The sequence below is a fragment of the Silurus meridionalis genome, chromosome 28 (assembly GCF_014805685.1).
Source record: "Silurus meridionalis isolate SWU-2019-XX chromosome 28, ASM1480568v1, whole genome shotgun sequence".
NCBI classification, from domain to species: Eukaryota; Metazoa; Chordata; class Actinopteri; order Siluriformes; family Siluridae; genus Silurus; species Silurus meridionalis.
Window position 1 is genome coordinate 7,963,712 of NC_060911.1, and position 55,000 is coordinate 8,018,711.

Genomic DNA, 55,000 nt, shown 5'->3' on the forward strand with positions numbered 1-55,000 from the left:
TTGTTTCTTTTTTTAAATCACCAAACAGAACTTTAGCCCCTACTGTGTTCTGGAAATTACTTCAGACTGTAAAACAAGACGCAGGCAATTTATAGTACATTTCTGTTTGGAGTCGATTGTGAGATTAATCAGATTTTTTTATGGCAGACTTTACTGTCTGATGTTTAGGCAGTAATAATGCAGTATTTCTCAGTCCAGTCATAGTGTCCACGGAAACCATGAGGTAGAGGCTGCCGACACTTATTTCATATTCAGAGTTTGATTGACGAGTGGTGATACCACCTCGAAACCAGTTCTCGCCTCGTTTTTCTCGGCTCCGTCAGTCATGTTGGATTTGATTATGCATCCAGAGCAAAGAGCATTTTTAGAACATCGATTTTAAGAATCGACAATCAATCTGGTGATGAAATTGATATTAAAGCTTAGCAAGAAGTGTCAGTATTAACACAAGGATTTACAATGTCCATGAAGGACTCGTTCACTAAACCTTAAAAAGGTAATGGAAACCAAGCACTGCTAATAGCCTGTAAAATGTAGGCTACTGCAGCAGCCAAAAAAAATTATTAAAAAGAAAGAAAATGCTCAGGCTGTAAAGTCAAGGAGGTGGCGACACCTAGTGGTAGCAGAAATTTTTCATAGGAAAAAATAGTGGTGAAAGGAAGGAAATCTTTTGCTGGATGAAATGATTTCCACTACATAAGTGTGTGAAGTGGGTGTACGCTTTCTCTCCTGTTCTTTGTCTCACATAAGCTCCTCTGGACGAAAGTCTGTAGACAGAAAAGTCCACATTTTTGACATTCAAACTTTCCTGTCCAGTTCTTGCATATAAACAAAAGGAACATGCATGTGACTCAAAATCCAAGACTAGAAAAAAAAAGACTAGTTGTTTCAAAGCTTTTGACAAGCACTGTATTCACCTCAAAATATTTTTCCATCTATTTGCCACTGTTACTGTCTATGCTGGAGCAGAAACGAGTCCTGCTGCAGATTCAACATTCTGCATTCAACTTGTTTTTTGTTTTTATTTTGTAAAATATTTGACAAAAAGTACAATGACTTTAAAATACATTCAAAGATTTTGCAGATCAATCTGCACCGATAGTTGATTGCTGAAACTATTGGCAAAAATCCATACCAATAGTTTTTCCGGCTTGCGTCAGTTGATTGAGCGACTATAAAAAGATACTTAGTCTTCATGAGAGCGGCCTCTAGAGGCGAATCACTGACACCATGTGCTTTTTGTTTTTACATGAGAGATTGCAAGCTGCACTAAGAGCACGTTATATATTTTTTTAATTTAGTAATTAATTATACATTTTCTTCATTCAGTACTTATTTTAATTTTAGTACTATTTTACATGGAGTGGTGTTAGTTTTGGATTAAAATCACTCGAAATCAAGTTTCCTACTGTGGATGTGGTCTCTTACTGAAGTTGCTTAGGTAAAGTTGTTGTCCTGCCTTGGAAAATGCTTCCATGTCAGCATGCTTTTTTTTGTGCTTTAGTTCTGTGCCAAACCAATTTTGCAGACAACTGGCTTTTTGAGGAAACATCTGGCCCAGGTCTAGACAAGACTGCTCCTACAAAATCATGAGGCAGATTTTAAGTTTCAAGTCACAGGCTCTTTCACCAAATCTTTCATCTAAATTAACTGAACTGGTTGTATGGTAGAAAAAAGAAATCAATGATTTGCTCTAGTAATCTCAGGGTTATTGAAAATCCGGATATTTGATTTAAAGGGGACAATCCATAAGAGCAAAACATGTAATGTGAAGGAACTTAACGACTCTTTCTGCATTATATAACAAGGTTTAACACGTGGAACTGTTAATCATTGTGAGCAATTCACTAATTAAAAAAAATCAGTAATTAATACTTCATGAAAAGGGTCTTATTAGGCCACATACACACAAGCAGTCAAGCCAATATATATAAAACCCTCAATTTATAAGGGAAATAAGGGAGTGTTGGGTTGAGGAAATCCTGACGAAGCCCAAACGTTCCACAGCTAACATAATACCCACGCAAAACTATTACAATCCCATTGAAGCATACGAGCTACTCGACCATTAATTAGTACTCCATAAAAAAAAAAACACACACATTTAGATTAATTACATGCCTCAGTTCATTCTGTACAGCAAAGCATTTTTAAAGTTGTGTTAAATTTTATTTGGTCTCTTTTACGTTCTTCCAAACATTTTTTTTTCTCCACAGGTTAAAACATTACAAGAGGCAAAACACATTTGAGCACATTTGTAGATAAAAACATAGACTCTCTGAAACACAAAGTCATAGAATGATTAGGCCCAGCCCAGTATGTCATTTTGCATGTCTCACACTCGCGCACACTCACGCCTCACACACACACAAAAGCAAATTCACAAAGCCCAGTGAAAATTTAACAAATATGTAATAGGTAGGAAAGAGAACCTTTAAAAAAAAAATGTAAAAAAAAAAAATTATCAGGCACCACAAAATGGAATATCGTAACAAAGTAAAAATGGAACGAATTAAACAAAAGCAAACAATTTTGTCAAAAAAGAAGAGCAAACATCCCAAGTGTACTTGTGTCCATTTGAAGTGTGGATTTATTTTTATTCTTCTTCTTTTGCTTCTTCCGATTCATTTACCAACAATGGACTGAAGGTCTTCATCCAATGGATTAACGATGTTTGTTAAATATGAGTTTGTTGAATGATTTGTCCCTATGCAGCACCCATACACTTTCTCCAGTGATGTAAGGCAAAATACACAAAGCATCCTGATGAGGACTATGTCTCTGGCCCATTAAAATATCTTTAATCCAGTGTCTAAAAGGCCTTAATAAATATAATTTTCTCTCTTTAAAAAAAAATAAGTCTTTCTCACAGGGGAGTTATGCACAGTACTAGTTACTCTGTCGAAACTGATTGTGCTTAGCACAAAATACTTTTGCCTATTTACCGAGGAAGCAGATGGAACGGCATAAGCACAAAGCGTAAGCACAGACAAACAAACACAATTAGTCTAATGATGTTATTCCCATTGCTAATTGTGGCGTTTATAACGATACCCCAAGACCAATCCTAAAAACCTAAATGGCTTAGAAGCAGTTTACAAAGTTTCTTTGGCACAAGAAAGGATGCTTGTACAGTGAAACCTGTGTCTACATATCATAGAGATTAAATCCACCACTGTCAAACTGAGAGGGGAAAAAAATTCGATAAAGAGGGACAAGGTGGCGCTGACAAATGAGAACTCTCTAATGATGGCCCGTATGACGGTTATGATAAATGGCCGCTGGGCTTTCGGGTGCCTGCGCAGCTGTTCGGTGTGACCTAGACGTCCTGACTAGCATTCAGGAGCAGCCATTTAAAAACGGAGTCCCAGGCCTGGATGATCAACTTGTGAAATTAAACATTATTACTAAAATGAGCGCAGCAGATGTTGACTTTGGAAAAACATGTGCAAAACGATTCATACTAACGTTTTAGAGCGCACTGATATCAAGGCTAAAGGATCTGGTGACTGGAGATAACGCTGGTGTCTGAGTAGTTCTTTATTTTTTATTACATTCATTCTAATCAATGAATGTGATGTAATTTCAGCTCTGTATATTATATTGTTTGGTGACCTGAGAAAACTATATACAGGCTCTTTTTTTAGCATGTATCCAAGTATCAACCATTTTAAAATATGGTTACATCCCAAAAGTGAAGAGGGAAATTGAGAAAAGTCATGTTTTTTTTTTTTTTTTTTACAGTCAGTAGGTAATCATAACCTGCATCGATCTGCTCCATTGCTATCAAACAACTTGAACAAAGCCGGACCGTCACTGTGTGAGGAAAACAATCAGCTAGCTAAGTTTTAAACGCCATCAGGCAGATTTATCATGGCTACTTTCACAACCTATTTGCTGAGGAAAGAATAAAAAGTAAATCATTTCACATTGGTTTGGTTTCTTATGGAAATAAAGGAACCCGGCCACAGCAGAACCTCACGGCTTTTACCGGACTGACACGCATATAGCCTATAGCAAATATTTCAAAAGGATCCGACAAAATAGATTCATTCAAGAATTTCTAATGCTAACTTTTGATTATCTCATCAGTAATCAAAGTTAACAAACTTTGTCTCTATTTCAGTATTTGAACTTTAACATCAGCAGCTACACTTTGATAAAACAGGAGCTTCCAAGGCAGTGATTAGCGCTGACCGCCTGAGCTAGCATGATAGCTAATCACCTCAAAAAAGCCTTGTTGATCTGATTGTCATTGAGAGTATGTGCTAAAACTCGATATTTCAGAGGTGTAATATAAAAAAGTGTGATTCTAAGAGTAAAATTACTACAAAAGAAAAAGATCTGAAGGATCTTTAGATTTTAAAGGCTCTGTAGAAAGATTTTTAAGTGTTCAAAAAAATCTCAACTTTCTCAAACTGTAAACTTTTTTTGGGACATTTTCAGGGTGAAGTTTAGCTTTTTGGAAATTTCGATACTGGACCATTAACGTTTGTTTGGTGTCCAAGGTTTGCTTACTTTGTTGACTCTAGAATCATTTAGTTCAGTGTTAGACTTGGTTTTGAGAGATAATACCCTTTTTACAATATTTTATACACAACAGGCTCTTATTTTAATATAGCTGTCATTTTGTTCATTTTTTTCCTAGGCTTTGCTGCCCCCCCCCTAAATTCCTTCTTTAAAAAACTAACTATAAGTACTGTCCCACGTATTGTTATACAAGCATATGTATTCATGGAAAGATTTTGGGTGAGGCAGCAATCCATGAAAATTTTGTTACATCAGGATCACAGCTCCATTGCAAAACTAAAGACGCATTCAAACTTGGGTTCATGCAAATGTAAAAATACTCTATAAAAGAAAAAAAATAAAATAAAATAAAAAGACTATGTAGCCTTTGAAAGCAAGCAGCTGTGACTGTAAGTTAACACTGACTGTGACTTCTGTACGGATACGATTTTTGTTCAATGTGGTGTTTTTTGTTTTTTTTTTACAGCAGTAAAAGCCTTCAGGGATTCATTGGTGTTTTTTTCCAAACTCAGTTAAAGGTGTTGCAACTCCTTTTCTTGAATTGATGCATATGCACATAGCAAATTAATGAATCTGAGGTGTATAGAAGATGTTTGTAATAGTCATTAGAAACACTGATATGTGGTAAAGGTCACTGTATGTGTCATAGGTTGAAGAGCTGGTTCAAGTTAAACCCTGTCATGCTGGGCTTGCATAGACATTCTGAAGAAAAGATTATAACCGGTTTTTATTTTAACTACAGTAAATGCACATTATACACTAGGGTGGCAGATGTCTGCCTAATTCATTGCTACACACTATCAGTAGTTTTAAAAAATAATAAAAAATTTGGGGCAACATCTTTTGTGGTTCGAATCAAGAAGTTCATTGCAGATCAGGCCAATATACAGTGAGCTTTGTTTTTTGTAATATTTTTCATTGATCTCGTGTCGCTTTAATTAAACAAAAACCATCTAGCGGTTCAGTTGTAATGAAAAACCATGCTGTGGTGGCATGTGCCGAAGTCGAGCCACTCTATTAGCCACGGATTTTTTTCTTCAATTAGTGAACCATGTCTTTTCTGTGAATATTTTGTCTAAAGTGCGGATGAGCCATAACAATCCCTCAAGCACTACTAATGTATGAAAATTGGGCAATCAAGATTGTACACAGTTCAAGGTCTGTTAACTTTTCTTTAGAAAATTGTTTGCTAAAGGGTGACTGGTCAATTTCGATGGAATTAACTTGTCACTAACTGCTAGCAAAATCACAGGTGTGGGCCTGAGCTTGTTTTTCTCTCAATTCTTTGGTATTTATATGAAATTCTGTCTGGTTCTCATCTTCCTGCTGCAGCTATCAGACTAGACTAGTTTGAGACTAAACTAGAACATGGAAAAGAGAATTTTAGATACTGTCCAGTTTGAGTCTTATAGAGGGAAGCAGAATTGGATCATCCGAAAGTGCTTACATGGTTGATGACAAAACCAAAGTCATTATGCTGTTGTTTTAGCCATGGTGTAACTAAAAGACACGGAACTAACCAACAGTAAAAGGCACTTAAAGTAATTCAATGCATAGGTCACAATTTTAGATGGAAAAATGCACCAAGTCTGAAAGAATCTGGAATGTTGTTTGATGATGTTTTGAAGATAATAAGCCGCATCATAAAATTTTAAATAGCGTGTGCTTCCTTTGTTTGCAAAGGCAAAACTTACAATCCAACACATGAAGCTTTTTAGAGGGAATAAATCCAAAGCACCAAATATTGGGAGCAAATATTTGTGAATCCAAACTGGTAAAGTTGTAGAAGCTCTATAATTATTTTATAGTATTAGAAGCTCAAAATATGTCGTCTCTCTGTTTAGCTTGCGACTTAAAGGGACTAAGACCCAGAGTCTTTCTGGGGAAAACTTTCTCTTTGGCAACACCTACAGGCTTGTTGACCCAACCCAGGTCTATGAAGGGGGAGTCAGCAGGGTTCAGTGGGGCAACCCTGAGAGAGAGGTTGGGGCTCCCGTTGGTGGAACATGGTGCAGAGCGGGAAATAGGAAAAGGAGCAGAGAAGGGATCAAATGGTGAGGGACGATCAGAGTTTAACGATGGGTCAGCCTTGAGACTGAAGGGATCACAGTCAGGAGGAGGGAAAGGGTCACAATTCGTGAAGGGGTTGGTAGGCGATGGTCTGTACCCCAATCGTGGACTTGTGGGGCTGCTAGTTGAAATGGCATGCCGAGAGCTGCATTTTTCTATCACGCCAGCTGAAATGAAGCTCCAGGGATCTATCCGGGGTCGGTTCGGAGACGGCCGAGGTCGCGAAATGATGTTTACCTTGAAGGGATCCGTTTTAGGGCTCCAAAGACAAGGATCGGCGTAAAGAGCAAACGGGACAGGGGATTTCTCATCTGCTTCCATAGTATCTTGACACAACGGTAGATCCAACACTAAGGAAAAGGGGAATTAAACGTGATTTGATATAATAGGTCAAGTCAGCTTAAGATGAAAACATCTTAAAAATAGAAGCTTACCAAGTTGTGAGGCACGACTACATCTTTTTCTCTCTTCGGTCTGGTCCATACTCTCGTTCTCGGTCTCTCCATTAGCGATCCACTCTGCAGCGCCATGCTGGACAGTCTTTCGGCTGGACCTGTCTCTCTCTCTGGGGTTTGGAGGAGGTGGGGTCAGTGGTAACGGCTTATTCTCCGGGGGCTTCAGTGGCGTGTCGAGAAGCTCTTGTGGGAGAGAGTCCGTGCTAAAGGTAATGAGGTCCCCAACCAAAGTGGGATCTGTGGGTAAGTCCACCACAATCAGAGCAGGAACATTAGTTCTATAGGTAGTTCGTGGAGGGGGTGTGGGTGGGTGCTGAGGTTCCAGATAGCGTCCCAGAGCCACAGAAGCGAGAAGAGCAGCGCCACTAAGCAAGGCACGGTGAGTGACTTTAGTATGAGGGGGAACACTGGAGCGACAGTCTAGGTTTGGTGAACTACAAGGGGACAAGCATCCCTCTTCACTTCCGAAATCCTCTTCGGGAAGAGCTGTCCAGGAAGGTTCCTTAACAGAGATAGAGCCTAGAACAAGATGCAGATAAACTGAGCAAACAGCAAAAGCAGGTGATTCATTCTACAATTTGTACAGTGTTTTGCTTTGAGACAATGTCCACTGTAAAAAAAGATATATACAAATACAATGTAATTGAATTGTACCATTTTGAGTTGGTTCAGGCGTTGTGGGTCTGTATTCCTCAAAGTCATCTTTGGAGTCTCCGTTCTCATTGCTGGCCAATAGCCGAGCTCTCATTGACAGCCTAAAAAGACAGACAAACACTCCATCAAAGGTCACAGATAAAAAGGTAGGACAGATGGTTATAAAATAACTGCATTTTGATATAAAACAGTGGACCGTCAGTATTTAAATATAGATATGTTTTTGTTAGTGTTAAATTTAAGAATTAATGTCCTGTACTGAAATGTATTGAACATCCAGAATATCAGCCTACACCCTACAACCACAGTGTCATTTATCTTTACTTTAACAAGCGTCAAAGACGACAACCCCCTTGATGTACTCTAGTTTGTATAATCGGCTGTGTTTCACATCTAATGACCTGAAACAAATACTGTTTCCTTTAAGTCTAAATTAAGGGATTAAACTGTTTAAAACACAGTAGCAGTTCAAAGTTAATGGGATGTAGAAAACAGTCTGCAAAAGGACCTATACAGAATAGGTTTTTAGATACAGTAAAATCCTATTGTACGAGCAACTCGTAGTATGAGCAATCGAATATACGTGCGAAATTTTACCATATTTTGCAAGCAAATTTCGAAGGCACGAGCAAACCTACGCTGCCAGTTCCCCGCTTTCGGCCGAGGGTAGCATCAGTCGCTTAGTTGATCTCGTGTCGCTCGGTCGTCCTCGTTGTTCAGTGCAGCAAAAACGTAACTTTTTAGTGTTATATTTTTATTTCACTAGAAATCTTAAAAAATGTCTCCAAAGCAAATCAGTGATGGTGCTGAGAAAACGAAAGTAATTAGAATTACCATGGAAACCAAGAAGGAAATAGTACGAGCGTTGTGCGGGTACTCATGACCTATGTCAGCAGTATGGGGTGTCTAGCTCTACCATAAGCACCTACCATTTACCGTACGGTACTGTATTTTTATTAATTTATCTTTATACCGTTGTCTCTCTTTCCCTGTGTGTGTGTCTGTGTGCGTGTGTGTGTGTAAATGAAAGTACCCGCTCTCCTGTGGACTCAGGCGCTGCACTTTGGGGCTCTTTGGGCTTTTGGGGCTTTGGGGACTCCAGTGTGGGGCAAGTCTTCTCTCACCGTTAGCCTTCAGCGGAAGAGTTTCCAGCGGCCATCCCGAGCTCCACTTACTTTCACTGGGGCTCACTGCAGGAACAACAAGCAGACAACAGTTAAATATTTGCTCGCTTTATATAAAGTCTCTCTTAGACACTTTTAACCATCTCTAAATAAATGGTTTATGCTGGATTCTATGTGTTCACACTGTTTTTGTTTTACAGGACTTGTGAATTGTAGCAGGGTGTGTTTAAGATAGAAAGCATGCACTCACGTTGGATGGCCCGGAAACGTGGCCCAATGGAAGGAGAACCCAAATCTGGAGAATTACGTCTCTTCTCCAACCCAGGAGAAGCCTGCACTGTGATTTTATGGATGAAATCTAAGGGAGAAAGCACATTTTATTATCACTAGTTATACCAGAAGAGAGAGAGAGAGAGAGAGAGAGAGAGAGAGAGAGAGAGAGATAGTGTGAGGAGATGGAGAGATGATAGATAGAGTGATGAGATGGAGAGATGATAGATAGAGTGATAGAGTGAGGAGATGGAGAGATAGAGATTATAGATAGATAGAGTGATAGAGTGAGGAGATGGAGAGATGGAGAGATAGAGAGATAGAGAGATAGATAGAGTGAGGAGATGAAGAGATAGATAGATAGATAGATAGATAGATAGATAGATAGATAGATAGATAGATAGATAGATAGATAGAGAGACAGACAGAGAGACAGACAGACAGACAGACAGACAGACAGACAGACAGACAGATGTGCTATAGAAAAGGAAAAAAAAAATCCCATTCCAGCATGCTAACAAAGCACATTCTAAATTATTCATGCTCATTCACAGTGAATTGATCAGTGGAGCTTTAAATACTATTGTTTGCCACATTAGTAAAACCATTAATAAAAAAAAAAAGCTGCAAATTACAATTCCAGTCTAATGTCTGAACCCATATTAACTGGAAATATAGCAGTGCAACAAAGCTTTATCGCTCAGAAAACTTATTTTCTCAACGATTTAGTAAAATCACATACCACTTCCTGTTCAACTTAATGAAAACAATACTTAGGAAAAATAAATATATATTATTCATACTGTGCGTGTTTTTCCTTTCCTACCTTGTGGCATACTGATCTTCTCCCCGTTCTTAGATTTGAGCTTGTGCTTCTTGAAGGTTCCTTTGCGCTTCTTGACGTTGGGTTTCTCCTGGTTTTGGTTTAGGTGGAGAATGAGAAGCGAGAGTTCCCTCTCAAACACATCCTGCTCCCACTGGGCCAACTGCTCCTCTCGTAGACGCAGAAACTCCTCGTGAGACTTCTGCTCCAGGGCAGCACGCTTCAGCTCTTCTTCACGACAACGCAGCTCCTGCACGCACACACACATGCATGTTACATATCTTTTAATCTTTTTTTTTTTTTTTTTTTTAAAGGTGTTCAATAAAGACTGGCAAAATCTTTAGAATACTGTAAAACTGTTTTTGGCACAATATAAGGTTTCTCCAAATCTACACACACCTTTTCCTTAGCACGTAGCTCGTCGAACATGCCCTGGATCTCTAGTCTCCAGTCGTCCTGCAGAGAGTGGAAGGAGTCCTGGGGCATCTCTTCCATTACCTGCTGCTCTAAAGCACACAGCTGAGCCAAGATGGAGGCAAAACTCGGCCTGTGATGGGGGTCCTGATCCCAACACCCTGATATACAAACGCACACAAAATGCAGATTTTTACAAAAAGGTCATTGATGAATAGAATGAATTGATGTAGGACATCGGTTTATAACTGCATAAATATGAAGATGGATCAATAAGATAAATGGCTGGATGAATGGTTATGCATATAATATAAATGGACATTCGGTGCAACCCAGATGAGGACGGGTTTCCTTTTGAGTCTGGTTCCTCTCATGGTTTCTTCCTAATGCCATCTCAAGGAGTTTTTCCTTGCCCAGGCTCATCAGGGACAAACTTACACTTATAAACAACATCGTATTCATTTTTATCACCACATTATCTGTGTAAAGCTGCTTTGAGACAATGCTCATTGTTAAAAGTGCTATACAAATAAAAATAAATTAAACTGAATATAAAAGATTGGATAGTTGTGTGTGGTAGGGGTGTAACGCTACACAAAATTCATGGTTCGGTACAATTTCGGTACAGTTGGGATGAAATGCACAACATAAAATTGCTTTTTTTTTTTTTTACGCAATTTATTGTTATTAACATTTGTGAACAGTTTATATTGTATTTATATATTATATTAATTAAAAAAATTTAAATGCTTGGTTCAATAATATTCTAAAACATTTACTGTAAAATTTTTATAAAAAAAATTTAATATATAAAAATAAAAGAATAAAAATAAATTATGCAATACACTTTTTATCATATTGACTGAATTGAGAAATCGATTTAATTGGCACAAATTAAATGGAAAAAAAAAGGAACATCGTACAAATCTTATTTTCCGGTACGGAGCAAGTAGCCACAGTGGCCATGCGCAAAATTTTGTTTCTCTTTTTTATACCCCTGGCATTGTTGTGTATATTTTCCAAGTAAAAAAAAAACAAAACAAAAAAATGACACCGACACTGCGCTCACAGTGTGAGGTGGAAACTAAACAAACTTGCGCTCCGCCACTTTGGTGAGGGACTCTGATTGTAACTCTGTTCCGCAGGTAAAAAGGATTGCATTTATTACACATGTGCAACGAAACGTTTCGGTACTAATACGTGTACCGTTACACCCCTAATGTGAAGAGGAACACTTGGGAAAAGTCCAATGTAAATGATTGCTTGGAAGATAAATAGGTAAAAGAAGTTACCTGACATGAGTTGGGCGAAAGGTTCGGGGCAGGTGGAGGGAATGGGTAGAGTCAGTTTATTTACTGCCACTCCATAGGCTACAGCCAGACCATCAATCCCTCTGTAAGGAGCCTCGCCTGTGAGTAACTCCCACAATAAAACTCCGTAACTAGAGAGAAAGATAGAGAGAGACTTTCAAATCGTTCCAACCCAAACTCCAACATCCAAACATGCTATGAAGTAAAGTTAACAAGATGGCAGATACACAAACACACACACGTAGACACTTGACACAGCAGTTCAAAAAAAGAACAGCAACATCCTCCATGTCTTGGCTCCTAAGCACCGACAATTACACACAAGAAAACCCCGCAAGAGCATTTTCTCTTTTAAATGCTCTCACTCAGAGAACGAGACTTGCCCACGGTGGCTTTATATAGCCAGCTAATTACAGCATACGCACACACGAAGCACAACATAGCTTTCTCTGGCCCGCAGCTCCTAAACACTATAATCTAAGAAGTATATTAAGACGCCTTTAAGGTCTGAGAAGAAAAGAAAACTTTGTGTTGTGATTCTATTGGCGGTTCGGTCTGGAAATCGTTCAAGCGTTCGCAGAAGTCTTTTACTGTGGAAGGTGTAATCTAATAAAGTAAATGCAGCTAATATCTAGACTTGTACCAAATTACATTGAATTTTCTAGAAAGCAGTCAAAAATGTTTTTAAAAAAATCACAAGCTGAGCCATTCGGAGTGAAATTCCAATTTTTTGAAACCATTATTTATTCTAGCCATCTGTATGTATACTAGCATATTTGCACAAACACCAATTGTAAAAAGTATAAAAGAATGATTGAGAAACATTTTCCTTTTGAGCTACTCCACCGCTGGACTCTAGCGTAATTATATATTATTACACTTGGTTTTCAAAACTAGTGCACTCGTACGTACTCATTGCACACTCGTTTAACCCTAAAAGCATTACGGTATGATACAATTACTCTTCAAACTCCTTGAATACTGGCATTCTTTCATATTTGTACCTCGGCGTATCCACTCTAAAATCATTATCTTTGTGTTTTTCTTTCTTACTTTGTTTATTCCTCTTGCATGCCTGTACATAATATTGAAGCATGTATCAGACGTATATCAACACCTGAGCATCATGTGCTTTTGCGAACATCTGCTTTCCTAAGGTTTGGTCCTTTCAACAATCAAGGTATGGGCATTTGTCCATTTTTGATTTTAATAAACACAGATTTTGTTAAAACATTGTTTTTCTCCCTCCTTTATGCATATCTATATATACTGCACATGTACAAATAGTAGTAAAATCGAGTACTGAAACAATCCACAAGCATGAAATACTATGCTAGCAGGTCATTATTCATTTAGAACTTTTCTGAAATAGTTTCATCATCTCCCCTTTCTCCTTTTTGGCATATTAGCATACAATTATACACCAGTCTGGATATTAGTGTATTCCTATATCTGATATAACATCGGGTACCTGAGGAACTCGGGCTGCATTGAATTAAATGCACAGTAAAAATCCCAGAGCTTTCCATTGTTCAGACCCCATGTATACATGAGCAGTGCATCTAATGCTAATAATAAAAATACAGCACATATGATTTTCCCTCGATTGCGTCGGCATTAAAGTAAACGATGTGATGCATCAAATTTTAAAAAGTGTGCACCAGATAGAAGTTGGCATTTGTATCGTGATGCATCCTTTTTTAACATATTTGCAACGGTGAAAAATTATATTTGTATATTTTTTAGTGTTCTGAAAGTCACATAGAATATAGATTAACATGGCAGAGGTAGAGCTGCATCTTCTTAGAGACAGAACGTCTGGTTACATTTAATTATATTGTGAAGGGGGCAATGCGTTAAAAGTCAGAAGGCACTCAAGTAAATTTATGATTTGCTGTCTGTCTGAAACAAAGAAATATAAGCGAACCATATTAAATTGCATAGCATCATATTCTTTGCATGTGTTCAATCAAATCAAATCGAATCTTACTGCATCTTAATAAGGGTGCTTAATAGTATTTTATATATATATATATATATATATATATTTATTTATTTTTTGTAGTATCCTCTGACAAAAAAGGGCGGAGTTGAAGACATACGTCACCAGATTTAGCCAATAAACAAAGAATGCAGTGTATCTTTACCTCAGCCCTTTTTTTTGAAATCATAGGACACTTCAATCAATAAACAAGCAGAGAAACTATGCATAGGCTACGCTGCAGTACTGTACTACAGTACTCACTATAAATGTGATATTTCTACAAATTTACACAAAATTCACCTCGCTATATTCGTGCTAAAGTTTTCTGTGTGTTTAAAAAGTGCGGGAGGATGATTTATGGCTTAAACAATAAAAAAAAATAAAAACATTTTGGTCAGTTTTTTGCAGAAATTCGTTTTCCGCTGGTGCTTTTGGCGCGTAACCACGGCGCTTAGCGAAGGACGACAGTGTGATAATCTTAAATTTCCCTTCATTATATGCCTTAAAATGAATATGAATTGAAAAAAATTCTAATTATTTTTAATTTGTAAACTAACTTGTAAAGCTTTTTACACTAAATCTCCAAATTGCGCTGTCCACAGTGGCTCCTTGTGTAACATTACTGTGTTGATCTACCGGTCTTGTTGTCATGGTGAAGTTTTGCTCGGTGTACAGATTACAGTATGGAACACTGCGTCTCGCATCCAGAAAAGGACTTGACCTGTCTCGGCAGACATTCAACACCTCTCTTCGCTGAGAAAGAATGAGTGCATGTGTGTCTGTAAAAGCCTGACAGTCATCCCTGCCTGAGTGACTGGCGGTGTAATTGGCCATAAGGATGCGCCCTTGAGAACAGAGGCGTCTATTGTTCTTCATGTGTGTGCGGTTGCTGTGTTGAGGTTACATCCCTTTACATGCTATTGTGACTCTGTCTATGTGTGTGGCTCCCTCTCGTCTCCCAGTCTCTAAACCTGGATAAGAGCGCCATTGTTTCACTTACCTGCTGTGAATAAAAGCGGCAGTGTTTGTGTGTGTGTGCACGATTGTGTCTGTGTGTGTGTGTGAGCATGGGGGCAAACAGCAGGAGTCGTCTTTGAGTTTGGATCAGACTTCTGATTAGCCCCGGTCTTTTGCTTCGCTCTGCTTACTCACCCTTTCCTCGTCATTGTGTGCTTTATTTCTTACACCCTCTCCATTTCCTTTAGTCCCCACGCACTTTTCCCCAAAAAATTTTTTTTGGTTACTTTTTTATATAAATGGCTGCACCCTAACTCAATCCTGCCCCTTTAAATATTACAGGAATAAAAATATTAAAATGAATAATTATTTCGGGTTTCCAAGTCTCAAACATACTTAGCGGAAATTCTTTCCAGCTCTGTAGAGTCGTGTTATGGCTTTAAATTTTTTTTTTTTTTCATTTTTTTTTGAGGGGAAAAAAAACAGCAGAAAAGTCTTCTGAATCAAACGTTATGACTCCGAGACTAAACGTATTTTGGCAGATTACCTCATTGTTCCTTATCTAACTAGGGATGCAGCGGTTCCCGTGCGCATGAATACTATTAACATCAGCACTTTCCCTCATTCGTTTCAACTCATTTTCCTGGGAGGCGCCTTAAAAGGTGTAGAGCTGCAACTAAACTCTAAACTTAGTATGTGTTTCAATGAAAGGAACAGACAAAACTGAGTAAGAAATCACACGTGTGTTTCCATGTGTTGTTCAGTTCCAGGACGTTAATATTATTTCTCTCGCACGCTTATCATTCGCTATGATGGGACTTGCTGTTTGAGGAAAACAGTGAATGACTGACTCACCTCCATACGTCGCTACCCTTGGAGAAGGTGGAGGATTTGATGACCTCGGGTGCCATCCAGGCGTAGGTCCCCGCCGTGCTCATCTTGGTGGTCTTTTGCCACTCTCGTGCCAAGCCGAAATCCGTGATCTTCAGAGTGTTTCCTTCCATCTTCTGCTCTATCGGCTGGGCCAGGAGGACTGAGAGAGAGAAAGAGAGAGAGAGAGAGAGAGAGTGTGAGTTATATTTCGATTAAACTGAAGACTCCATCATCAGACAACAATCTTCTTTCATAACTATGTTGTCAATATTTGAGCTGAATTTCGGATCTTAATTAGTGAAATTTCGCCCTGCGGGGTTCTGACGCATTACGCATACACTGATTATGGATTAAACATCTGGTGAGTGCATCTGGAAAACTGACTGAGTTGACACAAGGCTATCGTGCAATTTCTTTGTCGTGATTGTTTGGATGCTCGCTTATGTGAACGAAAAATGAATAATAAAGAAAAAAAGAATTGAAATGGAAGGACAGTAGGTTTTCCACCACAGGCAGTTTGAGCTTTCCAATTTCTCTATAGCAGAGAAGCCCAGACTAGGGCCTGCGGGCCAACGATTGCCTGTGATGATCTTTGATTTGGCGCCAATACCAAAAATATTAGAGGAAGAAATAAATGGAACAATGACATTTAGAAAAACTTTGGAAAAATGATGACCTGCTGTATTAGACATTGAGCTCTACTGTAGAGAAAACTAGATTGTTTCTCATTGTACTACACCGATCAGCCATAACTATTATGACCATCTGCCTAATATTGTGTTGGTCCCCCCTTTTGCTGCCAAAACAATCCCGATCCATCGAGCATCAACAGCGTTAACTTGTATCAATGAGTCTTGTTTATAATGTTATAATGTCATAATGTTATGCCTGGTTGATTTCACTGGACTAGAACTTTTATGCTTTAATATTATGGAATAAATTGGAAGAACCCTCCTTTTATTTTATAATGTTTGGTATATTTCAACATTCAATTTTTGTCCCACGACCCTTGGTTAATTCTGTCCCTTCATAGAAAAAATTTTGGGTGCCTCTGCTCTAAAGTAGAGCAGGAGAGAAAGACGGCGCTTTTCATAAGTGAGGATATACAGTGGGGCAAAAAAGTATTCAGTCAGCCAACAATTTTTTTTTCTCATTTTGTCTCTCATAGTTGAAGTGTACCAATAATGAAAATTACAGGCCTCTCTTATCTTTTTATGTGGGAGAACTTGCACAATTGGTGGCGGACTAAATACTTTTTTGCCCCACTGTAACAGGAACTCCCATGTGAGATGAATGTAAAACACACCTCCAATACTAATTATTATAAGTAGAATACGTATAAGAGCAATAAAAGGCATCTGGAATGCTTGTACAGAAAAATAATAAAAGTGGAATCAATAGGAATAGGAATAGGAAATGAGCACCAAGTATGTGATTCATGACCTTGTGTGAAACGGATTCATTTCACCGTAGCAACGATGGAACTAATTTTCCTTGTAATGCATGAATGAACAATAAGCTAAGAATATAAGCAGTTGATCTCAGCACATCTTTTACACACAAACAAAATAATAGGATTTTTTAATGATCTCAGCAAAATGGGTGTGGCACCAGCTTCATCTTGGACTTCAACCTGCTGGTTTGGTAGACAGACTTTATCGCAGGAGTAAAAGCACTGGCTACAGAGCCGGTCCTGAAGCGTCCGACAATTTCCCTCGTGATAAATACTTGAGTAATTCTTGTAAATTATTGACACATTTTGCTAGCAGAAATCAGAAATGACGTGAGCAGCCTGACTTCGAAAAAATTTCATAACTGTGTGGTCTTCTTGTGAAAAGACACAGAGTGTGTGTGTGTGTTGGATCATTCTAAAAGAACACACAGCCTGTTCTCTCTCTTTGTCTATCTGTCTGTCTCTCTGTCTTTCCCCATCTGTCTGTCTGTCTTCATCTCCTTCTTGCTCTCTCACTTCCTCTTCGTTGGCAGAAAAGCAGAAGCGTGTGCGTGTGTGAGACGTCACGACCGTATGTGTCGCGAGACTTTAGAGGGTGGGGAGTGACAGGGTTGCATCTTTGCCAGCACTCTTCCTGCTCCACACACACACACACTGTTGGCATGTGTGCACCATGCACTGCAGTGGCAAGAGACAAAAGAGACCTGTGCAGCCCCACACACACACACACACACACACACACACACACACACACGTCTTTCAGTATCTCTTGATAGCAATCACTAGCCAAGTGGAATTTGCACTCCGCGCACACACACACAGTGTGCAATGTGGTGTGTTAAGCAGTAGTGAAGTAGGTCCTGTCTTTCCTGCCTTTTTCAGTTTCCAATAAAGAACACACACGACGTTTGCTGCTCCGTCGCACCGTTTTCTTTATTTTATTTTTTTTTTGAAAATCTTGCCCAACCTAAACCCTCTAAGCCTGCTGCCAACGACCACAAGTAAAGCCTAAAACGATGGCAGAGAATTGTACCACACACACACACACACACACACACACACACACACACACACACACACACACACACACACACACACACACACACACACACACACAAAAAAGTGGCGTTTTCCTCCAACTCATTCTTATGACCTCCCCCACAGGACGTGACGCAAATCTGCCCGCTTAAAAGTTCCTCAAAAGAGGACTGACATTTTTCTTTCGCACGGCTCCACTCACAAATACACACCAGAAACAAATCATCATGTTCTTTTTTTTTTTTTGGTACCTGATCAAAAGGTACAGATGAAGTTCAACCATAACTTGTATATGGGCAGTAATAACTGAAATGCAGTAGCATAAAATAACATATGAAAGGTGTCTCCAGCATCGACGCTTTGGACCTGATTGCAGGAACACAACAAGGTTTTTTTTTTTTTTTTAAAGGAAATCATTTACATCATGGATGTTCTACGTTCGGTGGAACTATAAACGGATAAAAAGTCAAACCAGTCATTCTTTAGTAAATCAAAAAACAATGACAGAACAATGAAATAAATAGTAATAAGGGGAATTACACACTTTATTTGGCGACAATTGCTGAAAATAATTCATTTTAGTTTTTAACCAAATTTAATAAATCAACCCAAAAAAAAAAAATAATATTGGGACAACCGACTTTTCCAATCATATATATTCCTGTTACCTCAAAGTTGCTGGGACACAATTGTATAAGGTTCCCAATTCCCTTGTGCACAAAGCAAACTCCATGGGTAACATGGATTCGAAAAGCTTACATTTGGCAGAAGTCCTGATCCAGAACCACGCTCGTTTTCTCTCATTTATACAACTGAGCTGCTGAGGGTTAAGTTCCTTGCTCAAGGGCCCAGAAGTAGCAGCTTGGTGGTGCTGAGATTTAAACTCATGACCTTCTAATTAGACATCTAACATCTTAACCACTTAGCTAGTCCCCCTCCCTCTAGCTTTGACCTCAACCCTACTGAACACTAATGGGTTGAACTAGAATGCTAATTGCACCCTACACCAACACTCCATAATCTAGTAGAACGTCCAAAAACCTGTTCATAGAGTGCATAAAAATGTATACAGCAAAGTTCTAATAACTTAAACAATGAAAAACTCACACAATTCACATCAGATAAAACAAAACAAAAATGTTTATTGCTCTGAGAAACAATTACTCTACACCTACAATGCACCAGTCATTTTGCCCATGTTAGTAATCTTTTCATATTTCATATCTGCATTCATTTCTCTAACAGAGCCATCACTCAGTTCCACTGAAACTAACACCCGGCTTATACGTCTCATCAGCTTTCCGTCTGACACACTGGAGTCTTTGTGAACCTAGAATCTCACATTTTCTCAAGTTTTTTTGTTGATACTATGTTTCTGAGTTGTGACACACCCCAGCAGAGACCTTCCTTTCCCAAAAACAAAGTGCAGACTATTTTACTTTATTTTTAGGTCTTGAAGAGTTATTATCCCCAATTGCTTCCTCTTCACCTTTAATCTCATGAGCTGACAAGAGCCTTGCTGAGCATCTATAAAACTGTACTTTCTTGGCCATTTTTCTTCAGTAGACCGAGCCATGACACCAGTTTACTGGATAAATTTTATGACTGGTGTTGGTTAGAATTTAAATAAATACTTTAGAACGCCAGTTCCCTTGAAGGGGGAAAAAAAACTATTAAAGTTATCAAGTTTTTGGTACATTCATTTGTCATCAATAAGGTCCCTGGTATTTATTTTCAGATACGTGTCAATTAGGGCTGAAACCAAAAAGGGCTGAAGCAAATTATTTGCATTGATGCTTCGTGTAGTTAAAAGGACTAAACAAAGCATCAATGCAAATCATTGTCTTCAGCCCTTTTTTTGTTTAAGCCCTAATTGACACAGATGACAAATGAATTGACAAATGAATTATGGTCTGTGTGTTTCCGCACAGACCATAATTACTGACGCACCACCTGCTAAACTCTAGACAGGAAAAGACACATAAATGGAGGAATGGGGAGAATTCAGGCCAAAGAAAACGGCAGAAAGTTTCCAATGTTTGGGATCATTTCAAACTAAAACGCCATACAGTGCATTACCCTTTTTAAAGTAATTTGAAATAGAAATGTTTATTATTTTAACAATTGTACATGCATTTTGATGTAATATGGCAATTTCATGCATTAAATCCTCGAGTAACTCGAATACAAAAATGCACAACCCGCAAAAAAAAAAATTGCCTAATTCCGACTTTTTTTCCTCGCAATTCCTACTTTTTCTCTGAAACTGCAAGAAAAAACCGGAGGAATTGCAAGAAAAAAATGGAGGAATTGGCAAAACAAAATTACATTTTTATTGTGCCAGAAACAGGATTCCATACAAAGAGAAGGTGCTGCAAAAGAGAAAAAAAACGGAGGAATGGGGAGAAAACAGCGAGGGAAGAGAGAACATTTCCAAAGTTTGGAATCATTTCAAACAAAAAAAAAAAAAAAAAATGGAACAACGTACAGCGTGTTTACCCTTTTTAAACTCACTTGGAATTGATTTTCATTTATGCTATTTTTCATTTATATATTTGTATTTGCAGTTTGAAATAATATGGCAATTAAATGAACTAAATGGTTTGAGTTGTCGCAGATATTCTAACAGGCAATTTCTGCAATAAAAATAAATATTTTTCAAAAAAGGAAACAAAAAGACGGTCATTTTAAGAGACCCGTCATTTTTTTTTTTTTTAAAACGATAAAAAATTTTAAAAATTAAAACGTATCTTATTACTTGATTATTTGACGGATTAATCGTTAAAATACACGATTACTTAAATAACCGATAGCTGCAGCCCTGCTGTCAAGGTGATTAATAAAACAATGTTCAAAAATGAAAGGTTCGAGTCATGCCTGTCCTTATTTCTTCAAATCCGATAAGCCAAAATAAAAATAGCTTATTCCTTTTCATAAATACAAACCGCAAGATGCTAAATTTATCCTGTATTTTATGTTGAATTATACATGCTGACTTTGTGCACAGGGACATTGTCATGGTTTAAAGTCTCCTAGTTCAACATTTCATGCTACAACATGCAAAGACTTCCAACCTTTTGCTAAAAGTTTGAGGAAGAATCACCTATGGCTGGAAAAGTCCGGTATCTCAGTACTTTTGTCCATAGTGAATATTTTGTGTACGCTAAAAACAATATGGGTTACTGCTTAAAAAAATTATTACACATTTACACTGATTTAAAACCCTGAAGTAAAGGGTTATGGTGTAGTGTGTAGCACAGCATGCTTCCTAACCAACAGCTTTTTTATATATATATATATATATATATATATATATATATATATATATATATATATATATATATAAAAAAAGCACACACACACACACACACACACACACACACACACACACACACACACACACACACACACACACACTGCAGAGTCAGCATGTGTCTGTTCTTGCTGTGGTGTTAAGCAAGGCCACTGAGGGTTCACACACTTCCACCAGCTTTAAATCTTCACTGAAAGCAGAACAACAACATGGTAAAAGATTAACAGTGATTCACAGCAAGGTAAAAGAGCATAAATATCAGTTTCGGCTAAAAAAATAATAAAACGTAACCACTAGAGCCAAAAGAGTACCACAGGACAGGTCATTAGACCAACTGCACTGAGCCATAAAACCAATTTTGTCCACATTCCCCCAGTGATTTCAGAGCAGTGTTCTCTTAAACGTTATCTGTTAGGCCCTAAGCCAGGAAGCGGCGAGTGTGTATTTTTTATGTTGTGATGCAGGAAAAACGAAACAAAGCAGAGAAATGAGGGTGCACTACACACCATGCTAAACGAACACTGGCGCGATGACAGTATCCATAACAACGGGCTGTGTTTGTTGTTTGTTTGACTGTTTGGAAGGCTGAGATGTTGGTTAGCTGAACGGCGCAGGCTTGAACTCGGTCACACCATACACCCACGGGGACACAATGACAGATTGGTAAAGATATTAGTGAAACGCATGCTTTCAGGAAACTTTTAATTGGGTTATTTGTGTTGCAGCTTACGTTTCAATTTTCATGACAGGCCTCGGAGGACGTGAAATTAGGAGAGGTGGCCTCTGAGCCAGTCAATGCCTGTGAAGAAGATGTAAGGCGTGAGGCCTGTGGGCCTGTCAGGCTCTTTAAGGAAATGAGGAAACATGGCCTTTGTGCCCGTCAGTCCCAGTAAAGAAGGCATGGCCTTTGTGCCCGTCAGTCCCAGTGAAGAAAACATGGCCTTTGTGCCCGTCAGTCCCAGTGAAGAAAACATGGCTTAGGTATGTTTTACTAAAGAAGATGAAGCAAGTATGGCTTATGCCTAGTAAAGATGTGCTCAGAAACAAGGGGTGTGGCCTCTGAGATACCTACCAGTGAGTCTCAGTACAAAATAAACAAACAAACAAACAAATAAACTAAACACGTTTTTTCAGTTACAGTCATCTGTGTTGTATTACTGACAGCTCTGCTCCAACACTATTGTGTCTTCCATTCCTTGTCTGGCATTCTCTCTTCCTCCCTCTCTCCTTCTTTCTCTTTCTCCATAACCTTTCTACAGTCTCTCCATGTGTGATTACCCTCTCTTTGTGTAAGTAGATATGTGTGTATGAGTGTGAGGTTGCCAGACAAGAGTGTGTGTCAGTAAGCTGCTCCCCAGAGAGACAAAGCCCTCCTTCTTCCAGGGGAAAACCCCCACCCTGTCGGAATTCTGCTCCCACCCACGGTCCAGGGAGAAATAGCACGAGTGAGAGAGAGAGCGAGAGAGAGAGAAGAAAAGTAGACATCAGCACAGGTCATAATACCCATAATGCTCAGAATAGTTCAACTCTAAGGTTCAGTGAAATGATTCAAAGTAAGGTGCTGCAGAATCTTATCTAAATATCTCTAATTCTTATCTAGAAACCACCTTTTCTACAGGAACAGCTCATTTTCTGTGACGTATTTGATGGAGGCTGTACGTAATTTTGGTCGAATAAAAAAAAATAAGGCAAAACCATTTATTAGTATTAAACAGTTAAAGTGCTATAAGAATTACAGAAGTAAGCCACCACCCTTTTGCTGAGTATTACATAAAAGTGCTTTAAAGACGTCTAAGAAAACCCCTTGCATTGTAAACGATTAAAACACTGCGTGGTCACATATTAACCCGAACCATGATCCATTAACCTCAGATGTTCTGCAGACATGTCATTTATGAGCTGATGGTTAACTAGAAATAATGTCGGCTACCATTTTAGATAAAAGTTGTTTTTTCCGTCACATTTTCAGTTTAGCATAGCCGATACTACTGGATGAGTAATAGTTTGTTTGTTTGTTTGTTTATCCCAAAGTTTTAACTATGAAGTTATTTGGAGTCCTTTAGTTAAATGTTCTGTAAGTATTCTAGTATTTCTTTTGGTGATACATTTCAGAAGATTCATATGTACGTTGAGTAGAAAAGCTGTATTTTTATTTTTAAGTGTACTGCAGTCCATTAACGTGTTTCATGGTTGTTTTACAGTAATGACATTGTGGGTTCTTCAGCGTTTAGCAAGAAAGTGTGTCTTTGGTTTATTGTTGGGTTAATTTGATGTAGTAGAGTTTGGTGGTCCCCACTTTTTTTCAGATGCACGAGTTTAGAGTTGGTTTGAGGTCTGATGGTGGGATTTTGCGGTTTGTGACACTCGTTTTGAAAGCTTTCTTAGCAGCAATGTCCGTTCACTGCACAGGGTTCCTACACATTTTCCAATTTTCCTGACTCAAATATGCAGACTTCTCTAAAGATTTTAAAGACCATATTATAACTAGAGGCCGACCGATATTGGGCGATGCGGATATCTGATGCTGTTTTTTAAGGACGATATGTTTGGCCGATTTTTTTCCCCTCTTCATCTAATAAAATCTAATAGTTGATATATGAGACATGATACAAATATTTTATAATTTAATTTAATTAAAAAATTTAAACAACACTCCTCTCCAATCAGTGCACTTGTTCGCAGGTTTTGGTCCCCGAAACCCATCCTAAACTACAGCTAGGCTAAAGACTCACTGACAAAACAGTTCCAAAAACTTCTCATTTTAATTTCATTGAATAAAATATACAAGGCTGGATTAAAAACTAATAAGAACTTAAAGCCCGGGACACGCCAAACGAGTGTTAATCATCAAAACAGTTCATCATCGTTATTCATTTATAAATATAATTTTTAAACTGTAAACCTTTAAATCCTACAGCAACAAAAAGGATTGTGAAATTGCAATGTGCAATTCACCAATAAACTCAAAAACTCAACCAATGTCAATTAACAAAACACAACTTTTGGACACGTCCACACTAATAAGTTTTCATTTGAAAACGGCATAACTTTTTTCTCAGTTTTTTACTTCCGTCAACACAGAGACAGCGTTTTTCAAAGTTTTCAACGTTTTTGTTGACAAAAACAAAGCTTTTTGAAAAAACGATACATTTGAAAATGTCGATTTGACTTTACAGTGTGGACTGTGAAAATGGAGGCTTTTCGAAAACGATGACGTTTTTTAGTCATTACCGCGACGTGTCAAAGAGCCGGGAAGTAAATAAACGCCATGCGGAAATTACTCGGGTCAAAGCTTCTTACATTTTGCTCATGTGCAGTACAGGGAGGTAAGTGTTTCAGATATTTGAGTGTGAATAAGCAACTTTTGCGAAACTATTAAAAAACGAAAATGCGAACGCGAAGGGTTTTTAGAAGAAAACGCCGTTTTTAACATTTATCCGGATTAGTGTGGTGTAGTGCCTTTGTTTAATAAAAAAAATATATATATATATATATACACATATTGTACAAAATCTTAATTTTATGTTTAAAAAAAAAAAAGAATAGTGCAAAAGTATGGAAACATATTTTTCAATACTTTGTTCTATTTTTCCATACTAATGACCTGGAAATCACAAATCAAATTCCATTGTTTTTCATACATTTCCAAAAATCTGTAAGAACCCTGATTGGCATACTGATGAGTAACAGTATGTGCACCCCTTGCTGATTCAGACGGTCATTGATGGTGCATTATTGTGTTGCAGGATGTAATATTTGCTCAGGGGAATAGGGGCGGAAAGGTACAGCTCGACGGCTGGCTAATAGCAGGTCTATTTAACAAAAAAAACAAATAAAAACCACCACTTATACACACCCTGCCAACTCGGTAGTAGTTCAGAGAGCGGACCTGCGTTGTTGCGCAACTGCACATTCAACCATGTACAACTTTTTGTGACTCAACCATTCACATGCATATTCTGTATATTAGCAATTGCTGCTATAAAAGCTAATTACAACTTAAGAAACCAATGATTGTGTCCCCAGTATTCTCTCAAATCAAAAGTACTGCGGAAAATTTTGTTATCAAACTGGAGGTACTGTTGGGGGACTTGTATAAAATAATATCAAACAACAGTGCGTACCACGTAAAATAACAAAAAGAGTACACACAGTATTAGTTATGAGGTGTTGGTTGGTTGGTTGGTTGGTTGGATGGATGGATGGATGGATGGATGGATGATTATCTAAAAAATCTAATTATTGCAATTCACATTAAAGTGTGTAATCAATTAAATTGGCACAAAGTGTATTGATTGAATAAAATTTAAATAAACAAAAATTGAATAGTTTACATTTGTTTGACCTTATTTGGGTAATACAGATGTGTTTGTGTGTGTGTTTTACATTTAATATTTAATTTTCTAAAAATATATGATCCACTTAAACTGTTCTACTCATTTCAGCACACTTTAACAAATGCCTTCATTCCTTCACTCCCTGAAATGATTAAAAGCTGGATATAAAACGCTATGCTTTGTACTGGAGGCTTGGAAAATTCATTAAATTTAGGGTTTTGTTGACTTCCTGTCACACTTGACCCTTCAGTGTCTTCGTTTTCCTACTGCACTCATCCGGTTTTGACTCATGTACAATATGCTACCAAAAAAAAAACGTGTACATTTGCAAGTATTGGTGTGGTTCGATAGTAATGATGCGAATGCAAGCAGGATTTTTCGACCACGGATCATCTTTCCTTTCTTCCAGACACATTTGTTCGATTTTTTTTTCTTTTTCAATTGTAATGATTAGGATATTCTGAAAGCAACCGGCTCACATTTTAGCCTTTGTTCACATCATTAAAAAAAAGAAAATGTTGGTAGTGTTCTGTTCAAAGAAAAACAATCCACAACAATCCATGATTCAGCCAACGTAAAGTGCAGTTACTGTTACTGCCCTGATGGTTGTCCTTTTCCAAAAGTTACTATTTCTTTTTCCTTTCATTGTCCTGAACTGAAAATGTCATACAACTATTTTTACCCGCCTCCCTGTGTTACTATTAAAACGATTGAGGAGCCAATCGGAAGCCGGAATTCGACAGCGCTATGACATCATGAAGGGCTTCACAAACCCAACATGGTGTATTTCCAATGCAAGCACAAATCTCATCAAATCTTATTTCGGCTCTCGTATATGGCAAATAGCTTGACCGCTGTGAGTCAACGATACTGTTTGTTATTTCTAAACACCGTGCAGATTGTACTTTTTTTTTTAATCTGCAGCACCATCTGAGGAACTGCAGCTTCCAGGATGTACAGCTGTCTAAACAGGCTGCAAACATTTACAACCAAAACAAAAAAAAATTATGTTTTGTTGGCATCGGTTGAGTCGACTTGACAGTTAAACATAAAAGTTGCCAAAACACATTCGCAAAGACTCACCAAGTAGTGCGAGCAGCCGGCTTCTCTTTGAATTAAGAGGCCATGGGTTTTGAGAAGCCACAAACGCCGTGCTACAGGCTGTACATTTAAACTAAAAAACCCCGAAAATCATCTAATCAATTAGTCCAACATTTTAAACAGAGAATGTTTGCATTACTATGGTTACAATGGACCCATGGAGTTTTTTAACACGTTACACTCAAATCCAAAAAAGTTACATTTTTTATTTTTTTTGTCAGTATTAGTTTTTTTGCTGATTCCGATTGGTTATGAAGTGTTGAACTTTTTCATAATCCATCAACCAGATCAATGTGTTTGCATTTAAATACTTTCTATAGTTGCAACGTACACAGGTACCTGTATGATGAGCACTCTAAAAACTTTCAAAATGAAATATTTTTTCCAGAAATTTCGCAATTTTAGTATGAATGACATTGCAATACGTCTCTCACGTTAATATTCATGAGGGATTCTCCAGTAATCAGTGATTGTAGCAAAAGAAGTAATAGGATAGTTTTCCCCCTCTTTCAGAAGTGCTTTTTTTGGTTTCTTACTTTGCTGTCACATGGAATATTGATTATTTTCCTATATCTGTGTGCTCTGCCATGTTTCCTAATTCCCTTGTGATTATCTTTCATTCAAAAAATATAATACGAGAAAATTTGAGCGTATGTAAGATACTCAGAACTAAACTCTTGCTTCTTCGAACTAACACTCTTTTGACTCTCTTCAAGTCCTGTATGTCAGACAAGCACCTGCTCACCTCCTGCCCACATTTCCCTCTGCCATCTCCGGATACAGCCAGCTCTCTTTTCCAAAATAAAAAGACAATACCGCTGTGCTGCTTTTTCTTATCAGCCTCGGCCAAAGAAAACAGGGAGAGGAAAAAAAGCTGACTAGTGCCCTCTGTTTCCTGCCCTTTTTTTCAAAAACTGTTCCCTTAAAACACGCCTTTCCAACTTCAGAATGGTACAGATTTTATCAGGCTTTATTTCCATGGATAGAGAAAAAACACACATGCACCACTCAACTGTTGCAGAAAAGAAGAAAATTCTCTTTCTCTCATTCATTTATATATATATATTTTTGTGTGTGTGTGTGTGTGATAGATGGATGGATAAAAATAGACTATTTAAAAAAATATATAATAAAATAAATCGAATTAAATCAGAAAAATCTGATTGAAGTGGATAATCAATTAAATTTACACAAATTGAAATGAAAAAAAAAATTAAAAATATAAAAATTTAATTAGTTTACATTTGTTTGACCTCATTTGGGTAATACAGATGTGTTTGTGTGTTTAACATTTAATATTACATTTTTAACAAATGTCATAGCACTGGCGTTAGCTGCCAGCCACTTACCGGTTAGCGGCTAACACTAGTGCAATGGATTTGTTTAGCATTTTCATGCATGCGCAAAACAATGTGTATGTGTATACATACATACATACACTATATTCACAAAAGTACTGGGAAACCTGATGTTTCCAGCAAAATGTGTGGTTCTTCCCCAAACTGTTACCACCAACGTTTCAGGCACACAGTTGTAAAAGAAATATTCGGATGAGGTAGAATTTTATGTTCCCTTCACTTGAACCAGGAGCTCCAAACATGTTCCAGAATGACAATACCCCTGTGCACAAATCCAGCTCCATGAACATATGCGTTACATGGGTTGGAGTGGAAGATCTTAAGTGGCCTGCTGTAGAGCTCTGACCTCAGCCCTATTGAACATCTTTGGGATGAACTGGAAAACTAACTGCACCCCAGGCCTCCTCACCTCACCTACATCAGCACCCGACTTTACTATGGCTCTCGTTAGCTGAATGGGCACAAATCTCCACGAGAACACCCAAAAATCTGGTGGAACACCTTCCCAGAAGAGTGGAGGTTTTTATAAGAGTAAATGGGGATACATTTAAAAATGAGTCACTTTTTTAAAAAAAGGCAATTTTTCCTTTTTGTTGTTTATTTTAAAACATTTTAAACAATTACATTTTGGTAATTTGATTTAGCTCCTGACAGTATCCACATATCTTTAGATTCATTAAGTACACAAGTCAGGAACTGCTTGGTGGCAGTGGCGATTCTAAAAGCTCTGCTGGATGGTGGTTTTTAGGCGATTACGCAGGATATAATTAACAATCTTACAGTCTATTCACATCACATTGAATCACATCCAGTGTTTTTGAATGCATCGAGTTCTTTTTTTTAATCAAACAATTTGAGTCATCCTTACTAAATATAGTGAACAAACAATAAATGTGTGTTCCAGCGCTGGTTTGGGAACGGAGGCGAGTGGTAGGACTCGAGCACCTGTGTGTAGCTGAGTGTTCGATGTCTGAATGAGCAGCAGAGAAGATAAAAAAGAAAGCTGAAAATAGCAAGGAGAAAGTGAAGAGCAAGCAAAAGCAATCGGTGAAATTTTGCGGTACAGGAAATCATTTTTTAATCATTATTATTGATAATCTGCCTTCCTTTCCTTCCTCTTTCAGCCCCGCTCTCCACTGTATAAACTTGTTTAACTGCTGTGCTTTTTTATTATTATTTATTCACATTTATGGCATTTGGCAGGCGCTCTTATATGGAGCCACTTACAATTATCTCTTTTATACACCTGAGCAGTTGAGGGTTAAGGACCTTGATCACGAGCCTGGAAAAAGGTGGTGCTGGGATTTGAAGTCAAAACCTTCTGATCCGAAGTCCAACATCTTATTTACTGAGCTGCCCCTTTCTTCATAAATGAAACCACCTCCCCAGTCTACATTTACCTCAACAGAAAGCAAAAGTGCATAAGATTAGTGGAGGCTTGCAGAGGTGACGCCCTGGTTAATATAGAGCTCATCTCCTGAGATTTACACGTGGTTATGCTGTGTAGCTTTACATAAAATGAACAAATATTCTCTTATTATGTCCTATATAAGTGATTAACGCACACAATATAATACCCTGGACAATGGACAGGATTAAAAAGATAATCAATTAGGAATGTAGCATGAGAAGTGAAAGAGATATTGGGGGCGGGGAAAAGAATAAAAAAAAATCAACATGGTGGACTATCTGAGAAATCTCTTTCACTCTTAGTTTCTATAATAATGGCGTCTGATTAGACCCCACATTCCTCCAGAATGTCACGCAGCCCTAAATTACCCTCATGGAACTCATGGGCAGGTGAGGGTGCAAAGAGAGAAGCACATGAAGAGAAATGCTTCAATGGACTTATATAAAATTATAAAAAGTTCCCGTAGGCTTTCAAATTAGAAATATGCACTACATGCTATCGTAATCAATGGAAAAACACGGCACGCTGGTTATATCTGATTCTTGTCCTCTCTGGAGAAAAGAAGGGACAAAAGAAGGAAAGTGGAAAGAGACAGAGTAAGAGAGTGAGAGAGAGAGAGAGAGAGAGAGAGAGAGAGAGAGAGAGAGAGAGAGAGAAGGAAAAAAAAAAAAGTGTTGATGTTGAGAAAGGCCAGGACCGAGTGCTTAGCTTTGGCGCTTTCCCACGATTTCCCAGCTATCCTAGGGTGTGTGTGTGTGTGGGTTGAGAGAATATTTGTTGCCTGGGTGAGGCAAGTGCACTGGGTGTATGTGTCTATTATTGTATTAACAGTTAATTCTCTTTCGAAGTGCAGATGGGTAATAGATAACGTGCATCTGTGCATGCATGAACTGTGTGTGTGTGTGTGTGTGTGTGTGTGTGTGTGTGTGTGTGTCTCTACGCACATGTACCTAAAAGAACTTCCTTATAGTATTTACTTGCAGCGGAATTCCAGATATGGGCCCTGGCTTGAGGCCAAAGGTTTTCCCATCAGCAGCACTGATACAAGGCTGTAGTCTGAGCATCTCTTATTAATTCACACACACACACACACACACACACACACACACACACACTCTCTGGACCTAGCCACTTTAACTCAGGACTGGACTAGCACAGCGTCACTTTATACCATTTCACTTTTACATTTTTATACCAGCACATGGGCACTTTAATGACAATCGCGATCATAATGCGTTACTTTAATCTGTACTTCTGTCTAGATCAGTCAAATATCTATCAATCCTTTCTGTTTAATTCATGTATGTGTATATACACGTATTTATACGGTAATCCCCTGCTTTACCGCGGATCGAATCTCGTGCGCTCGGTTTATCGCGGAATTGCGATTGCCACAGAACTAATTAGTTTGGCTGATTTTCCCGGTCTCTCGCGGAACGATAGACCAAAACACTTATAGGGAATTGTTTTTATAGAGATTTATGATAAAAGTAATGACATTTATTAATAAAAATATAATTATAATCATAAAATAAACTCAAATGTTTATACAGTACTGTGCACTTAAAGCATTGTTTTGGTGGCGTCCGTTTAAGGTGTAATATAACGATAGATAGATAGATAGATAGATAGATAGATAGATAGATAGATAGATAGATAGATAGATAGATAGATAGATATTTTTCATACACTTTTATCCTTTATTTTAATGTTACATTACTTTTTTTATTTGTATCTTTAAATTCTATTTCTTTTTCATGTTTACAAGTCGAACAGTCAAAAAAAAAACATCTCACTATGTGTCATATTCTGTATAATGTGTATGTGACATAAACCTTTAATTTGAACACACACAATTTTTATTCACTTGTTGCCTCATTGTCGAATTTCATTTATATATTACAAAATAAATAAATAAATAACCACTTGGTCATAATTATTTAAAAAAAAAAATAATTTATCAAAAACATTTTTAATCAGAACGCATCTCCATCGTTATTCTGGGACTACCTGTGTACCAAATATTTCAGATATTTAAAATATTAAATAAAAAACCAAATCCGCATCAATTCTGAAGCCATGTTCAGTACATGAAAGTCATTCACGTCAATTTACTGAATCCCGTAGTGATTATTTTTGTGAGCCCTACAAAGTGAACTCTTGTTACCTGAACAGTCCCATTCATATAAAACTCAAGTCTTTCCCTAGATTTCACATCTGTGGAAGATTTTCCTATCAGACTCGCTGCTTACACACACTTTAATAACCTGAAGCAACAGCTTAACACTTTTGTATAGTTATTCCCCTTATATGGCTGTCAACAAATATTCCCACTATGTGTAGAATTTGCTTAATACAGAATGACCATAAGAGAAAATAGTGGGCTTCTGGATGCTGTGCAAACACGGTCAGTCCCCTGGAAAAACTGGTCGACGAGTTAAAAGTGATAGAGAGGGAGAGAAAAAAAAACGGAAAGAAAAACACAGGATGCCACATTCTGGCACGACAGGGCTCGGGAGACAAGTAAGGACAAGTCCCGGACAAAGGGTTTCGGAAAGAACTGAAAAACAAGCGACTATAAGAGAGGGGGAAGAGACAGAGAGAGGGAGGGAGAAAGAGAGGGATAAGATAACAAGAGTGGGCTGCATGTATAAAAATAAAGACTATTATTTAAAAAAAAAAAAAAAAGAAAAAAAACGCTTCATGAGACAGAGGTGTTTTCCAGCATTGAGAAACCGGCTTATTACAGGTTTAAGAAGAACGACAGATGAAAGGATGGAGAGAGAGAAGAATAACAACTAGTCATTCTGAAGAATGAGGAAAAGAAAAGGGTGGATTGTCTTGCCTGACTGAAAGTCGAGCGTCACTAAAACAAAGAGTTAAGACTGGGAGAGAGGATATTGGGATAAATTAAAGGCACGGTGTGCCACATTTACAAAACCAATAACCGCAGGATTGTAAAAATAGTGGGGTTTTATTTTCTAATAAAGAAAAGAAAAAAAAAGAAAACGGACACATTGACTACACTGTTAAACATCCGTTTTCCATATGTGCTTCTCCCCCAAACTGTTACCACAAAATTAGACACATCTGTATAGAAATTCTTTGGATGCGACAACATTAAATTTTCACTTCACTTAAACTAAGAAACCCAAACGTGTTCCAGCATGACAATACCCCTGTGCACAAAACCGGCTCCAGGACAATATGATATACATGGGTTGGAGTGGAAGATCTCCTCCTATTGAGCTTTGACTTACACATATCTCCAGAATCCCACTCCAAAATCTAGTGGAACATCTTCCCAGAAGAGTGGAGGATTTTATAACAGTAACTGGGACTACATTTGGAATGGGATGTTCAAAAAGGCAATGGGAATGTTAGTAAGGATTTATACATTTACATAGGATATATATCTTTATATAGTCCCCATTGGCTAATTAATCTATCTATCGTAATATCCAGACTTTTAAATGCACTCAAATATAAGCCACACCCACTGAATTTGACAGAGATTTTTATTTTGAACATAAATACGCCGCACCTGTCTATAAGCCGCACCTGTCTATAAGCCTACTTTGAAACTAATGAACTTTACACAGGCTTTAACGAAAGACAGTGTCTGTTACACGGCTTGTATCTAAACAGTAGCCCACCAAGAAAGTCATTGTTCACTGTCTTCCTCCTTTCTTTCACAACTATTTCTCTCAGGAGTTTATCTTTTGGCATCGTTGTGCGTTTAAAAATCACCATCGGTGAAGCTTTTCTCCCGATGCTGTGCAGCTCAGAACACAGGTGAAGTGTTTTTTCATGCCCGGTTGTTTTCAGCGTGACGAATGATTCACATTTCCTGTAGACAGTCCGAGTGAGAGACAGGTCAAACGTCAGAGGAACATCATCCATATTTATGATGTGGTGCGGCCCGATTCAGTGGGAGCGCATCTGATTTAATATAAAGAGTTTTATTGGTTCACCTGAACCCGTTCAGCAATTTCATTAGTCTAATGTTATAGGGCTCCGTTTTTTTGGTTTGAATTTTTCCTCCGACACCCGACTTAGTCATTTCGTTGGCATCATCGCACCAATCTGCTACTCGGAATCTGTACCGCAGATTAAAAAAAATATACCATAAAATAATCGAAAAAAAGGTCACTGCAGATTTACTATCTTGTTTGGACCATTTTGCATGCAAGCCTACACGAAGGCATCGTGAAATGACGTGGAAAAATCAATTTATAGTTACGCAGATATTGAGATGGGACACGTGGACATTCTGACTGCTGAAGCTATTTTTTCCCCCAAATAAAATGGTGAAAAAGTGAAGCATCGGGTGGGGAATTCTTAAGAATCTGAGAATCCTGCATGAAAATACTGCCTTCAACTGCAATAGGTGTTTAGAACAATGAACAAATATCACTCATTATAGACTGCAGTGAGAAATGCAAGTGAGAGAGAGAGAGAGAGAGAGAGAGAGAGAGAGAGAGAGAGAGAGAGAGAGAGAGAAAGCGCAAACACACTCTCTCACTCTTGCTGAGCACACTTGCTTGTTCCTCCTGCACCACACAGGAAAGTGTGACGTTAATGGAGAAAACCGAAATTCTAATATTAAATCCAGTGATGGACAGCAGGGACGTATTTGTATTGACTGCTACTGCACAGAAACACCAGGTATCTGTACTTCAAAGTATTTAGATTCTGGGAAACTTTTACATTTCGGAAAAACTTTTCAATAAAAAATGAATTCTCATACATCAGCACTTTTACCTCCGATAAATCATTTACCTTCGATACTAAAAATACATCAAACTTAATAATACAGCATGTAAATAGAATAAAGAAAGAAAGAAAGAAAGAAAGAAAGAAAGAAAGAAAGAAAGAAAGAAAGAAAGAAAGAAAGAAAATATAATAAATAATAAACAAAACTAGCATATATATATCATTTAGGGTTTTTTGGGGGTTTTTTTTATTAGATATTTTCCATTAATTATTTATCAGTCAATTAATTAAACCCCCTTTAATTAACCTTAATAGCAGATCCTCTATAGTGTGTAAGTAAATTCCATTTGCAGCAGCTTTTGGGGACCTAAACACAATTAGATACTGAGATGTGAATATCACGAACATATCAGGAACATCTCAGGAACACTGCCACTCTAATGAGGCCATGTTCGTGATTTTCACGTAGACTTATTATTAGTGCAATATTTAAAAAACAATTACTCATCAGATCGTTTAACGATACGGCCTTTACATTTCTGCCTCTCTCAGTCCAGCAGCTGTCTATATTATATATATTCAATATTTATTATTCTGATCTTTGCTTAACATATCAAATACTCTGATAGCGTGCGTTCGATTCACCTATGCAAAGTCTCTTAAGATGTAATAATATATCAACAAGCATTGCGCTAAAAGGTTAGGACACCACAACAGCTCAAAAGGAAGAGCGAGAGAGAGAGAGAGAGAGACAGACAGAGAGAGAGCGAGAGCGAGAGAGAGAGAGCGAGAGCGAGAGCGAGAGCGAGAGAGAGAGGATGGTGAAGCAGCAGTATCTGTGTGAATGAAAGTCTGTCTGGAACATGAATCATCAACAGTATGTTGATATCGCTCGTGTTTGTGTTGGAAACGGACATATAGTAGTCACAGGGACTTTTGCAGTAAGGAAACGCGATTTATACAAGAACTGCAGTTTCGTTGAAAGGACGACTTGTTCGAAAGCTAAAACGTGTGCAAACCTTTCATATATACTCCATCAGCCGAGAGTTATATCTTGTTAGACGGCAGAGTTGTTGGTTTCGGTAAACGATGCATTTTTGAACTGCGCAATTGCAATCTTTTGCTACGTATTTTACATTTTTTGCTACGTTCTTATCCATTTTTAGCAACGCGTAAATGTTTTTATTTCTTAGCTACGTTCTTTTCATTTTTAGCTACATTAATCTTTTTTTTTTTTTTTTTTTTTTTTACAATTGTACATTATTTAATACTAAATAATTTAATTTGCATTACTTGCAAAATTGTTTCATTTCGTTCAAATTCAGCAAATGAGTGCCTATATATATATTTTTTTTTTAAGTCCTATTATACAAATAATATTGCAAAATAAACAAAAACAATTTTGTATAATATACATAAATATACACACATATATACATACACACACACACACACACACACACACACACACACACACACACACACACACACACACACACAAATATATATATTAAATGATCCTGCTTTCTGACATCTAACAGTTGGAAGGAAAATTATTTCTCGATTCTGATTGGCCAGAAAGTGTTCTGATGGTAGAGCTTTACAGTAATGTACTTGTTCTAACATGTTAGCATGTCTATATGAACAACTGCTTGGTAGGGATTCGTATTTGTTTAGGCTGCACCTAAACATGATCTTTTTGGGGGTTATAATTTAACATTTTTAAAAGCAGTTGATTGTGTCGGTGCGTTAAAACGGTCACGAAGCTCTAACTCTTCCAAAACAGTTGCAGTTTGTCTTTAACCTCCAAGACGAATTATGTTTGTCACATGAAACACTCGAGAGGGAAAATAGAGAAGTGGATGAGAGAATGACTGCATGTAGCTGCAATAGTTTGAGAGATAATCTAACCTCATATCTATAACTATAACAAGTATAAATATGTAACTAGAAATTACAAAAAAAAAAAAATCGGTAGGCAAACTGCTGTGGTACAAGAGGAATAAAACGTCAGCACGATACCTTTGTATTAATAGAGCAGAATATCCTACAGTGTTTTACTACACTAATGTACATGGATTTACTGCTACACTACACACACTTACAATTGTGAATATACACGGGATGACCAATCACAATCATGTTCTCATCTCTGCTCTCTCACATGTTCATACTCGCTGTGAGAAAATGTGACTTTAGTCGCTATTCGAATCCAATATGGCTGAGGTACGAGTTTCGTTGAAAGAACGACTCGTTCGAAAGCTAAAACTTTTCTACAAACATTTCATATATACTCCATCAGCCGAGAGTTATATCTCGTTCCACGTCCGAGTTGTTGGTTTCGGTAAATGGCGCTTTTTTTTTAAACTACGCAATTGTAATCTTTTGCTACGTATTTTCAATTTTTAGCTACGTTCGTATCCATTTTTAGCTACATTATTCTTTTTTTAGATGTCTACATTATTTAAAACAATCATTTAATTTGCATGAATTAATTTGCATAAATTATTTAATTAAATGAGGTAAATTGCATGAGATTTCTATGTGAGGAGTGTCAGTCTGATGAAAATATTGAGAGAACATATTATTTATGGAATTAAGACGGTAGCTGAAGTGATGAAACTAGCCCTTGCATGAGTTCTGGTAACTCCCTGTGTGTGGAAACAAAAGAAAAAGTAATGCATTCTGCACAGAAGATGGGGACACTTACTATTATTCGACTTGAGGTCTCTGTGAATGACCGTGACTATCGCCTCGCTGTGAAGGTACTGCATCCCTCTGGCGATCTGCACGGCCCAGTTGACCAGGATGTGCGGTGCGATGCGCCTCCCGGCCAGCGCGCGGCTCAGAGGTCCACCGGACGCGTACTCCATGATCAAGCACAGGTTTGGCTCCTTCAGGCACACCCCTTTGAGCGCGATGATGTTGAGGTGCGTGAGCATGGCGAACAGGCGTGCCTCGTTGCGTACGTTCTGCGCCGTCACACTGATGTCCTCGTCCGGGTCCTGGCGCGCCGCCTTCACCGCCACCAGTTCCCCTCTCCATATCCCGCGGTAGACCTTCCCAAACCCGCCGACCCCGATCACCTCTTGCAAGCTGAGCTCCCGAAAATCCAGGACCTCGGGCTCGAACTGCAGCTCCACGGCAGGCCCGAGCTCACCCTCTACACCCGGCCCCGGGATCTTCCCGTATCCGCTGGGTTTGAGCGAAACGTAATTGGAGGGAAAGATTCCCACCTTGTTGTTGACCTTCCCAGCCCACCAGCCTTCGTCCCCGGAAATTTCCGAATCCAAAGACAGAACTTCCACCACGTCCCCCTTGCGCAGGGTGAGCTCGTCCTTGCCGGACGCTTCATAATCGAACAGGGCTGTCCACACCGGGTTGGTGAAGTTCCCTTTCTGGGATTGCTCCAAGCTTTTCCAATGGGACAGCGTGCCACGCGTGAACATGTTCTTCAGAGGCTCCATGGCGCTTCTTCTTCCTTCTCTTCCTTGTATTCCTTTTGACGCCCGGATCCAAACGACTGAAAAACGATCCAAATGTACACGCTCTCCGGCTCCTCTCTCCCGTTCCTAAGCTGTACGTGAGGATCATGGAGAGGCACTGATGCACTCTTTCTTGCTCTTCTCTCCAAAGCGCACTAACCATCCAAAGGTGCACAGCACCAGCACTCATGGAGCGCTCGGGTCTCCATGAAGATGCAGAGGGTGGAGGATGAGAGCGCACACCCTGAGCTCTCCATTAAAACCTGAAGATCTTCTCAAACAGCAGGAACAATCCAATCATCTGATGAACCGGAAATGGACTGAACTTACTGGATTAATTGAAGTCTATTTTTTTTTTTTTCAAACCTGTGCAACTTGTTGGATCTGATCTTTAAGACTCAAAAGACAAACTCCGCCCACTAGATCATCATATATGTCTGAACAATCATTGAAATTTTGAGTCTCTGAGAAATAAAGCCCATGTCTCCGAGCATGCTGGGTATTTTTAGTCTCCTGGTGCTCGCGGTCAGTCCGAGCAGGAAGCGCAGAGAAGAATGGCAGGAAAACGCACCAAAAAAGCCAAACTCACATGCACATTCTCACACACACACACACACACACACACACACACACACACACACACAAAACCCCCAAGGAAAAGCGTTTCACCTTCTCCAGATTCAGTCTCCAAAAATCCAAACATGCAGCAGGACCTTCATTAAAGTCCTACACAACATCTGCGCTTCTCCGGTTTGTCTTTTTCTTCTTCTCCTTCTTGACTTTGGAGTTTTGAAACCGGAAGTGCCCTGCCAACTCTCCAACACGACCCTAAATTACCGTAACACCAAACAAAAAGCTCTGGTACGAGATGCAATCCAGATATTCAACACATTTCTCCTCTTTTTTTATGTTACACGCGAACAAACCGACCTTTCAGTCTTGCACTTTCTGAACCCCCCTCTAATGTTCTCACACCACCTGGGAGGAGTTTTATAAGTTTTCTCTCGCTCCTGTGGGCTGAAGTTTAAAAAACGTTTCGCGCCCTAGATAAGTACACTACGTACGTAATAAGTACACGGAGCATGCGCGCTTATTCTAGTCCACTAGACTGCCGTTTGACACACACCTCTAATCAGATGAGCGTTTCGACGCGCTCCTATTGGCTAAATATCAAACCAGGCGTTGGCGCCTGTTATAGCGCACTAGGTACAGGGCACAACAATGAACAGAGGCGCCCTATCTAGTGCACTATCTAGAATAATGAAGGGGTGTTGAGATGCTTGTTGTCCAACAGGAAAAAGATCAGATGACCGTCAGAACGCGAGACTGTTGTTGTGTCTCTGATCAACGGAAATAGTATTTTTTCTCTCTCTCTCTCTCTCTCTCTCTCTTTTTTTTAATGTGTGTATAACATCACTTTTATTAACCCATTTGTAGATGCAAAATATCTCGGACTTATCCATTTTTTAAACATCCCAAAATTTAGATTAAAAAAAAAAATTATACGTGACACTCAGTTTAAATAAATAAATTAAATATTATTGGCGTAGAAATAAATATTGAAAATACTACTACAAATACTATTAATAATACTACAACTAATACATTAATACTACAATTACTACTGATACAATTAATACTACTTATAATACTACTACAACTACTTCTATAAAAACTAATACTACTATAAACACTACTACAACTACTAAAGTACTACTTATATTACTACTACAACTAATACTAATACTTTTATTAAAACTAATACTACTATAAACACTACTACAACTACTAAAGTACTACTTATATTACTACTACAACTAATACTAATACTTTTATTAAAACTAATACTACTATAAACACTACTACAACTACTAAAGTACTACTTATATTACTACTACAACTAATACTAATACTTTTATTAAAACTAATACTACTATAAACACTACTACAACTACTAAAGTACTACTAATATTACTACCAATACTACTACAACTAATTCTAATACTTCTATTAAAACTAATACTACTATAACTAATACTATATATTTTACACCCATTCATGCTATAACTAATACCACTATAAACACTACTACAACTACTAAAGTACTACAATTACTACTACTAAAACTAATACTAATACTACTATAACTAAGACTATATCTTCTACAACTACTACTGCTACAACTAATACTACTATAAACACTACTACAACTACTAAAGTACTACAATTACTACTACTAAAACTAAAACTACTACTAATACTATAACTAACACTATATCTTCTACAACCACTCAAGCTATACCTAATACTTCTATAAACACTACTACACCTACTAAATAACTACTAATACTACTATAACTAATACTATATCTTCTACAACCACTGCTATAACTAATACTACTATAAACACTTTTACAACTACTAAAGTACTACAATTACTACTACTAAAACTAAAACTACTACTAATACTACTATAACTAATACTATATATTCTACAACTACTACTGCTACAACTAAAACTACTATAAACACTACTACAACCACTAAAGTAATACAATTACTACTACTAAAACTACAACTAATACTATAACTAATACTATATCTTCTACAACCACTCAAGCTATAACTAATACTACTATAAACACTACTACACCTACTAAAGAACTACCATTACTACTACTACTAAAACTACTACTAATACTACTATAACTAATACTATATCTTTTACAACCACTCAGCTATAACTAATACTATAAACACTTCTACAACTACTAAAGTACTACAACTACTACTACTAAAACTACTACTATAACTAATACTATATCTTCTACAACTACTACTGCTACAACTGATACTACTATAAACACTACTACAACTACTAAAGTACTACAATTACTACTACTAAAACTAAAACTACTACTAATACTACTATAACTAATACTATATCTTTTACAACCACTCAGCTATAACTAATACTACTATAAACACTTCTACAACTACTAAAGTACTACAACCACTACTACTAAAACTAAAACTACTACTATAACTAATACTATATCTTCTACAACTACTACTGCTACAACTGATACTACTATAAACACTACTACAACTACTAAAGTACTACAATTACTACTACTAAAACTAAAACTACTACTAATACTACTATAACTAATACTATATATTCTACAACTACTACTGCTACAACTAAAACTACTATAAACACTACTACAACCACTAAAGTAATACAATTACTACTACTAAAACTACAACTAATACTATAACTAATACTATATCTTCTACAACCACTCAAGCTATAACTAATACTACTATAAACACTACTACACCTACTAAAGAACTACCATTACTACTACTACTAAAACTACTACTAATACTACTATAACTAATACTATATCTTTTACAACCACTCAGCTATAACTAATACTACTATAAACACTTCTACAACTACTAAAGTACTACAACTACTACTACTAAAACTACTACTATAACTAATACTATATCTTCTACAACTACTACTGCTACAACTGATACTACTATAAACACTACTACAACTACTAAAGTACTACAATTACTACTACTAAAACTAAAACTACTACTAATACTACTATAACTAATACTATATTTTCTACAACTGCTACTGCTATAACTTATACTACTGTAACTAATACGGTCGACCCCCGATAATTCGCGGCTCGGAAAATTCGCGGGTTCTCATTCAGAACCAATCTAACAGGAAGTTGCGGATTATAAAATTCGCGGGAATCCGCAGCGGGAACTGAATGTTCATGAATGTTACGAATCACATGTTGAACTGTTTTTACTAACAAATTTCATAAAAGATTTTAAAACACATCAACAACTGTCTTTTTTGTTTTTATCCACAATCAGAGAAAGATTGTTGGAGGACACGTAGTTCTTACTCCCTGCTTCTGTCCCTGACTACTTCTACTACTACTATTAATAACAATAATAATAACACTGTAAATAATTCAATCAAGTAGGCGAGATTTGTGTGCTGTCAATCATGAATTTATGCACTGCAGCATAATTGCTTGTCAGAAACCTAAACAGGTTTGTGCTGGTTTATTTGTTGTAACGAACCGCTGAAGATGTGGAGTGGTGCGGTTGCAGGGAGAAGAGGTGGAGAAGGTGGAGGAGTTCAGGTACCTGGGGTTCAACAGTGCAAAGTAATGAAGAGTGTGTTAGAGAAGTGAAGAAAAGAGTGCAGGCAGGGTGGAGTGGGTGGAGAAGAGTGATAGCAGGAGTGATATGTGATAAAAGAGTATTTGTGAGAGTGAAAGGGAAAGTTTATAGGACTGTGGTGAGACCTGCGATGTTGTATGGTTTAGAGACAGTGGCATTGAGTAAAAGACAGGAGGTGGAGCTGGAGGTAGCAGAGCTGAAGGTGTTGAGATTTTCGTTGGAAGTGATGAGGATGGACAGGATTAGAAATGAGTTTATTGGAAGGACAGCGCTTGTAGGATGTTTTAAAAACAAAGTGAGGGAGGCGAGATTGAGATGGTTTGGACATGTGCAGAGGAGGGACATGGGATATATCGGTAGGAGAATGCTGAGGATGGAGCCGCCAGGAAGGAGAAAAAGAGGAAGACTAAGGAGGAGGTTTATAGATGTGGTGAAGGAAGACATGCAGCTAGTTGGTTTGAAAGAGGCAGATGTAGAGGACAGGGGGGTATGGAGACGAATGATCCGCTGTGGCGCCCCCTAATGAAAGCAGCCGAAAGAAGAAGTAGAAGATTATTATATTATTAACCATTTTTTATAAAGTCACATTAAATATATATATATTTTCATCTCTGGGCCCTACTTTAAATTCTGGAAAATATTTTCTCCTTCTTAGCGTTCTCCAGTCCTCTAGAGGGCCCCGCTCAGGTTCAGCCTGTGGCTTGAAAATGCTGCCGTTCCACCTTTTTACCCTTTGATGGCTCTCGACGGCCAATCTTTGTTATTGTACCCTATCCCATATCTATCATAAATGCAGACGCAGTCTCTGGGGACTCAGAAATACACACATCAACATTGCAAAGGAACCAAACAGGAAGGAATGTCAAGTCAACTCTTACTGCCTGTGGTGGATTTGCTAGTTTGGGGGTTAAGAAAAAAAGGGTCTAAAAGGAAAGGGTGTGATTCTGGAAATGGTTCACATCTAAGAGAACACACACACACACACACACACACACACATACCCCCTGTCTCTCTCGCTCACACACAGAACACTGCGTCATCATTTCTTCAGGAAGGATGCGGTGGTTTCCGAGGGCCCAGTAGCAAAAAGTTGAGACTTCGCCCCGGCTATTATAATATCCTACTACACACACACACACACACACACACACACACACACACAAAACTTCATATCTGAGTATCTTTACATGTTTTCACTTTAAACACATTTTTATTGTTTATCAGATTTGTGCATTAAATGTATTCAGTCTTAATGTATTACGAATTCACCACTAAACATCATTTTACTTTCCATCTTGTTGCACCACACCAACCTGTCACTGATTATTTTCCTATACCAGCCCACACCCTTACTTCCTTCTTCTTCCTCATATAATAGAACCAGCCATCAGTATTACTGCATTTGCCATACAGATTAAACTCAAATCCTGTTAACATTAAGAGCTAATCCCAGACATTCAGCTCTTGACTCAGACGTTTATGACGTCTTTGTTCAATGATCCTAATGTAAAGCACAGTTTAGTTTTAGTGCTCCAACAAACCGAAATGTCTCAGGAACAAGATAACAAATGCAAGGATATTACACCAAATACGCTTGTACGTATAGACACCTGAACATCCCATTTCACATTTAGTCTACAATTTGCACTTATAATACCCTCCACTCTTTTGGGAAGATGTTCTACTAGATTTTGGAGTGTGATTGTGGAGATTTGTGCTCCTTCAGCTACAAGGGTGTTAGTAAAGTCTGCTACTGATGTAGGTGATGTGAGGAGGCCAAGGGGTGCAGTCAGCATTCCAATTTATTCCAAAGGTGTTCTGTAGGGTGGAGGGTTAGAGCTCCATAGCAGACCACTCAAGATCTTTCTTTCAAACTTTCTCTTTGTGCACAGGATTTGGGTCTCCTAGATCAAATGAAGGACGAATGTTATGCATATAAAGACATGCTGTAGAATTGTGTGCCTCAATGTTTGTGGTAACAGTTTTGGGGAAGAACCACACATGACTGTTAAAGTACAGTGTTCCAATATTTTTGTCCGTATAGTGTATGTCAGGGGTCAGCAACCGTTTTGAAACCGAGAGCTACTTCTTGGGTACCGATTAATGTGAAGGGCTACCAGTTTGATAGCCACTTCTGAAATAACAAATTTGCTCAATTTACCTTTAATTATATGTAATTATTAATAATTAAGGATATTCATCTATATCTAGTTATCTATATTTTAATAGTCATTTTTAAATTCACACCAATGCAAGTGTGATTTTAAAAAAGCATAGCAACAAAACAAATTTGATGCAGCTCACTGCTAAGTGGCACTATGGTGAGCTATTTTTAGAAGAGGCCTGTGGGCGACTCATGTGGTCCTTGAGGGCAACCTGGTGTCATGTTGGTGACCCCTGGTGTATGTGATAATGTGTATTGTTAAAGGTGAATATTCCTGGCTGTTACTATAGGTAAAGGAGTGCTCTCTCTCTCACACACACACACACACACACACACACACACACACACACACACACACTAGTAGAAAGCTCCTTTTCCATCAAGAATCATTAAAGATCATCACTGAAATGAAGAGAAGATACGGATTCTGAAGCCTGTGCACAAAAAAGTGTACAAAATGGAGACTAGTGTTTATACTACAACCTATAAAGTCATAATAAAACACAGATTTATTTATTTGTGGGACAAACTATTTAAGTTTAACTATTACCATGTTGTTGGTTAGCTTGGGTTAGTCTTCTCTCTTTCTCTCTTTCTCTTTCTCCTTCTATCTCTTTGTTAAATGGCTGAAGCCTGTGGCCAGTAAAGTGTACAAAATTGAAACTAGTGTTTATACTACATTCTCCTGGGAATGAAACGAAAAAAAACAACCCACAGATTGAATTATTTGTGGTTTCAGTGGCCAAACAAGCTTATCTATTACAATGTCGGGTTAGGCTTCTCTCTTTCATTCTCTCTCTCTCTTTCGTTCTTTCTTCTTTTAGTGCTTGCTTGCTTGCTTTCATTCGGTTTCTACCAGTACATGTATTCAACCTGTGGCTGCAATACAGGAAGTGGCTATTAGATGAAAGAAACGTGGCAAATGTGTTGCAAATGTAGTAATTTTTTTTCGTTGCGCAGAAGCCAAAGGTGACATCAAATAATTGTAGTTTTCAGACTCCTTAAAGAAAGTGAGAAAAAACAAACAGAGGACAAAAAAAATCTAAATGTGGTGTTTTCGTTGATGTAAAAATCACACACATGCACAGGAATCAGCATTTATATATTGATTAAGCTACAATAATTGTCATAACAGTACCTTTTTTCTTCCTTTTTTTTAATTTACTTATTTTGAGACCCTCTAAAACCACAGGTTTATTGTGATGATTTATTTATGTAAACAAGCTCCGAGACCCAACTTTGTAATTATGCAAAACTGTGTGTGAGCATCTTGTACTAGACTGACAAATTTGTCTAAGAAATGCTCCTGCTGAGCAAAAGGAAAAAAAAACAGTAAACAAGCTGCATGTGCACTCTGTGTATCTGTCTTTCCGACTGACCAAGAAAATACACACTATATACAGTGAGGAAAATAAGTATTTGAACCCCCTGCTATTTTGCAAGTTCTCCCACTTAGAAATCATGGAGGGGTCTGAAATTGTCATCGTTGCTGCATGTCCACTGTGAGAGACATAATCAAAAAAAAAATCCAGAAATCACAATATATGATTTTTAAACTATTTATTTGTATGATACAGCTGCAAATAAGTATTTGAACACCTGTCTATCAGCTAGAATTCTGACCCTCAAAGACCTGTTAGTCTGCCTTTAAAATGTCCACCTCCACTACATTTATTTTCCTAAATTAGATGCACCTGTTTGAGGTCGTTAGCTGCATAAAGACACCTGTCCACCCCATACAATCAGTAAGAATCCAACTACTAACATGGCCAAGACCAAAGAGCTGTCCAAAGACACTAGAGACAAAATTGATAGTGATTTTCCTCACTGTATTTGTCTGTATTAAACTACCTGTAGTGTTACTAAAGTCCTAAAGATGTTCGTGTAAGAAGGACGCAGAAGAACAGCTTTACATCTGTTCAAAAAAGCTGGGAACGATTTTTTCTTTGACAAATAAAAAAAATGAATCGAGTATTTATTTATCCTTAAATTCCAATTAAAGTTCCTAGCTTAGCTATTACAAGTTCCTAGCTTAGCTTAGCTGTTGCTATAGAAACGACAGTGCATAACAACAAGCACAGTAATACAAACCTGGACCTACAGCCAAAATTGTGGTCTGAAAATCAGACCTGGTGTAGCAACCGAATCTCCCAAGCAAATCAGATTGGAGAATTTGACAGCACTGTGGTGTTAAACACTTTCAACAAGAAATGTAAAGGACACACATGGCACCTTAAAATCAGCCTCCTCCTACTTCATTGGGGGGGTTAGTAATGATATTTTAAATATTCCAAGATCCCAAATGCCTTCAGTCTTCACCTGTGCTGAAACATTACACAAATCCTGCATATGAAGCTTCATTATAGCACAAAAGTGTTCAGACACCTGACTTTACCAGCCAGATGTGGTTCTTTACAACAAAGTTGGAGGCACACAATGTATAGATTGGCATTGGATCTGGTGACATTAAAAATCAGATCAAATTTTATTTGTCATATACATATTCATACAGAGAACGACATGTAGTCAAATGATTTTTTATGCCTGTTCAACATTTTAAAAAGAATTACGATATAAAAAATAAAAGAAAACTATTAAAGTAGAAAATATACTATAGAAAACATATATTGCAGGGTCTTTGTCACTAAAGTGTTCATGTGCTGTAATAAAGTTTTACTGAGGTGTGTCAGTCCAGTGTTAAAGTGACAGTTGTGCAAAAGAAGGAAATTTAGGCAGAGTGAGAGAGAAGTTCAGGTACTAGTGTAGTGCTGGGTTTCTGCAGTCAAGTTTACTTTTTAAGACCATTAACAATGAAATTTAAGACCTAAATCACATTAAAAACACACACAAATAAATTATTAGCAACTGGCCTTAATCAAGCCTTAAATTCACTTTTTTCAAGCTAAGTATCACTATACTTGCACTTTTTCCCCATCGCTTGAAAAACAATATCTGTGAATCCAAGAAAGATTCATGCCAATAACAGAAAGCTGATTGGCTGTTGGTCTCATTTGCAGTCGTAATACAGCGATTTAGATCAGACTAGCAAAAGAAAGAACTACAACAGCAAGGAAACAAACAAACAATTCTAAACTGTGTGAGCATTAGAGGTAGCGTTACATGGACATCTAAAAATTAAGACCTGTTTAACATTTTTTAAGACCTAGAACTAGAATTTAAGTCTTTTTAATGCCTAACTTTTTTTACATTTGACAACTTTTTCATTTTTTTAAGAAGCCCCCCCACAGAAAACTTGTAGGTGTTTCCCTGGTTAAATCCTCCCTTCCCTTGAACTAGGATACCCATACAGTGTTCTAGCATCTACACAGGTTTGAGAGGAAAAGCTCCCACCTCAACCCTATTGAACATCTTTACGATGAACTGGAGCACGCCATGCCTCCTCAGCCCAAATCGGAAGCTGACTTTTCTAACACCCCTGTAGCTGAACGAGTACAAATCTCTACAAGCACACTCCAAAATCTCATGGTCAGGTGTCCACAAACTTGTCTATATAGTGTAGATCATACGATTTGAATAAATTGTCCATATAACACTGATTACCCTCTAACCAAAAGAAAAAAAAAACATAACCGAGGACATTATACCCAAATTTGCACTTTATTTCACTCATACAAAATAATAAGAATGTTAAAAGTTTCACATACAGCCTCTGAGCAGCCAAAATTTACACACCTGGAAAGAGACATCCACGAAAAACAGACAGGAGAGAGGGAGAGCAATGTTCCTGGCTCGTCTCAGGCCCCGCAAAGAACATTAAAACGATTTAAAAGATACAAAGTCATGATGTACAGAGATTTGGTTGTAGAGTGTGTTGAAGATGTGGCCCATGTGCCTTCTGCCTGTATTCGCGCAAATTTGTTTATTAAACAGAAACCCATGAAATCGGTGTAAATTGGCTTGGTTACATAATAAAACGGTCATAAAGTAAAATCTTAAAGGAACTAATATCCTTATGGGGGGGGGAATAATCGTGCGTATTTCTTAAAACGTTCTAAGACGAGTTTAAATGAGAAATCTTTGCCTGGTGTTGAAATTAAACTTAAAATTCTTTAATTTAAAAAAAAAAAAAAAAAAGAGACTATTTACAGATGTTACCGTAAGGTTGTTGGCCCAGAGACACATGTGCACCACATTCTTCATATTTTTGTCAGTGATATTCCCCCCTCCGGTACATGAACCGAGGAATTTCTAATACCGTTATTTAAACTGACCTAGCAAAGGATTTGAAGTCGTTCGATGTTCATTTAAAAAAAAAATAAAAAAAAAAAAAAGGAAGAAAGAAGAATGGAAGCCTAAGATGACAAAAAAAACAAAAAAGTGCAAAAGTCTACAGGGAATTTCTATGCTGGCTTTTTAATAAAATAGAATATTAAAAAAAAAAAAAAAAACGCTTGGGGCCAGTTTCCAAATGAGACTGTGAGCCAAGAATGCAGCGATGACAAAATGCTTTTTAAAAAAACAAACAAAAAAAACCCAGCCTAAACCAATTGTCCTGTTTCTCTGAATCTGCACAGTAAAATAAGAATTCTTAAAAAAAGAAATTAAAACACACAGCTAATACACAACCCATTCTTCTTCTTGCGCTGTGGCTGCAGGCTTGCTAACGCCCTTCACCGGTGTGTCTGGACGTTAACTATTGTAAGTTCTGTGGGTTTCCAGCCGTTTTTGCGTTCTGCAGCCGAACAAGAACAACTTAAGAAAAACGAATGTAAAATGGTTCGAGCAGGGTGGGGACAAGGAGCTAAGAGTCATAGTCTTCGTCGTCGTCGTGTTCTTTGTGCGGCGCCGTGGCAGGAGGAGGCGCGATCATCCCCATGACTGAAGCCTGAGAGCCGAAAGAGCTGATGGGCATGGCGAGAGTGGCCTGAGGGGCACCCATGGGCATGTACGGAGGGGGCATGTCTGGGCTGGTTTTGGGGAACAAAAGAGAGAACAAACAAACAAATGTTAGAAGTAAACACTTCACCTGGGGATTAAAAGAAAATTGAGTTGTTCATAAGTATAAGTAAAACACAATATATACACATAGAAGTAAATATAGTATATGTAGTAGTTCCACCTGTGGAAATGGGATGCCGCCTGATGGTGTGCGTTGGGCTGAGGGATGTCTTCCTCGTCCCCATCTGTCTCGCTGTCTTCAGAGTCGTCCTGAAAAATACCACAAAAACAACAAAAGCTGTCAAATGCTCAAACACTTGACAGGCACCTTTAAATATTCCCTAATCATTAGATAGTTTTTAACATTGGAATGACTACAGCACATCTTTATGAAGCTCCATAACAATTACGGAAATACAGTGAGGTTTTCTCCAAAAGGTTTAAGTAGTATTTAGAAGGAGCTTTGAGTGACGATGCATTCGAATTTCATCATATAGATATATGCAACATCGACAAGCTGCTTTTTCTGTTTTATTAGCGTCAGGAGACGGAACACATGCAAAAACCTTTTGTTTTCTCCGTGTCATTTCAATAACCAAATAAACTCACACAATTAGAGGTCGACCGATTAATTGCCACTGATAGTTGATCGCTGGAACTATTAGCAATCAGCAAAAATACATAGCAATAGTTTTTCCGTCTTGGGGCCCGCTGTCATTATGAGAGTTGCCTCTAGGGGCGCATCGCTGCTGTTTGTTTTTACCATCGCTTGACCTCTAAACTTAGGCCTCTGAAGCGACAATTATACGCCTAAACAAATTCCCATGCCATCAATAAAAATTAAAATATAATACAAATAAAAAGTTGCATAAAGCAATAATAGGATTTTCAATGGACATCTGATGTAGAAAAGCATTCACAGCCTTTGCTTAATACTTTAAGCACCTTTGGCACCAATTACAGTCAATTCCTTTTTGCTACAAGCTAAGCACACCTATTTTTTGGGCAGTTTCTCCCATTCTTCTTTGCAGAACCTCTCAAGCTCAATCAGGTTGGATTGGGGAGAGTTGGTGCACAGCCATTTTCAGAGCTCTCCAGGAGATGTTCAAGTCTGTGCTCTGGCTGGGCCACTCAAGGACATTCACAGAGTCATCCCATAGCCCCTCCTTTGTTATCTTTGCTGTGTGCTTATGGTCATTGTCCTATTGGAAGATAAACAGTCACCCCAGTGTACTCTATAGAGCAGGTTTCCATCAAGGATGTCTCTGTACATTGCTGCATTCATCTTTCCCTCGATCCGGACTAGTCTCCCACTTCCTGCTTTTAAAAAAAAAAAAAACATCCCCACAGCATGATGCTGCCACCACCATGCTTCACTGTAGGAATGGAATTTTCCAGGTGATGAGCAGTGACTGGTTTCCTCCAGACAAAAGAGTTCAATCTTAGTTTCTCATGGTCTGAGAGCCCTTCAGGCACCTTTTAACAAACTCCAGATGGGCTCCCATTTGCCTTTTACTGAGGAGTGGCTTCCGTCTGACCACTCTACCATATAGCCCCGATTAGTGGAGTGTTGCAAAGATAGTTGTTCTGAAAAGTTCTCCTCTCGCCACAATGCTGGAGCTCTTTCAGTGAGACTATCGGGCCCTTGGTCACCTCCCTGACTAAGTTTCTTCTCTCCCCGATTGCTCAGTTGGGCCAGGTGGCCCGCTCTAGGAAGAGACTTAGTGGTTCCAAACTTTTTCCATTTAAGGATGGAGTCCACTGTGCTCACTGGGCTCTTTAAATGTTGCAGAAACCTTTTTGTATCTTCCCCAGATCTGTGCCTCAATACAATCCTGTCTCAGAGGTCTACAGACAATTCCTTGGACCGCATGGCTTGGTTTGTGCTCTAACATGCACTGTTAACTGTAGTACTTATATAGACAGGTCTGTGCTTTAACAAATCATGTCCAATTAACTGAACTTACCGCAGGTGGACCCCAATCAAGTTGCAGAAACATCTCAAGGATGATCAGTGGAAACAGGATGCACCTGAGTTTAATTTTGAGAGTCATAGCAAAGGCTGTGAATACCTGGATATTTTTTTATTATTTATTTATTTATTTATTTTTTATTTGCTAATATTTCAAACACTTCTTTCACGTTGTCATTATGGAATATTGTTTGTAGAATTTTGAGGAAAATAATCAATTTAATCCATTTTGAAAAGAGGCTGTAACACAAAATTTTGAAAAAGTGTAGCGCTGTAAATACTTTCCAGATGCACTGTAAATATTAAACCTGATGTTTGCTTCAGTCTCTGAGCAAACATCCTGAGACTGGGACACAGCAAACACCACCCTCAAACACAGGAGGCAAAGACAGGACCTAAACTCACATTGCAAAGCATGTTTGTGAACGTCAATGGATTGTTTTGGAAAGCAAGAGGAATTTCTTGTTTGGTTCAAGTCATCCAGTTAACTGGAGGACTGTGAGCTAACAGAATTCAAAGCATGTAGTCTAAACTACTCTAAGCAAGGTGTGTGAATCAAGATGTTCATATGACAAAAAAAAGTGAGAAAAAAAACCCCAATTTATCCATTATATGTAAGAGTCAGATTATTTGCGTGTGTGTGTGTGTGTGTGTGTGTGTGTGTGTGTGTATATATATACTCGCCTCCTGTTCAGACTCTGTGCCTGACAGCTTCTTGTCTTTGCCTTTTGCTCCTGCTCCTCCGTTCTTGCGTCCTGAGCCAGGCTTTCGGCCTCTGCACCAAACCAACCACAATTTACAATTATGATGAAATACTGAAATCTGGTAGCTTCAGGATTAAATGTCAATGGATAGGGATTGGATTTAGACATTGGAAAGCTCACAGACATGAATGCGTTTTCAGACACAACAAACCAAATCATATACACAACGACTCAATCATCACCCACCACAGGATGTTAAACACAAAAGGGTCTGAATTACAGATCTGAAACCCACCACATTAAAGGGAGACGAGATTGAGATGAATGCTCAGTAAATTGGGTCACATGCCACACGCTCTAGAAAGATCTAAAATTTAACTTGATCTTTGAAGGTACTAATAGGTAATGAAGGTAATAATAATAATAATAAACAATGGCACAAATGGTGCATTTCCGAATTTCTAACATGAATGAAAGGGTAATAACGATGTTTTGATTTTTAAACTTATTAAAAAAAAATAAAAAAAAAACAACATCTCAATTCTAGACATTTTGTAATCACACTAAGAGTATCAGGAAGTGTGTGTGTGAATGTGAGTGTGTGTGTGTGTGCATGCATCTCTAACCTGCGTGGGATCCTCTCTGCTCCCTCTGCATGATTCTCATCCCCCTCTCCTTGCATGTCCGGGACCGCGGCCACCAGATCCTTCAGGAAATCAAACTGCTGCTCCAGTTCAATGCACTGTTTCCTACAGAAATAAACACCCACGTCGAGCACGATCGTCTGGAAACCTGGAGTTTTCACACGAGTCGATGCCAAGTACTTACAAATGTGACGTCGTCATGGTTTTGGCGTTGCGGGACTGGGTCACGTGGCATGCTTTTGTCAAGAGAGACTCCAGGAAGAGTTCCAGTGCCCGCGCTCATATGGGAGTCAAGTACGTTCGTGGATTCGTTATGTTATGAATACGTCGGTGTTTCTATGCAGACGTTAAACCCTGTGCCCTTTTTTTTTGCTTTTGCCTATGAAGCAACCTTGGCACAATTTGTTTGGAGCACCTAGAAGGAACTTTATCTTGTTTCTTGGTGTTCAAAAGACCTTATAAAAGCAATACACTTCATCATTCTGCTTTCTACACAGCATAATACAGCACATGATCCAGTTAAAGAACACCCTTTATGGCACTTCATTTTTATAGGCATGTAAATAGAGGGCCTTTTTTTTTGTTTGTTTGTTTTTTTTTTAAACAGTGAATTAGAGCACTTCTTTACTTTTCTCTAGTCTAGAAAAAAATTATAATAAAATTAATAAAAATAAATTGTATGTATATATATATATATATATATATATATATATATATATATATATATATATATATAGATAGATAGATAGATAGAGAGAGAGAGAGAGAGAGAGAGAGAGAGAGAGAGAGACGCACAAGAGCACAGTCTCTTGTTTTTCTCCATTAAAAAGGGCACATTGTACTTGTACATAGGAGAGCCCTATAGGGCACTGCATGGCTTGGCTTTTCCTCCACTGAAAACGCAGTCTAGACTCCAGTTCATTTTTCTTTGCACATTTGAAAACCCAATTGGGCACTACAGTCCCTGACAAAAGACTTGTCGCATGTGTACATATTGACCTGAAGTGCCGCTGAAATATATAAACAGCTTCTGTAATAATGTTTCAGTGCAAAACGAAACTCTCAAAACGTATTCTAATATTCACAGCCCATTGAGTCAATTTTTGCAAAGACAAAAGTGTTCTTGCCTTGTCATATGAGCTTCACCTGTGACTAATAATGGATCAATAAGGTCTCAGGTGTAAGAACCCCAGTACACTAGACCTTCACATCAACTGCAACTAGACCCCTGCAAACATGCCTAAGATTCACCCTTGAGACTAAAGTTTTGATTATCAAGAGGCTGAAGACCAGATCCACTGCTGATGTGGCAGACACCTTCAATGTGTCTTAGCGTCAAGTACAGAAGATAAAAAAAAGATTTAAAGAGACTGGAGACGTTTTTGACAAGCCCAGGTCAGGCAGACCCCACAAGACAACTGCTCGAGAGGACCGTTTGTTGGCTCGAAAATCCAAGACCAGCCCATTTTTCACTGCAGCAAAGCTCCATGAGACCTGGTCACCTGAAGTCCCTGTGTCAACCAGAACAGTTTGTTGGATTCTGTCTCGTAATGGCCTCCATGGTCAAATCAGTGCCCAGAAGCCAGCACTAAACAAAAGACAATTGAAAAACCATGAGGCCCACAGCCTGCTAAAAGGATGGACGATGGAAAAGGCAGAAGGTGGATTTTTCAGATGAATCTTCTGTTGAATTACACCACAGTCGCCGCAAATATTGCAGGAGACCCACTGGAGCCCGCATGGATCCGAGATTCACCCAGAAAACATTGTTGCATACTTCCATCGCCACATCAAAGTTCCTCAAGGCGAAGAAGATCAAGATGCTCCAGGATTGGCCAGCCCAGTCACCAGACATGAACATCATTGAGCATATGTGGGGTAGGATGAAAGAGGAAGCATGGAAGACAAAACCAAAGAATATTGATGAACTCTGGGAGGCATGCAAGACTGCTTTCTTTGCTATTCCTGATGACTTCATCAATAAATTGTATGAATCTTTGCCAAACCACATGGATGCAGTCCTTCAAGCTCATGGAAGTCATACAAGATATTAAATTTGGATCTCACAGCACCACTACATAATTTGCTGACATTTTTGTATTTGCAGTAAATTTGTTCAATTTCTGTGTCTTGCCAAAATGTGACCTTTCTGTCTTGATTAAATGATAAATCTTTGTTCAGTGAAACTTATTTATTTCAGTGCATTAAACATCATTTGGGAGGGTTTTAGCTTTTCTAATGAGCTATTTCGAACACCAATTGATTAATTAAAAGTCAGGTTAATAGCAGGTGTTTCTACAAAATAGATAAGCGACAAGACTTTTGTCAGGGACTGTACATCACGCTCTAATAAAAGGATGCCCAGAGGGCCCATGTTTTTCACACATGTAACCCATGCCCTTTTTATGCAAAGGGCAGCTGTTAGGATACTTCATCACTTTTTTTCCTCTAGTGCAAGGTCTCTCTAAAGGGCACAGCAGCTTGGTATCTGCACTATAAGGGCACCTTCATCATGTTTAAATGCAAATAATAATTCAGCACATTTTCCTAGCAGGTGTGCATTTTTTTATTTTTTCTGCAATCTAATAAAAGTAAGCAAACATTAAGTATGATAAACCATAGCGAGGCGTTTATCTTAATATCTGTTGAGAAAAGGTTTAAAAAAAAGAAAAATATAATAAAAAAGAAAAGACACTGCCTGATGCAAAGTGCAAGGATAC

The 55,000-nt window shown here is 38.1% G+C and overlaps 2 protein-coding genes across 2 annotated transcripts in view; both read right to left on the reverse strand.

The window, feature by feature from the left end:
- Positions 1–2,109: 2,109 nt before the first annotated feature.
- Positions 2,110–38,653, reverse strand: LOC124381330 (mitogen-activated protein kinase kinase kinase 11). Its single transcript, XM_046842869.1, has 10 exons — positions 36,902–38,653; positions 15,447–15,624; positions 11,633–11,781; positions 10,326–10,501; positions 9,930–10,176; positions 9,084–9,191; positions 8,743–8,899; positions 7,710–7,810; positions 7,035–7,574; positions 2,110–6,950 (listed from the first exon to the last, which is right to left on the reverse strand). The coding sequence occupies exons 1-10, from the start codon at positions 37,656–37,658 to the stop codon at positions 6,349–6,351; spliced, it is 3,015 nt and encodes a 1,004-aa protein (XP_046698825.1). The 5' UTR covers positions 37,659–38,653; the 3' UTR covers positions 2,110–6,348.
- A 9,010-nt stretch (positions 38,654–47,663) lies between these two features.
- Positions 47,664–55,000, reverse strand: part of drap1 (DR1-associated protein 1 (negative cofactor 2 alpha)) — an 11,036-nt gene continuing 3,699 nt past the window's right edge. Inside the window, exons 3-7 of the mRNA XM_046843071.1 lie at positions 52,465–52,558; positions 52,263–52,385; positions 51,617–51,707; positions 49,142–49,230; positions 47,664–48,989 (exon numbers count right to left, since the gene is read on the reverse strand). Of these exons, the coding sequence (XP_046699027.1) occupies positions 48,824–48,989; positions 49,142–49,230; positions 51,617–51,707; positions 52,263–52,385; positions 52,465–52,558 (563 nt within the window). The 3' untranslated portion in view covers positions 47,664–48,823. The remainder of the gene's footprint in view (positions 48,990–49,141; positions 49,231–51,616; positions 51,708–52,262; positions 52,386–52,464; positions 52,559–55,000) is intronic.

What these genes read in the sequence shown, in the direction of transcription:
- LOC124381330 (XM_046842869.1), bottom strand. Translation starts at nt 37,658, where the DNA reads ATGGAGCCTCTGAAGAACATGTTCACGCGTGGCACGCTGTCCCATTGG. An exon ending in TTTCGCCCAACTCATGTCAG is followed by an intron (nt 10,502 to 11,632) that starts GTAACTTCTTTT and finishes TTTGTATATCAG; the next exon opens with GGTGTTGGGATCAGGACCCC. An exon ending in GCCTGAACCAACTCAAAATG is followed by an intron (nt 7,575 to 7,709) that starts GTACAATTCAAT and finishes ATCTTGTTCTAG; the next exon opens with GCTCTATCTCTGTTAAGGAA.